Here is a 71,089-nt window from a genome sequence, read left to right as displayed (position 1 = left end):
TTCACTCTTGTTGCCCAGGCTGGAGTGCAATGGCGTGATCTCGGCTCACTGCAACCTCCACCTCCTTGGTTCAAACGATTCTCTTACCTCAGCTTCCCAAGTAACTGGGATTACAGGCACGTGCCACCATGCACAGTTAATTTTGTATTTTTTAGTAGAGATGGGTTTTCATCATGTTGGTCAGGCTGGTCTTGAACTCCTGACCTCAGGTGACCCACCTGCCTCAGCCTCCCAAAGTACTGGATTACAGGCATGAGCCACTGTGCCCGGCCAACTTCTCTTCTTGATAAGGCTAGGAATATCTGGCCCAAGGGGCCTAGATGATTTTAGAGCATTTATCTCTCTGCCTACTTATCAGTGACGGCATTGATTATGAAAATTAATGCCTGTGCTGTGATACACTCCCTGGAGGCTGAGCTGCAATTGCTGGTGCTCACATGGGGGTTTCCAAGCAGGGCCAAAAGCAGCAGTGCAGGCCTGTGATCGCTGAGGCTGCCAGAGCACAGGGGAGACATTCAGTCTCAAAGAGATATGCATGTTCTTCTCAATCGCTTTTCTTTTCTTCCTGTTTGTTTTTTCTTTTGGTTGCCGGGGGAGGGGCGCTGCTGTTTTAAAATTGTGTTTACTTTTTCCCCGTGACAAAAGTATGTTCCATACTCCATTCTCTTCCCAAATGAAAAAGCACAAATAAGCAAAAAGAAGGTAATTTCAAAATACCCAACTCCCCACCCATCCCTCTATTCACCTGGCTGTGAACATGTTAGTATTTATCCATCTCAATTCTCCTTCTTTCTAATCCTCCAAGCCTCCACCTCCTGGCAGTGAGGTGCTTTGACTGAAAAACCCTGGCTCAAGGTGGAAGGAATTCTGCTCCTTTTCTGCCAATGGGAGCTAAGATAAGAAAAAAGGAAGCTCACTTCTCAGAATACCTTTTTCATGTCCCCATGAAATCCTACCATTCTTTTGAGCGACCTCTCAAATACCCGCTCCTCCATGGAACGTTCCCTGCTCTCTTAGATAGAAGCCTTCTCAGTCTGAGACAGCACTTTGCACCTGACAAAGACTCTCTCCAAGTCTCACTTTCCCTGCACTATTGTTAGCTCCTTAAGGTCAGACGCTATGTCTAATTGTCCTTGGTACAGCTCTCAGCAACCACACAAGTGCCTTGCCCGTCACAGACACCAAGGGATGAATGAAAGAAAAAGAATTAGACACTTAAATCAAACCGAAGTTCACATGATCTCAAATGGGAGCAAAGAGAAGGATTTGGAGTCTGTCCTGTGAACAGGACAAAGGCAGGCTTGACATCTTTCCCTTCCCTACAAGAGGCTCCTCCCCTCAGCTGTGTCTTCTCTGAAATCTGAAAATGCCGATGTGTATGCTGGCGGTTTCAAGCTCATTAGCTCCATTCTGAGGCTTTATGAGGGCATCTTCTACCACTATTCCACTTCCTAAATGGGAAGTATCGTATGCTTTCTCCCCGCTTCTCTCCCTCCCCTCCCTCCCCTCCCTTCCCTTCCCTCAGTCCTTTCCTTCTGTAGTCTTTTAACTTTTGCAATTGAAAACAGAGCTGTGTAAAAGAAGTCATATTCAGATAGAATCTTATTGGGCTGAACTCGACCACATGTAATTTTGAAGCCAATGTTTTCATTTTATTTTTTATTTTTATTTTTAAAGACAGGGTCCCACTCTGTTACCCAGACTAGAGTGCAGTGGCATCATCATGGCTCACTACAGACTCCACCTCCTGGGCTCAGGCGATCTTCCTGCCTCAGCCTCCTGAGTATCTGGGACTACAGGCGTGCACCACCAGGCCCAGCTAAGTTTTGTGTTTTTTATAGAGACAGGGTCTTGCTTTGTTGCCCAGGCTGGTCTCGAACTCCTGGCTTCAACTGATCCTCCTGCCTCAGCCTCCCAAAATTCTGGGATTACAGGCATGAGCCACTATGCCTAGCCTACTGTTTTTATCTTTTTTTTTTTTTTTTTTTTTGAGACGGAGTCTCGCTCTGTCACCCAGGCTGGAGTGCAGTGGCCGGATCTCAGCTCACTGCAAGCTCCACCTCCTGGGTTTACGCCATTCTCCTGCCTCAGCCTCCCGAGTAGCTGGGACTACAGGCGCCCGCCACCTCACCCGGCTAAGTTTTTGTATTTTTTAGTAGAGACGGGGTTTCACCGTGTCAGCCAGGATGGTCTCGATCTCCTGACCTCGTGATCCACCCGTCTCGGCCTCCCAAAGTGCTGGGATTACAGGCTTGAGCCACCGCGCCCGGCCTGTTTTTATCTTTAACAGCAACGTGTCTGAGCAGTGGAGGAAGGCAGGATTAGAAAGACCTCCCCTCCTCACTGCAAAAGGAACCAATCACAAAGGCAAGTTTACTTGTTTTAGTTCCGCAGAGGTATAGCATTTACTCCTGTCTAGTGCAGAGCACAGAGCCCTAAGGTCTGTGTCCAAAGAATCAAGTCCTACAGAATGTGTGTGTGTGTTTTAATATATATTTATATATGTAACATATATATTTTTATAAGTTTTTCTTAGATGTAGTGCATATGAGAATATAAGTCCAGAAAAACCCTGTTTATAAAATTTGCTGTGTTTCCCAGAGACTTTCAAGAATCCAGCCCAAATTGGCTTAGGGAAGGAGTCCTCCTGTGAGTTACAGAAGGACTCTAGAATCCCTGTTTTGGTGATGACTGTGATGTGCAATTGTAGACATTATTTTGCAGTGCCTTGGTAACTAGAGATTTCTTCTGCATACTCCCATCTTGGTTTTGTCTGTTTTCGCTACAAAGAATTTCTGAACATACACATGCCAATCAGGGGGAAACCACCCGATTTTTAGCCATTGTATTGTGAGAAACTGATGCAGAAGTAGATTTGCAACTGTGTCAAGTTGTATTTTATTTTCCTTTTTTTGTAGAGACAGCCTCTCGCTGTGTCGCCCAGGCTGGAGTGTAGTGGTGCTCACTGCAGCCTCAAACTCCTCAGCTCAAGTGATCCTCCCACCTTGTCTTCCCAAAGTGCTGGGACTACGGGTGGAGCCACCACACCCAATCTTAATTTCCTACTTCCTGGCAGGGTGAAAACATGCAAATCAGTCTGGAATTAGTTAAAAAGTAAAAGACATATAATTCTCTTAAACCTCGCTATGAGATATTAGCCCAGAAATAAACCCCAGAACCTAGGATGATGTCTTCCAGCTCTAGGACATCCCAAACCATGGATCTCCTTAGCTTTTCTCCAGAACACTGGGTTGGTTCCAAACCAGTCCCTTAGTATAGAACAGGGGCAGGAACATTGAGCCTTTCATGTCTTCAGTAGGTCCACATGACTGTGAATGCAGCCCAGGAATCACATTGGTTCTGAACCACTCTGTTCTTCCTTCTTGACTCTCTTATCCAACAGATAGATGGGATGGGCTTTTGAGCCAGTCCAGGCATCCTGGGAGCCGTTAGGCTACACATGGCTTGGGATTTCCCTGGAGATTGCTTAAAGCTGAATACCCTTGGGGGTCATGATAAACTGAACTGGTGGCAGTCACGGGTGTGTTATTTGGAATGCTTGGAAGGGATGGACTGAGCTCCTATTGCACCATGCTTTTTTGTTTGTTTGTTTGAGATGGATTTCTGCTCTTTTTGCCTAGGCTGGAGTACAATAATGAGACCTCTGCTCACTGCAACCTCCGCCTCCTGGGTTAAAGTGAATTCTCTTGCCTCAGCCCCCTGAGTAGCTGGGATTACAGGCGGACTGCCACCATGTCAGGCTAATTTTGTATCTTTAGTAGACACGGGGTTTCACCATGTTGGCCAGGCTGGTCTCAAACTCCTGACCTCAAGTGATTCACCTGCCTCAGTCTCCCAAAGTGCTGGGATTACAGGCATGAGCCACTGCACACGGTCACATTTTTTTGAGATGGGGCCTCGCTCTGTTGCTCAGGCTGGAGTGCAGTGGTGTGATCTCTGCTCGCTACAACCTTTGCCTCCCAGGTTCAAGCAATTCTCCTGCCTCAGCCTCCCAAGTGGCTGGGATTATAGGTGCGTGCCACCACACCAGGCTAACTTTTGCATTTTTTTTTTTTTTTTTTTTTTTTTAGGTAGAGTCTTGCTCTGTCACCCAGGCTGGAGTGCAATGGTGCAATCTCAGCTCACTGCAACCTCTGCCTGCTAGGTTCAAGCCATTCTCCTGCCTTGGCCTCTCGAGTAGTTGGGATTACAGACACCCACCACCGTGCCTGGCTAATTTTTGTAATTGTAGTAGAGAGGGGGTTTCGCCATGTTGGTCAAGCTGGTCTTGAACTCCTGACCTCAGATGATCTGCCCGCCTTGGCCTCCCAAAGTGCTGGGATTACAGGCATAAGCCACCACACCTGGCCGACCATGCTTTTTTTTTTTTTTTTGAGACAGAGTCTCACACTCGATCACCCAGGCTGGAGTGCAATGGTGCAATCTCCGCTCACTGCAACCTCTGCCTCAAGCGATTCTCCTGCCTCAGCCTCCTGAGTAGCTGGTGTTACAGGTGCGTGCCACTGTACCCGGTTAACTTTTATATTTTTTGGTAGAGACAGAGTTTTACCTTGTTGGTCCTGACCTCAGGTGATCCGCCCACCTCAGCCTCCCAAAGTGCTGGGATTACAGGCCTGAGCCACTGTGCCCAGCCCAGAAAGTATTTTTTAAATTGAAAATAAGACAGGATACCCCACAAATCTTCTACCAGCTCCACTGTGGATTGAATTAGATGATTCTCCCTATTGTTGCTATGTGTCCAGTTATTTCTGGGCACTTGCCACCTCCCCAGGACACTGCCCATCTCCCCAACCCAGGGCCGCTTCTCAACCTAGTGCTCCTTCTCTTACTGGGGGGGGGGACGGGGATTTCCAACATGAGCACCTCCATTTAGCCGTGGATGGGATCCACTTGACAATTTAGAGCTCTCTGGGGATGAGAAAAGAGCGCGCTATGGGAGTGAGAATTAACTTGATTGACTATGGCTGGACCTGGCAAAGAACAACTCAGAAGTATTGGCCTCACAATTACCTTGTTCAGGCTGCTTAATATTAAAAGTTTGCTGCTCCCACACAATTTTGCTTAGGCTCTCCAACCCTGTGAGGATATCAACAGTTGAAAAAGAAGAAATAATGAGCCCAGTCTGTATTTGCAGGGGAGTGTTAAAACTGCCGATGGAGCAGGATAGTTTGCTAAATAGCCAGCTGAGAACTTTCCCAAACTGGTCTGCAGCAACATCGCACGCAGAAGTCCCTTCTTCATTGACATGGGGCTAATTCTAGCCACCAGCACTCCAGTGCTACCAGGCAGTTTTGTGGCCTTTTGCTACTGAATTTGCCAGATGTGTCCAAGACATAGTCTCATGGACAGAATATAAACAACAAACCAATATAAAGAAGTCCATAGTGATTCTCATCCTTCACAGAAGTCTTCTTTGACTTGTTTTCTGGCCCCTTGTAAGCACTCCTTGAACTACACTCCCTAAACCCCACGGCTTCGGTTTTGCTATTTTGTATTTGTTTCCTCCTTCTCTGGTTGTTACATGTAAAAAGGTTGTGTTCACTCAGGGAGCAGAAATTGCAGTGGAAAGAATGCAGCGTGGAAAGCCAGGCTCAGTTACTTACCAGCCTTGCTACCTTAGCCAAAGGGTCATGCTCTCTGAGCCGTAGTTTCCTTCCTCATCTGTGAATAGACTTCTACCAACTCTCCTCACATGACTGTTTTGAGACTGAAATTATATTATAGGTATAGAAATAAATGTAAACATAATAGAAATGTATGAGGCCTGGCCCGGTGGCTCACACCTGTAATCCCAGCACTTTAGGAGGCCAAGGTGGGTGGATCACTTGAGGTCAGGAGTTTGAGACCAGCCTGGTCAACATAGTGAAACCCCCATCTCTACTAAAAATATAAAAATTAGCCAGGCGTGGTGGCACGAGACTATAATCTCAGCTACTCGGGAGGCTGAGGCACGAGAATTGCTTGAACTCAAGAGGCAGAGGTTGCAGTGAGCCAAGATTGTGCCACTGCACTCCAGCCTGGGTGACAGAGTGTGACTCTGTCTCAAAAAAAATAATAAATAAAAAATAAAAATAAATAAGTAAATATATGAGACTATCTTTCATCTGGCATGCAGTAGATTCTTAAGAAACTCAAGACAGTATTGCGTTGTGGAGTTACGGTGGGGGCAACAAGAGCAAAACTCTGTTTAAAAAAAAAAGAATTGTATACTGGGGCAGAGAGCATGGACAGTTGGGTTATGGCAGGGCACAGAGTAGAAATGGGAGCTCTGTAAGCTAGCAGCTTCTGGCAATCAGTCTGGAAGTCTTCATGGAGGGATGCACTTTCTGGAGCTCTTTGGATTATAGTTGGAAGATGAGTTATCTGGAGTTATTAGAACAGGTATCCCAGACACCCTACACGATTTGGAAGCTGGTTGAGTGGGGGTAGGGTGATCAGCTGTTGGGAGGTTGAAAAATTCTGAAATAAAGAAGGTGGAGCTGAAGCTTCGTAGCCAAAATGTAAGCCTAGCAGGCTGGTGTAAAACTCTAAAACAGAGCAGGCCCCAAGGAAGGGTTGAAAGTCTGAAATTTGGCTTGTAGTGTGGATGAAAGCACAACTGGCCATGTGTGGTTGAATGGTGTGTCACAGACTGAGTTAGGGACGAGCACTTTAGCAGCTCTTGGGAGGGGTGAGTAGGGGGGTTTGTTGTTCATGGCAGGAATTGTGGACAGCTCATTGGGTGAATGAATTATTAATCGAAGCTTTGTCTGGTTATGAGGAGGGAGAGAGAAGGAAGAGAAAGGGGTGCCTCTTGGAGTAGAAATTATTAAATACTTGGAGGTGGGGGACTCCACACATAAGAAGAATATTCTTCTCTAAGAGATGAGGGACCCGGAAAGCAGACTGGATTTGCCTCTACCAAAGGTGGGGTTGATACTGTCGCTGAAAGTAGGTGTCAGAGAGTCTATCTACTTTCAACTAAAGTTCTTTAAGATGGTGTATCATGCCCAAAATTGAAGAATATTTGCAGGTATTGCTATCCCTGTGCAAGGGATGACAGGATCCCACACCAAGTGTGTGAAGGCCATCAGACACCAAGGGCAGTCCAGTATCCTCATTGGACCACATGACGAAACTGAGGCTGAGGGCTGGACTTACCTGCTCAAGGTCATACAGATATATTTGGTTCAATTCACTGTATATTTTCTTTGTCTTTCTTTTTTTGAGATGGAGTCTCACTCTGTCATACAGGCTGAAGTGCAATGGTGTGATTTTGGTTCACTGCAACCTCTGCCTCCCGGGGTCAAGCGATTCTCCTGTCTCAGTCTCCTGAGTAGCTGAGATTATAGGCATATGCCACCATACCTGGCTAATTTTTGTATTTTTAGTAGAGACGGGGTTTCACCATGTTGATCGGGCTGGCCTCGAACTCCTGACCTTGTGATCCACCCGCCTCGGCCTCCCAAAGTGCTGGGATTACAGGCGTGAGCCACTGCCTCTGGCCTCTGCTCTATATTTTCTTTTAGCTCCCTCCTCTAAAAATTTGAAATTCCCCCTAATCTCTTTGCTTCCCATCTGGATAGCGTCAGAATGAAAATCCTAGTTTTATTTTGCGGCAGCTAAGAGCAGCAAACAAGTCTCCTTTATTATTATTTTTTTATTTCTTGAGACGGAGTCTGGCTCTGTCGCCCAGGCTGGAGTGCTCACTGTAACCTTTGCTTCCCGGGTTCAAGTGATTCTCCTGACTCAGCCTCCTGAGTAGCTGGGACACAGGCCCAGGCAACCACGCCCGGCTAATTTTGGTATTTTCAGTAAAGACGGGGTTTCGCCATGTTGGCCAGGCTGGTCTTGAACTCTTGACCTCCAGTGATCCGCCCACCTCCGCTCCCCCAAAGTGTTGAGATTACAGGCGTGAACCACCACGCCTGGCCAACGAGTCCCGTTTAAATACATCCTCCCTTCTCTCTGCAGACAGGCTTTGATACGCCCACCGGGTTTTTCCATTGGCCGCTTCGTGTGGCTTCTCGCAGGTTGGGCTTTGGGGAATGTACCATATGGATCCTGCCGGGAGACGGAGAGGACGAAGGGGGTGGCGACAGCTTATTTCTTTGCCTTTTGCACATATCCCATGAGATTCTGGCAAGGCTGAGCGTGCAGGTAGCCATGGGGTCCCTGAGGACGGGAGCGGCCTGCCAGTTTCCGAGGTGCACTGAGATCTCTCGCCCCGGAGGCTGGGGCCCTGTGGTGCCGCCCGAGAGCCGCAACGCCCGCCCTTCAGTGTGCCCGCCCCTCCCGTGGCTGTGCCGCTGCTCCAGCTGCTGCTTACCTCCACTGACGCCGGGCCTGTGGGACAGGGCAGCACGGACCGGCCACTGGGACGCCAGCGCTGAGGGACACTGCAGCATGAAGCAGAGGTAAGGTCGGGGCTTCGGGACTCCTACCCACGCCAACCGCCCCCGGGGAGCCGCATCCTGCTCGCGCCCGAGCTCCGGGTCTCGAGCCCCGGGTTGGCCCCGGCGAGTGGCTCTGGAACGGGTGGCCCCAAGAGCGGACGCGCGCAGAGCCTCCCGCCCTGGGAGCGCCAAGGCCAGGAACCGCCGCGGCGCGTGCGCCTCCCGAGTTCTGGGGCGGCGGGTGCGGGGAAGCGCAGGGAAGCGCGGGGAGGCTGCCGGCTTCAGGCGGGAGGCGGAGGGAGGGGGCTTAGCCCGGCGCCGGGCGGGGGGGTTTTGGGGCGGGGGAGGTGTTTGTCTTTACCCGGGTCCGCGGGCTCCGGGCCAAGGCTCCGCCGGGTCCTGTCTTCGCGGCTCGGCTCCCGGGGCCACCCTGTCCGGCTGCCCCGGCCTGGCGCGCGCCGAGGGTGGGCTTCTGCGACCCTGGCAGGTAGGTGGCCTAGAGGACCCTGGCGCGCCTTTCCATTCGCTAGCTGCCTTCTGAGGGGACCGCGCTCTTGGAGGTCTCCCGGGCACATTGGAAATTCCCAGCTTAGAAACCACCTTGAGGAGCCCTACACGGAGCCAGGCTTGCCTGGCCTGGCAGAAAGCCAGAGGCAGCGACAGCCTCCGCCTGGCATGGGGCACAGGTTAACCGCCACTCCACGTGCTCAGTGATTTGCGGGGAAGAAGGGGTCTGGCAGGCCCCTCAGGCAAAGCCTCTGTGCCGCATCCTGTTAAGGGGCGGGGACCAGCCCCGTAGCTTGGCTTACTTTCCTGACTCTGAATGCAGAGAAAGTATGTCCAAGAGTTGAAGCCACATTTGTGTTATTTTAATGGTGTTTAGTGCAGAGGTTAATTGTGATTTATGTGAAATGGGTTGATGCAGAGGAATAAAGGTCAGCTGTGGACAGGCGGACAGCTTCCCCCCCTTCCCCAAGCTTCTTTTTAGTGGGATGTGCATGGAGAGGATGACTTTTGAATATCAGGCCCCCAATATGTATTTGGTCCCATCTGACACTTTGCTCCATAGACAGTCGTTGTACCGCAGGGATGAGGATGAACTAGGTTCTAAGTTGAGAAAGACATCTTCCTACAGTCGCTGCAGCTTGCAGGAAAGCTCCGCCTTGTGGTTCCCTGGCTGCACACAGGCCAGTTCACTGTGGTTGCCTTCTCCCGTGAGCACATCGCTAGGGCCTCTCAGGGGATGACGTTCATTCCATTTTTGATTGCTAGATGTACTTCTCAGGTCAGAAATCCGACCCCAGATTGTTCGAGGCCCGTAGTGAGTTTTTCTTGCGCTCCAGGTTTTAAAAGTTTTAAATCTTTTTTATAGTGTATTCAGTAGCGTGAGTTAATTTCTTAATTATAGGAAAGACATGGTTTGTGTGTTCCTCCTGTAAAGGATGTTTCAGAACTTAGACCTGGTTCCTCAGTCACGGTTGTTTATTCGTGTTCATAATGCTAACGTTTGAAACATCTTAAACTTGACTACGTATTGTGATTCTTTCCCCCACCCCACCACATGGGATGATCCTGTTCCGTAGTGGTTATTCCATGGTGTTACTAGGCGTGGAAGAGAAAATGGGCTTTGGAAATAATGTGTGTGAAGAACTTAGCACAGTACTTGGCACACAGCAGATGTTCAATAAACATAAAAGTACATTTTCCCGCTCTTCGTTGGGTTTGAGAGACCTGGGGATGATGAAATTGGTTGCAGTTTTAGTTGCATGCTCCGTTTTTAAATTAGGGAGATGAGATCACCCCATTCCTCCTCCAACTCAAACTTCCAGCTCTCCAGACATTTCCGTGGCAGATTGAAAATGAAACTCACGTCTTGGACCTAGAAGTAAAAATAGGGAAAAATTGAGCTCTTCCTCCTGGATCATGCATTGCACTTTAAAGGAAGGATGGCAAGGACGGCACATGCCCTGGAAGAGTGGTGCACCATTCAGTACAGAAGAGCAGAGGGGCAAAGTGGACCCTTTCCTGCGTCTGTTGAGTAGTCCTGCAGGTGAGGATTTTGGTTGTCGTTGGTTTCACATGTCCAGCTGGAACCAGATGAATTACCTAATTTCTCCTGGCACTGGCATCTGAGAAGTGGCCCAGGATGGTTGAAGCCTGACCATTGGCAGAGTGCTAGCTTTGCTGGGCCGTGCCTCTGAACTGGGATCTGCTAGAAGCAGCCATTTGCCTCCTCCGGCTTGTAGCAGGTTCCATGTGAACAGACGAAAAGGCCATCAAACCTAATGTTCTAGAAAAAGTAAGAGTCATCATTGGCTTATTTATGTTCCATAATATTATGGGGCCCGGCATTTTAATAATAATTATGCTTTGGATTTACTACTTGTTGCTTTTTATTTGAGGAAATGAAAGCTTTTTCATGACCTGTTATCTCATTGATTCTTTCTCGTCTCTGAGGTCGTCAAAGTTTAATAGGGTGTCTTATTCCCGTTTTATAGGCAAAGAAATGGAGGTGACATGATTTGCTTTAAGTTGCAAGTAAGTTGGTCCCTGAATTGGGATTTGAATTGGATTTTTATTTTTCTTTTTTTTTGAGATGGAGTCTTGCTCTGTTGCACCCAAGCTAGAGTGCAGTGGCGCAATCTTGGCTCACTGCAACCTCTGCCTCCTGGGTTCGAGTGATTCTCCTGCCTCAGCCTCCCAAGTAGCTGGGACTACAGGCACCCATCACAACACCCGGTTGGTTAATTTTTTGTATTTTTAGTAGAGACAGGGTTTCACCATGTTGGTCAGGCTGGTCTTGAACTCCTGACCTTAGGTGATCCGCCCACCTTGACCTTCCAAAGTGCTGAAATTACAGGTGTGAACCCCCGCGCCCGGCCCTGGTTTTCCTTAAGTTTCACTTCACTGATACCTTTAGGGGAAAAAAATCCACACATCTTTTTCTTTTTACTTTCTTTTTTTTAAGCAGCGGAAAGACTTAAAGGTACCAGATCATTGTGGTTTTCTGATGACTAGATAGTGGATGATAGTTAACATTTATTGTTTATCTGTAGGAATCTGTGCTAGGTGCTGCATAGACATTACCTCATTTATTCCTCACAGCAGCATTCAAGGTAGAACTTTTTATCCCCAGTTTTACAGATGACAAGGTTTTGTGAGGTCCTAGGTCAATGGAGTGATAGTGAGTGACAAAGCCTTGACTGAAAGCAGGGCTGGGCTCAATCCCAGGCTTTCTGATTCCAGAGTGTGTGCTCCTCCTAACCTGTGTGCTAACGGGCCTTAGGGATGACTAATGGGCAAGCCTGAGAGCCCCGACGCCTGCTGCTGCCACCACCCCAGGTCTGATGGGTGGTGGGGATTGGACCGGGCTTTATTTTCTATTGCAGTACAGTTTTCACACCCTGGTCTTTTCCTTTGCTAGAAGCATTCGTCTAGCCAGGTGGAGGGTCATTACTTTAGAAAAAATAATCAGAACTGAGAAAACATCTGCATTTGCAGAGAATGAAGTATTTAATAAGACCAGATGGGCCGGCGCAGTGGCTCATGCCTGTAATCCCAACACTTTGGGAGGTTGAGGTGGGCAGTTTGCTTGAGCCCAGTAGTTTGAGAGCAGCCTGGGCAACATAGCTAAACCCCATCTCTACAAAAAGTATGAAAATTAGCTGGGCATGGTGGTGTGCACCTGTGGTCCCAGCTACTCTGGAGGCTGAGGTGGGAGGATTGCCTGAGCTCAGGAGGCCGAGGTTGCAGTGAGCTGAGATCACACCACTATATTCCAGCCTGGGTGACACAGCAAGACTCTGTCTAAAAAAAAAAAAAAAAAAAAAAAAAAAAAAAGACGCTAGATAGGGAGATTAGGGACAGAGAGAATCAAAGAGAATCAAAGTGGTTTGTGGACAGAGGAAATTAGCGATACTGTGACCCAGAGGTCATCTTTAGTTTCCAGGCCATTTTGCTTAAGCTGCTGGTGGAATTGTGAAACTGGAGGCATGGCATTTGTGCTAAAATCTGTGCAGTAAATAAGGCTCTCAGTTTCTACTTCAGGTGGCAGAGTTGAAAATCTGATTCCTTTTTGGCCTTTAGCTTCCAGTGTACTTTAATGCTGTAGCTTGTGGGCATGGTGGGCATGTGGTTCAGAAATTTACCTAAACTCTGGAGTTCCCCTTCTCTCCAGCCACGCACTGTGTCATCTTTGGTCCTACTCTTCAGAATTCAGCTCTAATCCCATGGAGTTGGGGGGTGATGGGTGGTGTCAGACACTCAAGTGCTTGGGTTGCTCTGATGGAGAGAGCAGCATTCTGCCTCCATGGGCCTCAGTTGTACGTGACTTGTTTTCTTGAGGGTGGCCTTTAGCCATCTCTAGCTCTAAAGACACCACGAAACTGGAAGGAATGACCAGGAAACTGTCACCCCAAACCCTGCAGTTGATTACTTTTTTTTTTTTTTTTAATTGAGACAGCATCTCACTCTGCCGCCTAGGCTGGAGTGCAGTGGCGAGATCATGGTTCACTGCAACCTTGACCGCCTGAGTAACTGAGACTACAGGCGTGCACCACCAAGCCTGGCTAATTTTTTTACATTTTTTTGTAGAGATGGAGTTTTGCCATGCTGCCCAGGCTGGTCTCGAGCTCCTGGGCTCAAACAGTTTGCCCACCTCAGCCTCTCAGAGTACTGGGATTACAGGTGTGAGCCACCATGCCTGGCCCCATTGACTTTGTCTCATTGGCAAGTTCAACAGAGGAGAGATGATTGCCACAGTTTTAAAAAGGAGGCCAGATGTGGTGGCTCATACCTGTAATCCCAGTACTTTGAGAGGCCGAGGTGGGCAGATCACCTGAGGTCAGGAGTTCAGACCAGCCTGGCCAATATGGTGAAACCCTGTCTCTATGAAAAACTACAAAAATGAGCCGGGTGTGGGTGTTGCACACCTGTAGTCCCAGCTACTCAGGAGGATGAGGTAGGTGGATCATTTGAGCCTGGGAGGCCAAGGCTGCAGTGAGCAGAGATCACACCACTGCATTCCAGCCTTGGTAACAGAGCAAGACCTTACTGTCTCAAAAAAAAAAAAGAAAAAATTAAAAGAAAGAAAAGGCGGCTGGGCGCGGTGGCTCACGCCTGTAATCCCAGCACTTTGGGAGGCCGAGACAGGTGGATCACGAAGTCAGGAGATCGAGACCATCCTGGCTAACACGGTAATACAAAAAAAAATTAGCTGGGCGTGGTGGCAGGCGCCTGTAGTCACAGCTACTTGGGAGGCTGAGGCAGGAGAATGGTGTGAACCTGGGAGGCGGAGCTTTCAGTGAGCTGAGATGGCAACACTGCACACCAACCTAGATGACAGAGCAGGACTCCGTCTCAAAAAAAAAAAAGGCTGGGTGCAATGGCTCACATCTGTAATCCCAGCACTTTAAGAGGCTAAGGTAGGAGTATTGCTTGAGACCAGGAGTTTGAGACCAGCCTGGGCAACATAGTAAGACCCTGTCTCTACAAAAATTTTAAAAATTAGCCAGGCATGGTGGTGTACACCTATAGTCCCAGCTGCTCAGACAGCTGAGGTGGGAGGATCACTTGAGGCCAGGAGTTCGAGGCTGCTGTGAGCTATAATCATGCCACTGCATTCCAGCCTGGGTGAGAGTGAGACCCTGTCTCTTAAAAGAAAGAAGAAAGGGAAGACAGAAATCAGATTAAAGAAGAGAGAAGAAGTGAGTCTGTTGGTTTATACCTTGATGAAAGGTAAAGTGGAAGGGCAAGAGCTTCTGCTAAGTAGTGAGTACCTTGGCAAGGACAACAATATCTTTTTCGTGTTCTGTTAGGCCAGGTCTCTTTAGCGCCCGGCTCAGAGTGCATGTGTTATGTATGAGGGAATCTAACAGAGGAGTCTTCCTGCATTAGGCACATCTGCAGGTGTCTGTTGAATTGTGTATCTGCCAGAGTTAACCAGAATGAATTCTTCAGCAGATAGTGTTGTATCTGTACAGTGACTTTTCCTGTGTAAAGGCAAAATGAAACCTTAGTCGCAGCCTTCTCCTCTCTCCTGTCCATGTTTCTTTCTTTTTCTTTTTCTTTTTGGAGACAGTGTCTTGCTGTGTGGCCCCAGCTGGAGTGGTGTGATCTCGGCTCACTGCAGCCTTGACCTCCCGGTCCCAGGCCATCTCCCCAACCTCAGCCACCTGAGTAGCTGGGACTACAGGCCCACACCACCACACCCGACTTAATTTTTAAATTTTGCGTAGAGACAAACTCTCTCTGTGTTGCCCAGTTTGGTTTTGAGCTCCTGGGCTCAAGCAATCCTCCTGCCTTAGCCTCTCAAAGGGCTGGGATTATGGGCACCCCACTGCACCGAGCCCCCTGTCTCTTTTCGGTTGCCAGTTGAAGTCTGGAGGTGGCATGGGTCCCGGGAGGCCAGTGCCAGTGCTGGAAGCTTGGGAAGAGAGGAGGAGCAGCTTGGTCAGGGGAAAGATGGAGAGTGCTCACTCCTGGCACCTGCAGCCCCCAGGGGTATGGCAGCTACCCTTTAGCATGGACTGTCCGCAGCCCATAGAAAGTCAGTTTACAAAGGTTCTAGCATATTCCTCCCTCCTCCACCACCAAAGCTCCTTGCTGTGGCTGAGAATTGTCGGGCTGGGAGGGGACAGGGACGGGTGGGAGAGCAGCACCTGGGCATTCTGCGCGTGATGAGACAGGAGTAGAGGGATGCGTTTTTCTCTGTGTGAAGTGGGTGACTCACTGCGTTTAGCTAAATTCTCTGTGACTTAACTAAATGCTCAGTCTTTGCCTTAAGCCTACTTAGATGGGATCGGGACCCTGTACTGTTCGGTCATTACTTACCTTTTTTTTTTTTTTTTTTTTTTTTGAGACAGAGTCTCACTCTGTTACCCAGGCTGGCGTGCAGTGGCACCATCTCGGCTCACTGCAACCTCCGCCTCCCGGGTTCAAGCGATTCTCTTGCCTTAGCCTCCCCAGTAGCTGGGACTACAGGCGTGTGCCACTACGCCTGGCTAATTTTTGTGTTTTTAGTAGAGACGGGGTTTCACTGTCCTGGCCAGGCTGGTCTTGAACTCCTGACCTCAGGTGATCCACCTACCTTGGCCTCTCAAAGTGCTAGAATTACAGACATGAGCCACCGCACCAGGCCAGGTCATTACTCACCTCTTAAGAGTCATTCTTGAGGCCAGGCATGGTGGCTCATGCCTGTAATCCCAACACTTTGGGAGGCTGAGGGGGGTGGGTCATGAGATCAGGAGTTCAAAACCAGCCTGGCCAAGATGGTGAAACCCCGTCTGTACTAAAAATACAAAAATTAGCCAGGTGCAGTGGCAGGTGCCTGTAACCCCAGCTACTCGGGAAGCTGAGGCAGAGAATTGTTTGAACCTGGGAGGTAGAGGTTGCAGTGAGCCGAGATCGCGCCACTGCACTCCAGCCTGGACGACAGAGCGAGACTCTGTCCAAAAAAAAAAAAGTGATTCTTGCGTCCCAGCATGTCTGAAATTCAAGAGTCTTGAGTCCTCAGTGACTTCATTCCCCAGGGCCTGGGGCTGGGCCTGAGAGAAGGCGGGTGGGTCATAAAGGAGGGTGAAGATGCGAGTGGCTTCTGCAGGCCCTGATCTCCCAGCCTAGATGAGAAAGCCTAGATTCTGCTGCTGCGCAGTGAGCTCAGGTGACTTACCTGATGGTTTTGCCATTTGTCAAGTAGGGTGGAATTGGCTGCCTACCAGTTTAAAGGGGCCTACTGGGAATAAAATTTGAATATAGAGTTGGGCAGGCATGCTTTGAAAATACAGAATACAAGTGCCGTTTACTTACTGCTGCTTCCCTGCCCCAGGCAGAGGCTACTGCTCACCACTAATGTAGGAAGACCAGTGACAGAGGTGTCAGAAGCTTCCCTGGGAGGACCTGCTCATCCTCCTGGATCTTATAGTTTTGTGGAATCCACAAGGCAAGGCAGACAGATCCAGCAAACATCAGCTTGAAAGTACCAGGCACAAGCAGAGGGAGTAGAGGTCACGGGCTCTGTTCTCAGAGTTCACGGTTCACTTTGGAAGTCATGGTGAATACTAAAAGAGCAACATGGGCACCAGGGAGGCAGGGAATCAGGCACGCAGCACGCACGGGCATTCTGCTGCGCAAAAGGCAGGGGCTGTTCCCTCCCTCACTGGACCTTCCTCCCATGCTCCAGGCATGCCCTGCCTCAGGGCTGTGGGACAGGCTCCCCCTCCCTGAAACACTCTTTCCTGCAATATTGCATGCCAACTCCCTCAACCCTTCATGCCTTTGCTCAGATGTTACCTCTTCTGGGAATCCTCATGCCTCCCAGTGTAAAATGTCAGTGTGTCTCCTTCCCTCAGTGCTCCGGATTCCCTGTACTCTGCTTTACTCTCCATTTTTCCGGAGCACTGACCCTATAGCATGCTGTGTTGCTCGCTCATGCTTACTGAGAGGTGGCAGGGCCCGGGCTCTGGAGACAGGCTGCTTGGGGTTGAGTTGTGGCTTCACCACTTGCTACTCATGTGGCTTTGGGTGGATTATTTAACCCCTTTGGCCTTGGTTTCCTCATTTGTATGAACAATACCTAACTCAGAAGTTTTGTGAGGATCAAGTGAATTTATATTTATAAAATTCATAGCATAACACCTGCCATGGAGTCAGTGCTGTATTATGTGTTTAATAAATACAGCTTTTATTGTCTATCTCCTTCCACAAAAATGGAAGCTTCATGAAGTCAGAAACCCTATTTGTTTTGTTCTCTGATGGATCCCTAAGCATTTTGAGCAGGACCTGGGGCAAAGCTGGCCATCTGTGCTCACAGAGTGAGTGACTGGGTCGGGGGAAGGTGTGGTCTGGGATGGTGTCAGGGAGCAGTGAGGTGTGGGTCAGTGCTGTGCACGGGTCTGCCCTGGGTCAGCTGGCTGAAGAGGCTGACGCTGCTGTGTGCCAGTGTGTTTGTACACAGTCCGGGGGAGTGGGAGGGACAGTGCTGGGCTGGGGCGGAGGGCCTGGCTGCATTTGGAGAGCGCTGGGCCGGGTCCTACTGCAAGAGGAGAGAGAGGGTCTGGCTATCAAGGGCAGGAAGAAGCCTACAGGGCCCAGTGTTTCCAAGTGCTCTTCCATCCACCTCCTATCCTGGCCTGACCCCGCTTTGCTTGGGAGAGCAGAGGAGACCTTGTGCATTCAGCGGGGAGGGCACGTCCAGAGGCCTTGGCGAGGCTGCCTACACTGGGGAGGAACCTGGGCCCAGGTGCTCCACGCTGCAGCTGGAGCCGGTGGAGCGCAACCAGCCAGGCTACACAGACCAGTCCCTGCCCACCGGCCCTCCCCTTCCTGCCTACGGCCACCCCTCTGCCACCTTGCATCTTTCACCCTCCTGCCATGGACAGCAGCCAGCCCAGCAGTGCCCTGCTGGGCTAACCGGGACCAGGAGGCCCGGGCCATCCTCCCTGACCACCTCACAGGGTCAGAGGACTGCATAAGAAATGGGTGCAGAAGCTGGCGCAGTGGCTATGCCTGTGGTCCCAGCTATGAGAAAGATCCACCTCCGGTGGCGTTCTCGGCCTGGGGCGACGGAAGGTGTCCAGCACCCATAGGGGGCATCAGCCTTGGAGTTCCCGGTGGCCATCGCCAGGCACAGTGCGACCCAGCAGGAGAAGGGGGACTTGGGACATTCTTACATGCAGTCCCTGTGACCTCCGTTCGCCGCCAGGGATGGCTGCCAGGAAGGGGACTAACTCCCTGCACGACTCCCAGTCCACACCGACTCCCGGTCCACACCGGCACGGCCCAAGCTCCAGAGGGGTGGGGACCTTTCCCAGAGGTGCGGAGTCCGGGGCGCCCTGCCAGGACCTCCTTGGCGGCACCAGTGGCTCCAGGGCTCGAGCAGTGGTAGATCCGGAAAACAGACCATGAAAAGAGTCGCAGAAACATGAATATGACACTTTTAATTCCATTTAATTCCACCACTCTGAAGAATGCAGGTCTTTCTAAATCCTAAAACAAAGCCCAGAAGCCATCAAGTAAATAACCTGACCACATAAAGTTCAAACAGAATTTATCTTTGCGTACTGCATGACTGAGTCGAATGACAACAAATGGGTATGGGGGCGCATTTGTGCAAATATATTTGTGATGAGAACATCGTTCTCAGACCAGAGTGGTGGCTCCCGCCTGTAACCCTAGTGCTTTAGGAGGAGGCAGAAGGATTGCTTGAGGCCAGGAGTTTTAGATCAGCCTGGGCAACATACTGAGACCCCATCTCCATAAAAACACACACAATAAACAACAAAATCAATTTTGCATTACTTACTATAATCACAAAAAAATGAAGAAGAAACCAGAGGCATTGAGAGGGGCCTAGTTAAATAAGTCCCAGTACATCCAAACAATGAAATACCATGAATTTGTGGGTTTTAAAAAATAAGGTAAATGTTGAGGATGAACTCTTCCTTGAAATACAGTTCACCTCGCTCATACAAGCAGTAACTGAAAATGGGTCACTCACATGTTAAACATAAAACTATAAAACTTTAGGGGAGAAATTCTAAGAGAAAAAATGGAAAATGGAGCCCTAGAACTGGTAGAGATTTGAGACTTGACACCAAAAGCGTGACCCATCTAAGTATGGATACATCAGAATTCACCAACATTTAAAACCCAGGCTCCGGGAAACACTGGCTTAAGAGGATGAAATGAAAAAGTACAGACCAGGAGAGAAGACAGGCATTCCTGGGAGACATTGCGGGTTCAGTTCCAGGCTCCCACAATCAAAGCAAATAGGGAAATAAACTCCGTTACCCAATGTTTTCGTTTCCCAGTGCATATACACGTTATGTTTACACTATGGTGTAATCTATTAAGTATGCAATAGCATTATGTCTAAAAACCATGCACATTCCTTAATTTAAAAATACTGTCTTGGGCAGGGTGTGGTGGCTCACGCCTATAATCCCAGCACTTAGGGAGGCCAGGGCAGGTGGATCTCTTGAGCTCAGGAGTTCGAGACCCGCCTTGGCAGTGTGGCAAAACCCTGTCTCCACAAAAAAAATAAAATTAGCCGGGTGTGGTGGTACATGTCTGTAGTCCCAGCTACTGGGGAATATAAGATGGGAGGATTGCTTGAGCCTGAGACGTCGATGCTGCAGTGAACCATGTTTGTGCCACTGCTCTCCGGCTTGAGTGACAGCACAAGACCCTGTCTCAAAAAAAGAAAAAAGAATATTGGTTTGCTTAATGAATTGTGATACAAAAAAAAAAAAAAAAAAAAAAAAACTTTGCTAAAAAATGCTAAGGATTATCTGAGCCTTTAGAGACCCCTACATAATCTTTTTGATCTTTTTGCTGGTGGAATCACGCCATGAAGCTGATTGGCCGCTGACTGATGAGGATGGCAGTTGCTGAAGGATTGTGGGGGGAGGGGGTGCTGTGGCAATTTCTTAAAATAAGACAACAATGAAGTTTGCCACATTGCTTGACTCTCTTTCACAAAAGATTGATCTGTAGCTTTGTAATGCTGTAGAACTCCTTTCAAAATTGAAGTCAGTACTCTCAGATCCTGGCGCGGCTTTATTAACTAAGTTTATGCACTGTTCTAAATCCTTTGTTGTCATTTCAACAATGTTCACAGCATCTTCCCCAGGAGTAGATTCTATCTCAGGAAACCACTTTCTTTGCTCATCCTTAAGAAATAACTCCTCATCTGTTCAAGTTTGATCATGAAATCACAGCAATTCAATCCCATCTCCAGGCTCCACTTCTAATTCTCGTTCTCTTGTTATCTCCCCCACATCTGCGGTGACTTTCTCCACTAAGTCCCAAACCCCTCAAAGTCATCCATGAGGGTTGGAATCCACTTCTTCCAATTCCTGTTAATGTGGCTAGTTTGACCTCATCCTATTTGATTACAGGTGTTCTTAATGGCATCTAGAATGGTGAATCCTTTTGAGAAGGTTTTCATTTTACTTTGACCAGATCCATCAGAGGAATCACCATGTGTTGTAGCTACAGCATTATGAAGTATATTTTTTAAATAACAAGGTTTGAAAGTCTTTGATCCATGGGCTGCCGAATGGATGTTGTCTTAGCAGGCATGGAAAAACGCTCATCTCCTTGTACATCTCCAGGAGAGCTCTTGGGTGACCAGGTGCATTGTCAGTGATCAGTAATCTTTTGAAAGGTATCCTTTTTTCTGAGCAGTGGGTCTCAGAGTGGGCTTACAGTAAACCATGCTGTAAACAGATGTGTTGTCATCCAGGCTTTGTTGATTATTTATAGAGCATGGGCAGAGTGGATCTGGCACAATTCTTAAGGGCCCTAGAATTTTGGGGATGGTGGATAAGAATTGGCTTCCATTTAAAGTCAGCAGCTGCATTGACCCCTAACAAGAGAATCAGCCTGTCCTTTGAAGCTTTGAAGCCAGGCATTGACTTTCCTTCTCTAGCTAGGAAAGTCCTAGATTGCATCTTCTTCCAATAGAAGGCTGTTTTGTCTGCATTGAAAATCTGTTGTTCAGTGTCACCACTTCATCAGTGAACTCAGCTAGATCTTTTGGGTAATTTACTGCAGCTTCTACATTAGCACTTGCTGCTTCATCTTGTATTTTTATGTTACGGAGATAACTTCCTTCCTTCATCTCATAAGCCAACCTCCTCTGGCAGCTTCAAACAGTTCTGCAGCTTCCTCGCCTCTCTCAGCCTTCATAGAATTGAAGACAGTTAATGCTTTGTTCTGGATTAGGCTTTGTCTTAAGGGAATGTTGTGGCTGGTTTTATCTTCTAACCAGACCACTAAAACAAAACCTTTTCCCATATCAGAAATAAGCTGTTTCACTTTGTTACCATTTGTGTGTTCACTGGAGTAGGACTTAATTTCCTTCGAGAACTTTTCCTTTACATTCACGACTTGGCTAGCTATTTAGTGCAAAGGCCTAGATTTTGGCCTCTCTCAGCTTTCAACATGCCTTCCTGGCTAAGCTTAATTATTTCTAGTTTTGGATTTGAAGTGAGGGATGCACATCTCTTCCTTTCACTTGAACACTCAAGAGGCCACTGTAGGGTTATTGATTGGCCTGGTTTCAATATTGTGTGTCAGAGAATAGGGAGGCCCAAGGAGAGACAGAGACCTGAGGGAACAGCTGGTTGGTGGAGCATTCAGAGCACACACAATATTAGTTCACGGTCTTATAGGAGTGCAGTTCATGGTGCCCCAGAACAATGACAATAGTGATGTTAAAGATCACTGATCACAGATGATCATAATACATATCATAATAATTAAGAAGTTTGAAATGTTGTGAGAATTACCAAAATGTGACAGAGACCCAGAGTGATCACATGCTGGCGGGACGATGGCGCCAGAAGGTTTCCTTGATACAGGATTGCCACGGCCTTCAATTTGTGAAAAACAGATTGTACAATACAGCAAAGTACAATAAAGCAAAGCATAATAAGATGAGGGCTGCTTGGATTTGCAAATTTCAGGTCCAACCAAGTGCTAATATCTAGAATGTACCAAGAACTCTCAAAATGCAACAGCATTTTTTGAAAATCCAAATACAAAATAGACAAAGGACACTAATAGGCATTTCACCAAGAGTATATACAGATGTCAAGTAAGCACATGAAAAGATGGTCGCCATCTTTGTTATGAACTGAATGTATATATCCCCCAGGTTCATCTGTCGAAGTCCTAACCCCCTGTATGGCTGAATTTGGAGTAAGAAATAATAAGGCTGAATGAGGTCATATGTTGGGGTCCTGATAAGACAGGATTTGTGTCCTTATTAGAAGAGACCCCAGGGAGTTGGCTCCCATTCTCTCCACCTGCACACACCAAGGAAAGCCCACATGAGGACATAGTGACAGGGGCCATCTATAAGCCAGGAAGGGCTCTTGCCAGGAACTGATGCTGCCACACCTTGGTCTGGGACTTGCAACCTGTAGAATGGTGAGAAAACAGTTTAAGGTGTTGAAGTCGCCCAGCCTGTGGTATTTTGTTACGGCAGCCCAAGCAGACTAATACACATTAAGATCATGGTGAGACAGCATGACACACCCATCAGCATGCCTTAAACACAATGTAGAAACAGCACCAAAAGCTGGTGAGGATGGGGAGAAAGTGGGTGACTCACACGTCACTGGGTAAATGTAACATGGTACAGCCACCCTGGAAAAGAGTGTGGCAATTCCCCCTCCCAATAAAGCAAACCCCACCACCAACAACAAAACATGCAACTACGGAACAACCTGGCAACTCAATCCCTGGGTATTTGCCCCAGAGAAATGAACATGTACAGTGTGGCAGAGAATTAATGCAGTTGGTCTGGGATGCTTAGAACCTGCTGATTCCCAAGAGAATACTGGCCTTGCCTGGCTCCGGGGAGGAAGCCCAGAAACCATTGAAATATTCGCCCGATAAGAGTGTCTTTTCGTAGCTGGGGCTGTGGGCAGTTTATGCTGATGACCTGATCTATGGTGGGGCCCTGGACCAGGTGGTGTCCTTCAGGGAGATGGGCTTCATGAAGTTCTTTGAGTCTTTCTAGGGAGTTGTCCAGCTCAAGGATGCCGGGAGGACCTCACATGACAATGCTTATGTTCACACAAAATCCTGGACGTGAATGACCTCAGCAGGCTCGTTCCTCAAAGCCAAAACCTAAAAACAACTCCTCAGAGGCCTTTCAAGGGCCAAGAGGTTAAGGGCTGGGGGTGGGTGTGGAAATAAAGAGGAACATTTGGAGATCCATATTAGAGGAGGAATGAACAGGACTGGGTCACAGGTTGTTTAGGACATAGGGACATACAGGATGAGGAAACTCTCCCAGAGTCCTAGACTAATACACAAATTAACATACATGGGTACAGGCCAGGGCAATGGCTCATGCCTGTAATCCCAGCACTTGGGGAGGCCAAGGTGGGAGGATTGCTTGAGCCCAGGAGGTTGAAGCTGCAGTGAGCTATGATTGTGCCACTGTACTCCAGCCTGGGTGATAGCAGGACACCCTGTCTCTAAAGGAATTTAAAAAAAAAACACTGGTGTGATTTATTGACAGCGAGTCTGGGTCACAGTCAAATAGAGGAAGAAGAAGACTAAGATTTGGGGGTTGGATTGTTTTTAATATGTAATGTCTCTCAAACAACCAAGCCAGAAAATCAACAAAGCAATTCTACATCTATGTAATTCTGAATGAAGATAAAACCTTGGGCTTATAAGCATGGAGATAAGAATTAATGCCTTGGAAAAGAATTACATCACCCAGAGGTTATGTTTTTAAGTGCAGAGGTAGAATAATAAGGCCATACCTGAACTGTGATGCACTGCAGATTGTAAACCCAGGCAGAGGAGTCTCTGCTGGCAAACGCTGCTGGGGAGGAGCATCCAGAGAGGGAGGAGCAGGTTCTGATGTCAGGATCCGGAGAGGAGAGGATCTTCGGAATCGCAGGTGAGCCCCTCCCCCGGACTGCTGCCAGGATGTCCAGGAAGATGGGCAGTACAAAGTGGCCATTAGGTTTTTCCCACAGCAGTTCATCAGTGGCAAGAGAGAGGAGTTCTGGGGTGATCTGGTGGGAGAGCGAAGAGTGTAGGAGAAATGAAGAGGGAACGTCCAGTGACCATGGTGAAAGGCGCTGTGTGTTGACTTCACCGAAATTTAACCCTGAAGGGGCCCAGACACACTGGGCTCTTGAATAAGGTTGCCCATGTGATGTTAAGGAATTTTTTTTTTTTTTTTTGGCAGAATCTTGCTCTGCCACCCAGGCCATACATAGTGCTGTAGCTTGATCATAGCTCACTGCAGCCTCAACCTCCCAGACTCAAGCGATCCTTCTACCTCAGCCTCCTGAGTAGCTGGGACCACAAGTCACCCAGGCTGGAGAATACAGTGACACAATCTTGGCTCACTGCAACCTCTGCCTACTAGGATTTTGTGTCTCACCCTCCCAGCACTTTGGGAGGCCCAGGTGGGCAGATCGCCTGAGGTCAGGAGTTCAAGACCAGCTTGGCCAACATGGTGAAACCCCATCTCTACTAAAAATACAAAATTAGCCGGGCGTGGTGGCGTGCACCTGTAATTCCAGCTACTCGGGAGGCTGAGGCAGGAGATTCACTTGAACCTGGGAGGCAGAGGTTGCCATGAGCTGAGATTACGCCATTACACTACAGCCTGGGCAAAAAGAGTGAAACTCCATCTCAAACAAAGCAAAACAAAACAGCACAGCTACATACTTCCCTCACAATTTGCCTACAAGGAAGTTCCTTGCAGGCCTCAAGATTTTTACCCTAAAACAGCTATGTTGAATTTCACCCTGGCAATATAAACTGATAGCTGATCTTCAAATATGTAAGACAGAAACTCATCCCTCTGCTCACCTGTGACAGATGCATATTGGATTGCTTCCTCTCTCTGCCTATTGTTTATGTAAAAATGCAAATTTACAGACCAAATTGTGTATTCAGTAAAAGGTTGATAAAAGACTCAGAAGAATACAACCATTTGTCTCTTATCTACCTATGACCTGGAAGACCCTGCCTCTTTGAGTTGTCCCACCTTTCCAGACTGAACCAATGTACATCTTACACATATTGATTGATGTCTCATGTCCCTAAAATGTATAAAAGCAAGCTGTGCCCCAACCACCTTGGGCACATGTCATCAGGACCACCTGAAGCTATGTCACAGGTGTGTCCTTAAACTTGGCAAAATTAACTTTCTGTTAATAAACCGAGACCTGTTTCAGATATTTTGGGTTCACCAGTATATACCCAGAAGTGGAGTTGCTGAAGCATACGGCAATTCAATTTTTAATATTGTGAGGAACCCTCATACTGTTTTCCACAGCTGCTCTACCATCATACAGCCCCACCAACAATGAAGAAGGGTTCTGACTTCTCCACATCCTCACCAGCGCTTGTAATTTCTGTTTTTGTTTTTGTTTTTTTTAAATAGTATTTATCCTGATGGGTGTGGGGTGGTGTCTCATTGCAGTTTTGGTTTGCATTTCCCTAAGGATTCATGATGTTAAGCATCCTTTCAAGTGCTTGCTGGCCATTTGTATACCTTTAGAAAAATGTCTATTTAAGTACTTTGCTTTTTTTTTTTTTTTTTTTGAGACAGAGTCTCACTCTATCACCCAGGCTGGAGGGCAGTGCTGTGATCTCGGCTCACTGCAATATCCACCTCCCAGGTTCAAGTGATTCTCGTGCCTCAGCCTTCAAGTAGCTGGGACTACAGTCATGCACCACCATGCCCTGCTAATTTTTGTGTTTTGTGTAGAGATGGGGTTTTGCCATGTTGACCCGGCTGGTCTTGAACTCCTGACCTCAAGTGATCCACCCTCCTCGGCCTCCCAAAGTGCTGGGATTACAGGTGTGAGCCACAGTGCCTGGCTGCTTTGCTCATTTTTTAAATTGGGTTGGTGGTTTTTTTGTTGTTGAGTTTTAGTAGTTCTCTTTATATTCTGTTTATTAATCCTTTATCAGGCATATGATTTTAAAATATTTTCTTCCATTCTGTGGGTTGCCTTTTTACTCTGTTAATAGTGTATTTTGATGCACATAAAAGTTTAATTTTCTTGAAGTTTAATTTGTCTACTTTTTCTTTTGCTATTAGTGCTTTTGGTGTCATATGCAAGAAATCATTGCTAAATCCAATGCCGTGAAGCTTTTCCTCTAGGAGTTTTATTGTTTCAGTCTTACATTTATGTCTTTGTTCCACTTTGAGTGAATTTTTGTGTATGCTATTAGGTAAAGATCCAGCTTCAGCTTCATTCTTTTGCATGTGGATGTTCAGTTTTGCCAGCACCAGTTGTTGTAAAGATTGTTCTTTCCCCCCTTAAATCGTCTTGGTACCCTCATCAGAAATCATTTGACTATAAATCTGGGCTCTCTATTCTGTCAGTCTCTTATGTCTATCTTTATGCCAGTACCACACTGTTTAGATTACTGTAGCTTTGTAGTAAGTTTTGAAATCAGAAAATGTGAGTTTTCTACCTCTGTTCTTCTTTTTCAAGGTTGCTTTAGCTATTCAGGACCCTTTGATATTTCATGTGAATTTAGGATAGGTTTTTCTATTTCTGAAAAAAAAAAATCATGGTATTTTGGTAGGGATTGCATTACATTTATAGATTGTTTTGGGTATTATTGATATCTTAACAATATAAGGTCTTCCAATCCATGAACATGGAATATGTTTCCATTTATTTATGTCTAATTTCTCTAATGTTTTGTACTTTTCATTGTACAAGTCTTTCTCCTCCTTAGTTAATTCTTACTTTTTTTTTTTTTGAGATGGAGTTTCGCTCTTGTTGCCCAGGCTGGACCCCATCCAGGGTCCCTGGGCTGGAGGGTCCCATCTTTAGAACAGAGTGGGACTAGGGGCCATTCCAGAACAGTGCCCAGGAGAGAATGGGCTCTGAACCTCCGCCCAGCCCCCTCCTGCTGTATGTGGCTCTGTGCGGAGTGCATGGCCTCCCACCTCCCAGCCTGTTTGAGGGCTTCTCCCTTCCCCTCTCTGCTGCCTGGTCCCCTGGAGCTCTCCCTTTGCCGCCATGGGGCTCAGTTAAAGAAAAAAACTGATCCCAGCAGATGAGGGGAGGAACAGCCTGGATGGGGACAGAGGTGGGCATGGAGGGATGTTGTCTCCCCTGATGCACAGGCAGTGGCTGGGGGAGCGTCAGGGGGGCGTGGATGAAAGCTCAGAATCCAGCTTGTGGGTCCCAGCTCTAGACTTCCCGACTCCCAGGTTCCCCAAAAGGTCTGTAGTGTCCCGGGCACCTGGGCCCCAATCTCAGATGGAGGGGGCACAGTGTCTCCAAGTGGCTCGGCCCAGCCTCAGGGCTCCTCACACACACCCAGGGCCTCTGGAGTGGGCAACTCCTGCATCCTCCACTTCCCTCAGCTCAAAACCAGGGCAGGTTCGAAATGCCTGCTCACCCTTCTTGACGCCTGCTCAGCAGAGCCCCAGGTTGGGCTTGGGGGTTGGAAGTGAGGCAGCCTCTGGCCTCACTGGAGGGAGGTGGTGGGCTGAGCAAGCTGGCAAAGGACATGACCTACAGGGTGGGTTTGAGGTGGGGAGCGATTCAGGCAGATGCCTGTGTGGCCCTGCTGACCTAGCCCAGGCAGGGTGTGACAGATCTACCCAGCTCTGAGGGCACAGCTGCCTCCAGTCTCCAGCTCACTCCTGATCCCCAGGGCCACGTGTCCAGAAAGCCTGGGAGCTTGGATCAGCTGGACACAGATGGCCTGTCCTTCCAGCACCCCTGCTAGGGCTTCCTAGGAACTGATTGGTGTAGACTCCGGGCAGCAGACGGCCAGACTCTGCCCACAGGGTCCCTGGCTCCTCCCATGAGGTTACCCCATAGAACTGACTGTGCCCCTGTCAAGCCCTCCCCGCTAGCCCCTCACCAGCCATCAGCTGCTCCCCCTCTCTTGCCCATTGGGTCCTGGGGGTGATGGCTCCGCGGTCGCCTGCCCAGAGAGTGCACCACTCCCCATGCTGCCCCCCACCTGGCTACACCCTGAAAAATGTACCTTACCAAACCGTCCCACATGCACAGCCTGAGAAGTGGACTGTGCCTTGCTGGCAGCAGACCAACCAGCTGCCTAGCCCTGCTCAACTCTGCTTCTGCACCCCTATAACTCCCTGTCAACGCTGGCCCACACCTAACCAGCCAGCCAGCACCCAGAAGGGGGCCCAGCTTCCAGAGAGGAGGGCGCTGGCCAGGATGCTGACTGAGGTGGCAGACACAGCCAACCAGCCCGTCCCTCAGCGCTCCCTCTGCAGGCCCACTGCACAGAACTGTGGGCAGGTGGAGGCCCAGGCCTCAGCCCAGAGCAACAGGGAACAGCTGGGCTTGGTGGCTGGAGAGGGTTCCGGTGCCAGAAGCCTCCAGGACAGCCCTGGCTCCCCATTTTCTCCCATGCCCATCCCATGTCCCAGAATGGCCACTTTGGTTGCTGCAGGAGGGGTGGGAGGGGCTTTAAACCTATGAGAGAGGGGGTGGGGTCACAATCTTCAGCTGTAGTGGGCCGCTCTGGGTCACCGATAATTGAAGTGACGCCTGCGCAGTAAGCACAGAAGTGTCCCTCAAGGCCTCTCTGCAAGCACAGAGCAGCGCAAGACTGGAGCCTGGTCCATCCCAGCGCTGTCCTCAGACTGATGGCCAGTGCCACATGACTCGTCTGAGGATGTGATCCATCCCTGTGGTGAGAGCTCAGTTTCTAGTCCGGGGGCTGCTGTGTGCAGGGACCCTGGAGGAAGAATGCTTGTTTGGGGGTCAGGCCTCAGTCTCCCACTGGCTCTGTGAGCTTTGCCTGAGGTTCCCCATCTGTGCAATGGGTGACGACGTCTTGATATGGCTATGGGAGGACCCGTTGAGCCACAGCAGGGGCTGAGATGTTGGCACTTGGCAGCCAGCACCCACTGGGGAGGTGGCAGTGTGTGCACAGCCCACCCCTTCAGGAGGCTGGGGGCAGAGTGGCTGGGGGTGTCTGGGCCCCACCTCTCCTTCTGTGTGGCTGGGAATGGCATGCACTCCACAATGCCCTGGTAAGCCTAGGCTGGGACAAGGGTGATAGGGATAAAGCAGGCCAAGGTGATGAGGGCCACAGAGCGGCAACCAGAGATGTGTGGGCACACCAGGCAGAGGGCCCGGCCTGCCCAGCATGTCTCCACCCCACGAAGCTGCCTACCACTGGGCTGAGATGGGAGCACCAGGGCTCTGGTAGGTCCTCACTTCCTCTGGACAAGGCAGACAGGCCACCAGTCTTGCACCCTGCTCATCTCCCTCAGGGCCACCTCCACGGCAGGGTCAGGCAGAGAGCACAGGGCTGCCCGGTCACCAGGTCTCTGTTTCATAGGGCTGCCCGGTCACCAGGTCTCTGTTTCATATCAGCGGACCTGGGCTCTAAGAAGGGCCATCAAGGCCTCAGGCTGGCCCACTCCATCCTTGAGTCAGGGTTCTTCAGACTGACACAGGCTGGCCTGCAAGACCCTCATCTGCACGGTCCTCTCATGCAGGGTGGGCCTGGGGAGGACCCAGCCCATCTGAGCTGACTCCCAGCACTCGTCCAGGTATGGGGCAGCCTGGCAGTTGTCTGAAGACCCCGGGATGCACTTAGGAGCTCATCAGTGAGGCCCGGTGGGTGCCCGAAGCAGAAGGCAGAGAAGGGACACCTGCACCCCTGTGGGGTGTGTGCAGGGGCATCACTGGGTTCTCTGGTCCCATGCCCCTCCCCCCCGCCTCGTGGGGGCTGGCTTGATAGAGTGGGGGATACTAAGCTGGTGGCCTCCGAGAGCCTCTTCTGGGTTTGGAGTCGGCATTCCCCAGGATGGAAGAGGTGGGGGACCCCTGAAGGGTTACAGGTAACATCAGGCCTGGATCCCTTCCCTGGGATGGTGCAGAGAGGACCACAAGGCCCAGGAGGGTCCCCAGAACTCTCTTAAGCCTTGAGCCTGTTTCTTAGTGAAAAATGGGGTGATCGTGCTCCAGAAAGAGATTTCTGTGCAGGGGGCCGGGGGAGGGGTTCATGGGTTTAGTGAGACCAGGAAGGGAGTGGGTAGGCAGAGGCCATCCCCAGGCCTGGGGACCAAGCACTTGCCCGCTTGAGGAGCAGGCCAACTTAGGCCGCCACACCTCGGGCCTGCGCCCTGGTCCACTGCAGCCCAGGCCGCCATCCCCGTGGCCTCCTGCAGGGGCCGCCGCCTCTTTAGGAATGCGCCGCCTTTGGGGCCGCGCCGCCAGGGTGCACTGGGCTGGCTGAGCGCCTCCTGCCGCCTGGCCTGCAGCGCGCCCGCTCCTGCCGGCCGATGCCCCCGAGCTCCCAGCCTGCCGCAAGGTCCATCCCCGGCCTGTCGCCGACCCGCCCCAGCTAGCGGGCGGGTCAACTGGGCGGATTCCTTGCACCTCAAACCACCTGATCCCAGACGACTTTCATCCTGCTGGCGGCTCGCGCGGTGAGCGCCCCGCCAGTCCGCGCCGCTGCCGCCTAAGCCCAGCCAAAGCCAGGAGGAGCGGAAGGCGCCTAGCTCCGGCCAGACTGGAGCGGCTGGCGCCTGGATGTGGACCCAGCGGCGGGGAGACCCAAAGCGACTTTCGGTCCCCAAGGCGCCCGCCCGATCCCTACAATGAAGAGGGTGTCTGCTGGAGGTTAGTGTCCCTGGTGGGGGCCTGGGCTGGCAGTCAGGCCCTTGGATGGGGAAACAGGCAGGTTAGTGGGAGCCTAGAAGAGGCAGATGGGGCAGGTGGAGCCATAGAGATTCCTGGTAGGACCCTGCCTGTGTGCACCCAGAACTGGGAGCCACCGAGGGGAGCATGGTGTCCTGGAAGGGGCTGGCATGGGACCTCCAGGCTTGGCATCTGTCCCTTGGCCAGCATTGACCTAGGCCAGGTGGGCATCTGCCCCCAGGAGCACTGTGTACCAGGATGCCTGGAATTCCACCTTACAGAGTGGAATTAGTCACTCTGTAAGGTCTATGGGAAGACTTTGGAAGCTTTGAGACCTGCTTGAGAAAGCACATTTCTCTTCCTTGGGTTGCATGAGTGCTCTGTGGTCACTGGAATGGTGGGCAGCGCAGGGCGGTCTGTGCAGTGATCAGGAACGCTGAACAGCCCCAGGGTGCCATCCCTCCTTCTGGGCCACCCTGAGAGGCAGCCCTGTGGCTGGACCCCATGCACCTAGACCAGCCCCATCCCTAGGGACCTCTCCCCTCAAGACTGATGTTCTTCCTGGAGAGAGTCACATGGTGGAGCAGTAAGTCTGGGCCTCCTTGGCCAAGGGTCTGAGTCTGCAGGCATGCAGGGGCCGCGCCTCGCAGGAGGAGGCAGCTCTGCTTGGAGATGAGGGCTCTGGGTACATCATGTTTCTGGGACTCCTGGGTCCAGGGGGGAACTTGGGTCTGGTTGGCCAAGTCCATTGAGCCCACATTTGCCCTGATCCCTTTCTGGCTTTGTGGTTCCTGAGGCTCTTGTCCCTAGCCCAAGCCCATGCCCATGTGCCCATCACAGAGGCTAGACGAGGCTCATCCTCCCTGTGGCTGCCCTGAGTGGTGGGCCCCTGGGGCTGCGTGGCTCAAAGGGCGGAGCCCTGGGTGTCTGCAGTAGCCAGCTGTGGCCTCCCTCCTGCTGCAGAGCCCCTGCCCCTCAGCCATGGATGCTCAGGGACAGGGCCATGGGTCACTGTGTGACTCTTACGGCTCCTTGAGGCCCAGTTCCTGAGGCCACGGTGCCAGGTGTGGCCCCCGTGGGTGCTGACTGGCGGCTGCAGGCAGGGTGGCAGGTGGGCAGTGGTGAGAATGCCTTCTCCTTACAGGTTCCAGGCCCTGATTTCCTGACCCTGGGGGACGACAACATCCGTAGCCTGAACTTTGTGTCTGAGCCGAGCCTGGACCTCCCTGACTACGGGCCCAGGGACCTGCACACAGCCTACCAGCCATCCCCATCATTCAGTACCTCTGATGCCTTCTCAGCACTTTGTGCTCCCTGAGCCTCAAGGCCTCGAGCTGGCGGGGCGGGGACCACGTCGCTCTGCAGCCCCTGCGCTACGAGGGTGGACCCCCCCATGCCCCACTGTAGCATCTTTGCCCCCATGCACTGCCCAACGGCAACAGCAGCCTGTCCTATGATAGCCTGCTCAACCCTGACCCACCTGGTGGCCATGCCTGCCCCGCCCATCCAGCAGTTGGCGTGGCCAGATACCACTGACCCTACCTGCACCCTAGGGCAACGGGTGACCCACCACGGCCCCTGCCCCGCAGCTTCAGCCCCATGCTGGGCCGCCGGCCCCCGGAGCCCTCACCTGTGCACTACAACAACCTGTCCAGGGCCATCATGGCATCCATCCAGGAGCACAAGGACAGGGAGGAGCATGAGTGCCTGCTGCGCTCCCAGGCCAACTCACTCTTCGGCGACTTGGGCGTCTATGACGCGCCCAGCTTCTACACCCTGCAGCAGGCCAGTGTGCCGTGCCAGGGCCCCCGAGGTTCCGCGCTGCGTTACGGCTCCAGAGAGGACCCTGTGGCTGGGCCTGGCTTCGGCGGTGCCCGCAACCCTGCCCTGCAGACATCACTGTCCTTGCTGTCCAGCTCCGTGAGCCGTGCACCTCGGATGTCGTCCTCCCTGCAGGCTGATAAGGCCAGCAGCCATGCCCTGGGGCCCCGGTTCAGCAGTGACTCACACAGGTCAGTCACACTCCAGGGCCTGCCCTCCCTGACAGGCACTCCTGACTCACCGTCCTACGTGGGCCCCAGAGCTGTCGCTTTCATCCACATGGACCTCCCAGAGCCACCACCCTCGCTGGCTGTGCAGAGGTGGGTGCCGGGAGGTGCGGGTGGGCTTCCTGGCACAGGGCAGCTGTCCAGCCATCTGCAGGGCCCCTCTTGGCTGGGCACTCATAGGTCATCCCAGGGGCCTGAGTTTTTCTCTGGGGATGGGACAGGGAGGATGTGCCTCACCCTGCCTTGAAGGCCCTGGCTTGCCCATGTGGCCCAGCTCTGAGGATGTCCTGGGCACTCTCTGGGGACAGGGTATGAGAATTTGTGTCCTCATCCCAACAACGTGTTCCCCCAGAGCTGGCGTAGACCCAGCATGTGGGAGTCCGTGGGGCTTTCTCCTTGGGGCCGGTGTCATGCGGCAACCTGGGTCTCCTTTAGGCTGTGGCTCTGGCTTCCTGGGTCACAGTGGCCCTGTCCACCCAGGGCTCTCCCTGGGTCTGCTTTGCTGCATCTCTTGGAGGCTGGGGCTGAGGACATTACCTAGCCGCAGAATGTGCCACCCTGGGTGACCGGTCCCTGGCTCTCCATGTGGGACATAGTTCCAGGAAGCAGGGACTTCCCTGCTCGTAGGTGGGGAAACTGAGGACTGGAGAAAGCAGGTGTGCTCCAGGCACCCAGTAGGTTGGTAACTGAGAAAGCAGGGTCAGCTGGCTCGCAGGCCCAGGCCCAGGTAGGAGAACTGCACACCTGCTGGGGCCAGGACCCAGGCCGCGGTGCATGGTGTCCTCATGGCGTCTGTTGCCCCATCTGGGCCTGGAAACCTCAAGCACAGGCTCAGATGTTTCCCGTTGTCAGATGCAGCCCCAGGGGGAGAGCCCAGCCCAGCCTAGGCCAGGCCACTTGGCCACAAAGAGGCTGAGGGCACAGCAGTCCATCCAGCCCTGAGTAGACCTCCCCTACCCCACAGGGTGGGAGTCTGTCCAGCTTTTGTGGAGTTGAGGAGGAGGCTGCCATTGGCAGTGATGAATGGGGAGCCCGAGACCTAGAAGTGGGCAGCATTGCAGCCAGACAGGGATCGCAGCCCTGGGACAAAGGGCTCTCGCCTCAAGAAGGTTTAAGCGGCAAGGGTAGAGCTACTGTTGGTCAGCGCTGGTGGGCAGGAGGGCAGCCCCTCGTTTTCCTGAGAGAGAGCAGGAATGAGGCCAGGCAGAGAGACCAGGCTTCCAGTGCAGGGCAGGACAGGGGCTCCGGTCAGTGCCCACCTGGCTGCCCCATGCTCTCTGGGGCCAGTGCTGCCTAGGAGGGACCCAGGGACCCGGGAGGGTGGTGGCAGTTCTGATGACATCTGTCTGTCCTGTGATGGCACAGCTGCTCCCCAGGCAGGCTCTGCATCTCCCGCCTGCTTTCCAGGTGAACTCTCCGAGCCCAGAGGGCAGGGACTGCCCTGGGCCCCCACGACATGGTTACACCAGTCCACGTCCGTGTCGTCTATGTCCTGCTGCCTCCTCCGTCCTCTGTCCCGATGCATTCCTGTGTTCACCGTGTGCATGCGTGTATGTGCGTGTTTTGATGCAGGAACCACCCTCAGGTAAAGACCCCCCCGGGTAAGCTTAATGGGCAGTCCCCGGGCCTGGCCCGGCTGGGACCTACCACCGGCCCCCAGGGCCCTCTGCCAGCCCTACACAGCACACGCTGATTAAGAAGGTGTCCGGCGTGGGTGGGACCACGTACGAGATCTCGGTGTGAGGACTGACCACCACCCATCTGCTGTGGTGCCACGGGAACCAGGACCCCGCAGCGCATCCCCCTCCCCACCAACTTCTCTGCCCCAGGAACACGAGGCCACCCTAGCCTGGTATGGACCCATCAGCGGGAGAGAGTGCCACGCCTCCACACCTTGCCCCAGGCGCCCTCCCTGCCCATCCACTCATCTGGCCATGGGGAAGTTGGCTCACTGGGACAAGGGCCGCTGGTCTGGTCTGTGTCTGGGCCTGTCCCATGGCTAGGGCAGTGAGGGGGGCCTAGTCAGCCTCTTTGGGGCACCCTCTCTCAGCCAGGCTTGGCCCACTCCCATCACCCATGCACCCCAGATCATCGCCAGGCCAGCCCCCAACGGTCCCTTTACGGATGGGTCCCAGGGATGGACAGAGGCATCCAGGGTCTCCGCCGTCCTTCCGACACAGCCTGTGGGCTCCTGGACCGAGTGTCCCCGCCAGGCTACTCCTAACTAACGCGTTGCCTTTCGTGGACCCCGCTGGGAGCTCGTAGCTTGGCAAGGCTGATGCTTCTGCTCTGGCCTGTTCTGGGTGGTGGTGGATAGGTGGACAGATGGCCAGCCATGTGTCAGTGTTCCAGCTGCCACTGTCCCTTTCATCAAAGCCTCAACCTTTGCTTTATGCTCTTGTGGGAAGTGACGGGGCAGACGGGAGCAGACACAGGGATGATGCTGCCACGGGGCCTGTGACACCCAGAGCCCCCTCCCCAGCCCTCAGGCCCTCCCTGCCAAACTGGAGAACCCTGCCCCAAGGCATGCCACGTCCCCAACCCTGGCCTGGCTGTGGTGCTCACGCCATGGGAAAGCACACTGGGGAGGGGTCCGTGCTTCCCTTGGTGTCAGGGATCTGAGAATAAGCACAACGACAGCATCCACCTGCGTTGTGTCTGTTTTATGTTTTTATATCTACATCTATATATCTATAATTTTATTTAAAAAGAAAAGCTTATTTTGATTCTTTCCTTGGGCAAGACCAGGGCTGTTGCTGCAGGACCCCCAGAGTTAGGGGAGGGCAGAGGCCGGGCCCTGGAAGAGGGGGTGGCTGCTGTCTGGTGTGCAGGGGTAGGTGGGTTCCTCGGGGGCATTTCTGTGGGCTTGGGCTGAGTCAGAGGCTTGGGAAGAGGGTGTGGCCGATGGTCTATGGCTGGGAAGTGTGAGGGTCTCTTGCCTTGTGTCTGCATCAGTTCTGGCAGTGATGGGGTGTTTGGGGGAAAGACTTAGGTCTGCCGCTACCCACAGGGGAATCCCAGGAACCCAAGAGCTTGGCGAAATGAAGTGTGGGTGCATAGGGGCTACCTGCTGGCTCAGGGCCATGTGGGGGCTGCTGAACCTGCTGGAACTCTCCTGCCTGACAAACGCCAGGGGCAGGGCTGAGGGAGTGTGAGGGATGCGCAGCTGTTCAGGGCTGAGACAGCCTGGGCTGGGGCTGTCCTAGTGCGGGAGGGGTGCGGGCTGTAGGGCCCCGAAGCTGGCGCTGTGCTGACCACCTTTCTGCTTCTCTCTCACGGACGCCGCGGCCCACAGGGAGCGGATTGGCACCTGTACCCGTGGATGGGGGCAACGTGACCAGCCTTGGGTGCCTCCTGGGCTGCACCTATGCCACCTTGGCCGCCTGGAGGACCGCCCACCACTGCGGGCCCCCTGGAGCCCGACCACCTGGGGCACCCCCATGTGGGGCCATGTGCCGCCTGCACTTGGCTACCTAGTCTTTTCCCCAGCCTCTCCGGGCCTTAGCAGGATGACAAGTAGGCAGCTCTGGGGCCTGGGACAGCCCAGCTGGGGACCCAGGAGGTGAGACTGCCATGGATCCTAGGGCAGGGCTGGAGGTGAGCTGGGCTTTCTTCTCCACCAGCCACAGCTTGACAGACTCCCAGCCTGCCAGGGCCCGAGACCCTGTGTTTACGTGACCTCAGTGAGTCCCCCACCTGCTGCAGGGGGTCCAGCACCCCACAGGGGGCAGCACCAGAGCTTTGGGGACCAGCACAAACTTTGCTGAGCCTCCCTGTCCAACCAAGCTCTTTAGACCAAGCCACTTCCTCCTCAGGGAGCCCAGGCCTCCGTGGGTTGGGCTGGGTGGGGGGTCTCAGGTTGCCCCCGAAGGTCTCTGCACTCCTGCCCTTCGCCTGACACATGAACAGATGCCTTAATTTCCTGGAGCCGCCAGCGTGGTGAGCCACTGGCCCCTGCCTGCCACCAGGGTCCTGTGGTCATGGCCAGCTCTGTCTGGGCCCCACTAGGGCTGCCTGCACCCAGAGACGATGCTGCTGGGAGCTCAGAGAGCCCGAAGCCCAAGCCCTGTGTCCTCCAGCAGAGGTACGGCCTGTGGCAGCGTGGCACTCTGGCCAGCCCTTCTCCGGCACAGGGTCCCTGTCCCTGGTTTACCCTGGGCTGCTGCTCTATTTCTCCCATTTTGGGATGAGAAAGCCACAAAACTCTCCTGCATTGTTCTTAAGGGCACCCCTGCTAATTAATTCCCCAAATAAAATTTTTGGTGTTGATCTCCACAGCTCTGTCTACCAATGTGGCGCCCTGGGTTGGGGAGGTGACAGGACCTGGGCAGGGAGGGTGGTGGCCAGGAAGGGAGGGGAGTTGCATGAGGGGCATGAGGTCAGTGGATCAGCAGGTTCAGTGCTGAAAACCTGACCTCTGAGGTCCCCGGGAGGGCCTGGCCCAGGGGGCAAGACCTGAGGACCCCCTAGTCCTTACTGCTGTTGCCTTTCAGTGGAAACCCTCCTAAGACCCCTTGGGGGTCAGAGCCCTGTGCAGAGGGGCTGCCTTCTGGAGGGCAGGTGGGATGTAGGGTGGGAAGCCAGCCCTGAGGCTGGGGTCTCCACCCTGAGGGACCCTCGCTGTCAGATGGCCCGGGTGTCTCTTCCCCAGTTTCCACAGAGACGTGCTTACCAGCCATGTATGTCATGACTCTATGTCCAGCCACAGGCCCAGCCCTCAGGACAGACCCCGCCTCCACCCTTCTCTGCATCTCCCGGCAGGGATGGCGCACAGTGGTGCCGACATGGCCACTGGGCGTCTGGGGCAGTGCTGGTCGCCTGGCCTCCTCGCTGGAACCGCTGGGCCTCCGGCCTAGGACAGGAGGCCATCCACCTCAAGGTGCAGGAAGGGGTCCAGCAGGGCCCGGAGCTTCCAGATGGTGGCATGGCTCAGCAGGAGTGGCACCAACCCCTCGAAGGGCCTAGGGTTCACCATGTACACATAGGTGCCCAGCAGGGCACCCAGCAGCAGCCTCAGGGTCAACAGCCTACGGGTGGCGGCAGTCAGGGGCAGGGGTGCGCAGGGGGCCTGGGGGCTGGGCTCTGCCGCGCAGTCACCTACCAGAGCTGGCCTGCCAGGCCCTTGGAGCTTTCCAGCTTTGGTCTTCCTTTCTGTTGGGGAGGGGAGCCCACCCCGATGGTCCAGGCTGAGGGCGGGGATCCCTGACTTTGGGAAACCCTCCTCAGACAGGGCTCCCCCCACCACAGCCCTGGCCCCTTTCTCCTGGACAGGTTCCTGCAGCCACTTTTCAGATGCCCCCTGCCCTGGACCTGCTCTGCTGGAGCCCATTTCTCCCCCTCGCCCAAGCAGGGCCCTGGGTGGGGGGCTGGTCTCCAGACCCAGAGTGGGGCGTGGGGGGCTCACTGCCATGCTTGCCATCTGCGGCTCCTTCCTGGCCTGACTGCGGCACTGGGCCTGCTCCCTGCAGAGGCCTGTCAGGACCCCACGTGCTCCACCCCCAGCCTGGCACCCACCCCCTGGCTCAGTGCTATGGAGGTGGGGGGGTCAAGGGTGGATCTGCCCTGTCCTGACCAGGACCCCTTCCGAGACCCTGCTCAGCCGACCTGGTCCCTGCCCCCATGTTACCTGAGAATCCCCAGCTAGATGTCCTTCTGGTCCAGCACACCCCGGACGTCCTCCTTGAGGTGTTGGGGGCCAGAGGAGGTAAGCACAGCAGGCCCCGGCCCCGCCCTACCCAGCCTCTCGCCTGCCCGGCCCCATCCTTCTGGGTGCTGCTCTGTGGGGACCTACCAGCAGCCTGGTGGCCTGGTGGTTCAGGGCCATGTGCATCTCAGCCATGCTGTCGGGAGGATGGTGGGGTCACGCCTGAGGAGGACCCACTGGGTGGGCCCCCAGTACCCCTCCCCCTCAGCCAGGCGGGCACTTCTGTGATGACCATCTTCTCAAAGCACAGGCGGATCTGCTGCAGCTCGTTCTGAGGGTGGGGCCCAGGGTGGGCTTGGGCAGCATCAGCAGGGTGGCAGGTACCTCCCTGCCGGGCCCACCTGCCTGCTGCACGAAGGTTCCTCCCCCTACAGGCCCTCCCCGAGGCCCACCGGCCTGCTGCACGAAGGTTCCTCCCCCTACAGGCCCTCCCCGAGGCCCACTGGCTTGCTGCACGAAGGTTCTTTCCTCCCCACTGAACCCCCCAGGCCCACCTGGAGTGTTGCATGAAGGTTCCTCCCCCCACAGCCCCTCCCCCAGGCCCACCTGGGACTGCTGCACGAAAGTCTCTTGCCCCTGGCACAGCTCCTGCCACAGCAGCTGCAGAGGTACCCTGTTCCCCAAGGGCTGCATGCTAGCTGGGTCGGGGGGCTGTGGGAGAGCCCCCAGATCAGTCCTAAGGCTGTGGGCTAGTGGGGCATTGGCTGCATGGGGTCCTTGGGCTCTGTACCAGGCCAGGGGAGTGCAGCTTGAGTGTTTGGGACACAGGGGCAGGAACTGCTGCCCCGGCCCCAGGAGGGCCCCTAGCTGCTCCCAAAGGTCCTGGTTCTGCCTCTTCTGGGGGTGGGGGGCAGAGAGAGGGGACTGCCTGTCATGGCCGCTCCTGGGGCTGGAGCTGGGGCTGGGGCTGGGGCAAGGGTGCCAGGGGGTGGGTGGGGTGCTCACCAGACTGTGATTCTCCTGCTCCAGCTGCAGGAAGGACTGTTCTGCAGAGCCCAGCGGCCCGCACTGCAGCTGGGACAGGGCTGCCCTGGGCGAGGCCAGGGCCCTTCCCTCCAGCGACAGGGATGGGCATGCACAGGGTCTGGGCCCTGAGCCAGTGGATCCCTCCTGCCTAGAAGCCCTCTGATTTGACCCTGGGTGCAGGGGCCAGCCCCACCTGAGCCTTGTCTCCAGGTTTCCTTGTCTCAGTCCCTCAGGGTTTCTTGCTGTCTGCTCCTTGCTGGACAGAAAGATCGCGGGAGCCTTGCTCTCTACCCTGGGCCCCCTGCCCCTGTCCCCTGCCCCTGGAACTGGGTAAGGTCTCTGGGACTGAACTGAGTGAGCAGAGGAGATGGGGACCAGGCAGGGCCACCCTACAAATCCCTGGCAGTGCTAGTCCAGGCATTCTCCATGGCTGCTGGAGGCTGCAGCTGGGGGACACGGTGGGGGTGGGGGTGGGGGTGGCCACAGGGGCCCAGGGTTTTCAGCCCTGCCATCCCTCCCTGCAACCCCTTCCTGACCCCAGGTCCAGGCTCTGGCCTGGCCTGACCTACTGCCCTCTTATTGAGGGCTCTGGGTGACTCACTGGCTCCCAGGCTGCCCCAGGCAACAGTCACAAAGGCCTGGGTGCAGCCAGGGAGGTTGCAATGGGCCCCTCCCACCTGGTCCTGAAGCTGCCCCACCTGATGACCTCACTGCCTCTGACCCACCATGTGAGTTTTCTTTCTTTCTTTCTTTTTATGGGAAGGGGCCTTGCTCTGTCACCCAGGCTGGAGCGCAGTGACACAATGATGTCTCATTGCAGCCTCCAACTCCTGGGCTCAGGCAATCCTCCCACCTCAGCCTCCCAAGTAGCTAGGACTACAGGTCTGTGCAACCATGCCCGGCTAATTTTTAAATTTTTTGCAGAGATGGTGGTCTCACTGTGTTGCCCAGGCTGGTCTCAAACTCCTGGCCTCAAGCGATCTCTTGCCTCAGTGTCTGAAAGTGTTGGGATTACAGACTTGAGCCACTGTGCCCAGCCTTGTTATTTTTCTTAAGATGTAAAACAGATAATGCACACACAGTGTGGATTCAAAAAATATCAAACAATAAAAATGGCTTCCAAGCCTTTCCCACCTCTGTCTCCTGTCCCTGCAGCCAGGACCCCTCCTCTTTAAGCTCCTCCTGGAGGTGGGCTGCCATCCCCTGCCCCTCGTTCCCACTGAAGAGGTCATCCTGTAGCCCAGCTTTTCTTTTCACCTGATGTATCTCTGAGGTTTTAAAACATTCTTTTCTAGCTATGTATTGAACATTTACTTTATGCCAGATCCAGTACATGCCATTGTTACCCTCTGTTTACGGGTGGGGAAGCTGAGGCAGGAAGCCTTTTAGTCACTTGCCGAAGGCCACGCTGTTACCAGTGGGACCGGATTTGGGCAGCTGAAGAGCACTCATCCAACAATGGGGTCGGATTCATGCCCCAGGCCCATTCCCTCCTGCTCCCTGGTGCTCCTCACACCATCTGCCCCACTGCCTCTCACTGCCCCTTAGTCCCAGTGCCCATGTCCTCCTCCTTGAACCCCTCAACCCTCAGTTAACCCTCAGAAAGCTGGCTTGGAGAAGTCCTCATGTGGTAGGAACAGAGCCGTTCCCTCCTCTCCCAGTGTCCTGGCCCCACTGCAAGGTAACTTCAACTCCTACATCAAGAGGCGGGTCCCAGTCTCCACCGCTGGGCTCTGGGCCAACCTCGGATGCACTTGGCCAGTGGGCTGCTCCTAAGCTGCTGTGGGCAGAAGTTGGCACAACACTTGTGCGCTGGGCCTGGACCTTTCTTGCTTGGCTCTGGGGACTGTCTTCCATGCAGGAGGCCTGGGCTGGGCTGCAGGATGAGAGGCCATGGGGCAGGAGAGGCTTCTGTTGTCCCAGCCGGTCCCCAGCTGCCTGAAGATGGGTGGACAAGCCAAGACCCCCAGAGAACCAGCCCAGACGGCAGCCAAGTGGCTGGCCATGTACGCTGAGTCCCAGGCTGTCATGGTTGTTTTGCCACTGAGTTTTGGAGTGGGCTGTGACGTGGGAGGAAACACTGAGAGCCTTGCCAGGTGTGGCAGCTCATGCCTGTAATCCCAGCACTTTGGGAGGCCAAGACAGGCGGATCATGAGGTCAGGAGATCGAGACCACCCTGGATAACATGGTGAAACCCCGTCGTTGTGGGAAGTCAGGGACTCAGAACGGAGGAACCGGCTGAAGCCATGGCAGAAGAACATAAATTGTGAAGATTTCATGGACATTTTTTATTCCCAAAATTAATACTTTTATAATTTCTTATGCCTGTATTTACTGCAGTCTCTGAACATAAATTGGGAAGATTTCACGGACATTGATCACTTCCCCAGTCAATACTCATAATTTCCTATGGCTGTCTTTACTGTAATCTCTTAATCCTGTCATCTTCGTAAGCTGAGGATGTATGTCGCCTCAGGACCCTGTGATGATTGTGTTATCCATACAAATTATTTGTAAAACATGTGTTTGAACAATATGAAATCTGGGCACCCTGAAAAGGAACAGGATAACAGCGATTTTCAGGGAACAAGGGAGATAACCATAAGGTCTGACTGCCTGTGGGGCCGGGCAGAACAGAGTCATATTTTTCTTATTGCAGAAAGCAAATAGGAGAAATATCACTGAATTCTTTTCCCAGCCAGGAATAACCCTGGGAAAGGAATGCATTCCCAGGGATAGGTCTATTGACGGCTGCTCTGGGAGTGTCTGTCTTATGTGGTTGAAGATAAGGGATGAAATATGCCCTGGTCTCCTGCAGCGCCCTCAGGCTTGCCAGGATTAGGAAATTCCAGCCGGGCGAATTCTAGTCAGACTGGTTGTCTGCTCTCGAACACTGTTTCCTGTTAAGATGTTTATCAATGATAATGCGTGCCCAGCAGGACATAGACCCACATCAGTAATTCTAATTTCACCCTGGTCTTGTGATCTTACTCTGCCCCTCTGCCCTTGTGATCTTTTATTGCCCTTGGAAGCATGTGATCTTTGTGACCCACTCTCTATTCATACACCCCCCACTTTTGAAATCCCTAATAAAAACTTGATGGTTTTGCAGCTCAGGTCACCATCACGGTCCTACCAATATGTGATGACCACCGGAGGCCCAGCTGTAAAATTTCTCTCTTTGTACTCTTTCTCTTTATTTATCAGAACGGCCAACACTTAGGGAAAATAGAAAAGAACCTATGTTGAAATACTGGGGGCTGATTCCCCCAGTATCCTGTCTCTACTAAAAATACAAAACATTATCTGGGCATGGTGGCGGGCACCTATAGTCCCAGCTACTCAGGAGGCTGAGGCAGGAGAATGGCATGAACCCAGGAGGCAGAGGTTGCCATGAGCTGAGATTGCACCACTGGACTTCAGCCTGGGCAACAAAGTAAGACTCTGTCTCAATTAAAAAAAAAAAAAAAAAAAGAGAGGCCTCACAGGCCTAGAAGCATCTTATCCTGACCTCACGCCTGCTGGACATTGGGCTGGGGAGAGAATCAGGGCTGAGGGCATTTTCCCACAGGACTGGAAGGCCGGTCATGGTCCTCGGTGGTGAGATCTGGCCAGGCTGCCAGCCTTCTCCCCAGAAGCCTGCAGGGTCCCCTCTGATCCCTGCACCTCTGGGAGTCACACCAACTGCAGGTGTTTCCTTCCTCACCGTGCTGGGCGCTTGGTGAGCACATTCTGCCTTGAGACCTGGCATTTATTTGACAACATTTCTTGCTCATTCTGGAACTCCTGTCAGTCAGATGTTGGGCCCTTTGAATTGATCCTGTGAGTCCTTTCTACCTTTGCTTGTAGATAGACTTCCTTGAATACAAACACATACTCTCTGCTTTTTAAAAAGTTGGTTTTGGGGCCAGACATAGTGGCTCACACCTGTAATCCCAGCACTTTGGGAGGCCAAGGCAGGCAGATCACTTGAGGTCGGGAGTTCCAGACCAGCCTGGCCAACATGGTGAAACCCCGTCTCTAGTAAAAATACAAAAATTAGCTGGATGTGGTGGTGTGCACCTGTAATCCCAGCTACTCAGGAGGCTGAGGCAGGAGAATGGCTTGAACCCAGGAGGGGGAGGTTGTAGTGAACCGAGATTATGCCACTGCACTCCAGCCTGGCGACAGAGCCAGACTCTGTTTAAAATAAATAAATAAAAATTACAGACTGGTTTTGGATTTTAGCAGTCCTGTTTTTCATTTCCAAGACATCATTCCCCAAGCTCCCCTCTTCTTGTTCCAGAGAATTCTGTTCTGCTCTTAGGGATAAAGTGGGTTTGGGGGAAGACGAATCTTTTGCTTTCTGCATTTTCTCTCTTGTTTTTTGTTTAGTCTTGGAACTTCCCATGAGACTCAGTGCTCAAATGTCTGGCTTTTCTTTCTTTTCTATCCCTGTTAATAGGGGAGGCAGGCAGAGCTGCCAGGCACTCCTCTCTTTAACTTGAGGAAGCTGGACAGCCAGGTCTTGGAAGGGAGGCCTCCTGACTCCAGGCGGTGTCTCAGGCTGCAGGGCTGCAATCTGGAGTGGGGACAGTACCGGCTCCCACTCATCTCTGGCTGCAGGGCTGCAGTCTAGAGTGGGGACAGTACCAGCTCCCACTGCTGTCCTGCCATGCTTGTTCACAGCACTGGTATGGTCACTTCATACCAGTGACGAGGCCACTGCTTGCCAGCCACTTTCCTTCTTCCTGCCAGGCTGTCCTGCTACATCAGCCTCCGCTCACCACTTCAAGAAGTGTCTCGAAATATTTTGTCTGCAGATGACCTCTCTCCTGTTCTCAGTGCCACGTGGGGCCTCCCCAGCAGAGGTGGCTGGACACCTGGTCCTGGCTGCTGGAGGCTGTCTGTTTAGCTGCCAGAGGGCAGCGGTAGCCTTCAGAACCCTCCCCTGGCCTCTGCCCTGTTTCCTTGCTGGAATGTCATGGGTCTCAGGATGTGCTGAACTCAGAGACCCCATGGGACAACTTGGGATAGGGGCTAAGGAAGGCCTCTTGGAGGAGCCCTGAGGCAAGATGGCCTTGGGGTGGGGTGGAGGAGGCCCTGAGCAGCAGGGAAGGGGACTGCCTCCTCCTCTCTGTGTCCCTGAGTGAGTGGGGTGGGGCTGCACCTCTTCTGTGTGTCCCCAGCCTGCCAGGTGCCCCACAGGGGCCAGGATGATGAAGAGGGAGAGATCTTCACGGAGACGGGTGGCCCCTGTAATAAGGAAAACAACACTGGCTTCCTGGGCGAACAGCAAGGTGGGGTCCTTAGATCCCACCATAGGTGCCCAGGCCTGGATGAGATTCCCCAGTGGCCCCAAGGAGGCACCCAGGACACACTGAATGGCCCAGTGTCCTCCCGTCACCCTTGACCCTGGGCACTACCCTCCTTGGCCTGGAGACCCCAAACTCCCTGACACCCCAGCCCCTCTCCCGACCTGTGCAGGAGATGGATGCTGCTGCTCTGTCAGTCAGCCCTAGAGCCCCTCCTCCTCCAGCCCCCCTCACCCCTCCCTGTAGTCCTTGCCAATCGCCCCGAGCCCGAGAAGGTGGGGGACTCTTGGAGAGACGGGGCCCTGGATTCCCAGCCCTGGGGTCCCCCACTCACGGGATCAGATATGCTAGCTTAACAAAGGCCAAGTGCCCTGCCAAGCAGTGTCTTGGATTGTGGTGGGCATGGGGGTTTGCCTCAGGTCCAGGCTCTGGGATGTCGTGCAGGACAGGGCGTGGCTGCGGCGGGGGCACTGGCTGGAAGCCGGAACTCCTGGTCTCAAGGACAGAACGTGTGGCCAGCGTGGCTTGCTGGGAGAGCCGTGGCCCCGTTGCCAGGCTGGCACCTCCCTGGACGTCAGTTGCCATGGAAGCCACTTCCTGCCCATGTTGCCATGGTGTCCAGATGGCCTTGGGGAGCCTGGTTCAGAGGGGCTGCCCTGTGCCCTTACCCCTCCTCTGCTGCCCAGGAATGGGTTGGGAGGGCAAAGAGGAGGAGAGGCTGAGACGCCCAGCATGGAGACCTGAGTCCTTCCTGCTGGAGCCAGGCTGTAGCCCAGGGCAGGGGCCAGAAGGGGCTGTTCTGCTGTCCACACTGCAGCCTTGATGTTCCATGCCCTAAGCTCATTTTATTTATTTTCTATTTTTATGTTTTAAGACAGGATCTCACTCTGTTGCCCAGGCTGGAGTGCAGTGATGCAGTCACAGCATATTGAACCTCCACCTGGGCTTGAGGAATCCCCCTACCTCAGCCTCCCGTGTATTGGGGACTACAGGTATGCGCCACCATGCTCAGCTAATTCTTTATTATTTTATTTTTGTAGAGACTGGGTCTCGCCATGTTGCCCAGGCTGGTCTTGAACTCCTGGCTCAAGTGATCTGCCTGCCTCAGCCTCTCAAAATGCTAGGATTATAGGTGTAGCCACCTCACCCATGCTTGGTTGCTCCCAAGCATATCTCAAAAGCCAAGAAACAGGCCCTGAGTGGATGGAACTTGGGGTCACTGGGCCGGCCACAACCCTTAGAGGACCCCATCTCTGTGCCCCCTAACCTGGACTCCTGGCCCACACCCACCCAGGCTGACTGGCAGGGTCTGCTCCCTCTTCAGCCCTCAGAGCTGCCCTACGTGGAGGGTTGGGGGTCCCAGAAAACCTGGGAGAAATGGCTGTGGGCCCTGGCGTGGGCACTACCCTTCATGTCCTCCCAGGGCCTGGGCTGTGGCCTGAGGTGTGAGCACGCCTTTGCCTCAGGAGGGGAAGAGGTGCGTGGTGGCCTTCGGTCAGGGCCCGTGGGGTTCCAAGAGTGGTCTTGGGCCTCCCAATTTCCCCTAGACTCACAGCCAAGAGGACGGGTCTACCGGGGGCTATATGAGGGATGCAGTGGCCTGCAGAGCGTCCCGCCCTGTCCAGGGCCAGGGTGGCGAGTGGACACATGCCCTGAGTGCCGGGCAGCTTCCTCTGCCTTCCCACCCTGTGGGGCACCCCTCAGGGGACAAAGGACAGATGGGGGCTGGGTCCTGGGAACAGGGTGTGGGGGAAGGGCAGAGTGCTGGGGATGCTGGGCCCACGACCTCCCTGTCCCTGGGGCTTCCCCATGTCAGAGGCAAGGCTCAGAGAGGTAAGGGCTCACCATTTGTCTGCCCTGTCCCCAGTATGGCTAAGCCGCTCCCAGGGTGCAGGCAATAGCAGGCCATTTGTCTCCTTCCTGGGTGAGTCTCTGGACATGGCTTCTCACATTTTTTATTTAAGAATCAGAGAAATTTAAGAATGTCAAGGAAAAATCCTCTCCTGGACAATGCAACCCCAGTAAATGACTGTCAGCTGGGGTGTCCAGGGCTCCAAGGCCCCAGGAGGTGGCTATGCTGGGGCTGCCAGGCCCCTGACTCCAGGGTCACTGGGGCTGAACTGAACATGCCCACCCCTGCCCAGGCCCAGACACACCCTGCCCCTGAGGAGCCCCCCGGCGTGGCCAGTCCACCTTCTTGGCACTCATTGCCCACCTGCCCCTTCTAGTCGGACAGCCGAGCCTGGGGGGACAGTGTGGCAGAGTGCCTGATGGTCGGTGCCCAGGTCATCTCTCAGGTCCTTGCTGGGGCCAAGAGCCAGGACTCCTTGCCCGTCCCCATCGCTGCCCTGTGCCTGCCCAGCACCTGCTGGGGACTAGGCTGCCCATTGGAGCAGTAAACAGTGCTGGGCTGTGAGCTCCTGGGGCCTGTCTCTGTGTCCCAGTACCAGGCTCCTGGGTTAAGCGAGAGACGGGGGGCGGGGCAGGTGAGGAGCAGAGGGGCAGGGCCCAGAATCCCTCCATGCCCGCCCCTTGGTCTCCCGGACTTGTGTGTAGGTACGGGCTGGAGCTGTGGTGCAGTTCCCAGTCTCACCACCAGATAGCACCACACCCCTGCAGACACAGTGCCCAGCGCAGGCCAAGTGGTTCTCAGGAGCTGCAGCCGGGGCATCCAGCAGGGCAGGAAGCTCTGTCAGGGAAGGGGCAGTACTGGGGGAGCCCCCTCCCCACTTGGATCCGAAGTTCCCATGGGGGCCTAGGACAGGGGCTGGCCGGGAAGTCAGAAGTTCCCTTGCTGAGTCGAGGGTGTCTATCCCACATTTCACATGGTGACGAATCATCCCAGACATGCGGGCACTGTCCTAGGGCTGTTTGCTACCCCTCCCAAGGGGCAGGGCTCCTGTCTTGGGGCCTTCTCAAGCATAGTAGCCTTCGGGCAGCCCCGGCCTGGCCCCAAGTTGTCCCACTTGTCAGTGGGCAGCGGGGTCTGGGGGAGGGGTCCCAGCTCCTGTCCAAGGTCGTGACTGCCCCTGACCAGGGTGTGGCAGCCACTGTGGCCTGGGTCAGTGAGGCCATGGCCGGGGAGTGGCCTGGGTGTAGGCGCTGCTCTCAGCTAAGAGACAGCCCATCTGGAGGAAGAACCAGGAATCAGAGGGATGGCCAGTTTCCCAGCCCACAGGAGGCCAGCTTAGGGTCAACAGGGGTCCCCTGCAGGGACTCCAAGAGGCAAACCACATGGAGAGTCACCTGAGAGGGAATGATGGAGGCTGGGGGAGGTGGAGTCCCCACGAGTTCTACAAATATGGAAGGTTCAGTGACAAGGAAAGCAGGTGTTCAGCAATGGGCCAGGCATGGAAGGTGGGGAACATTGAGCTTATAGGAGATTGGATGAGGAAGGGGTTTCTGGGGGCTGCAATGCCCTGAAAGGACATCGTGGAGGGAAAGACTTGGGCTTTAAAGAATGAGAATGACTGGTATAGAGGCAGGAAAAAAGACAGGTAGGACATTCCAGGCTGTGAGTGGGCCTGGGGCTTGGGCAGGGCTGACCAGCTGAGAATCTGATCTGGAGCCCTGCCTCTACTGACAAGGAAGGAGCTTGCAAAGCTGCTCCTTGCTCTTGGTGTTTCTGTCTTCATTTAGCACCTCAAGGTTGAGCTTCTAGACTCTGGAGGGACCAAGTACCAATGCAGCCAAGCTCACAGGACTGATCTCTTTGTGACCAGGAATCTTGATTCCATTCCATGGCCACAGACTGACAAACACCCATCCCCAGATGTGGTGTTTGCTAAAGATGACAAGGAGAGCCAGGCAAGAGGGTGAGGGTGATGCAGTGGCAACCTGTCTGCCACATGCACCTTCTGTTATAGGGGCATGGGGCTAGGCAGGGGTAGCAGGATGGACTCATATATGGAGGACCAACCTGTGGCTGATTGGAGGGCATTTTCCAGCTTTCATTTTCCTAGATGCTTTCAATATCATGCTCTGACCTGGTCCTTCTCTGAAAATAGCTGCAGGTGGTTGCACATTTCTGTGGGAACAATGCCTCAGACTCTGAGGTGCCTGAGGACAAAATCCTCCAAGGAGCTGCTGACCCTCAGCTAGGTGAGGACAGAGGGGGCAGTTTTGGGGGCAGCGTTGCCCTTTGAATGGAGAGGTGAACAAATCCTACTGCTCTGTTATTTGTTTGGATTTGGAACATGAAAAAGAGGAGGATTGGGGATACTTGGCAACAGCTGTAAAAAAAATAAGTAGAGGTATAGAACCCTTGTAGGTAATTTAAGAAAATTGTTGGGGCAGGGGTGCAACTTAGCCTGGAGAAGATTCAGCAAAGTACAAGGTTTGTCTCCAAGTCCCTGAAGGCATCTCACTGGAGAGAGGAACCACACTTGTTACGCATGCTTCCAGAAGCTGAAGTCGATCAGAAACTGGAAGTTCTATTAGGAAGTCATTTTAGTTTTGTGTAACTAAAAACTTTTCAAGACCTCAGTTGTCTGGAAAAGGACTGGGCTCCTTTAGAAGGTGGTGAGATGCTCACCTTTCCAGGTATTTAAGCAAAATCTAGCTGACCCAGGCTGACAAACTTTCAATTGGTGAAAGTTAATTGGACGGGGTGATCTTTTATGTCCCTTCCAATCTTGAGAGCCTTTGATGACAGTCTTTGAATGAACAAGATCATTATCTTTCAGATTTCAACATTTGCTAGTTATGTGGTGTGTACTCAATGTCCACTCTGAGCCATGCTAGAGACTCAGTGAAATGGATAATAAGTCCTGGACCTGATGTTGTGTGGAACTCTTTCATGTGCTCCTTACTACCCAAATCCCAAAACAGAAACCTAAAGAAACTGTGATTAGAGCTGAGTGTTGCTTTCTGAGACCCAAAAAATATCCAGGCACATCCAAGGCACTGTGTCTCAGCGAGACATCTGAGGAAGGTGTTAATACCAACCTCTACAGTCCTGGCCATTCCATCTACCACCATTTTTCCCTTTGCATTTGGCCAGTGGTTCACAAACTTGAACATGCATCGGAATCACCTGGAGGACTGGCTACAAGAAGGTTCCTGGGCTACACTCCAACCACAGAGTTTCTTATTGAGGACCTGAAGTGGGCCTGAGAATGTGCATTTCTAACAAGTTCCCAGATGATGCTGATGCTGCTGGTCTAGGAACCACACTTTGAGAATCTCTGTGCTAGGCTGTATTAGTCTCTTCTCATGCTGCTAATAAAGACATACCTGAGACTGGGTAATTTATGAAGGAAAGAGGTTTAATAAACTCACAGTTCCACATGGCTAGGGAGGCCTCACATCATGGTGGAGGGTGAAGGAAGAGCAAAGGCACATCTTACATGGCAGTGGGCAAAAAAAAAAAATCTTTTTTTTTTTTTTTTTTTGAGACGGAGTCTCGCTCTGTCGCCCAGGCTGGAGTGCAGTGGCGGGATCTCAGCTCACTGCAAGCTCCGCCTCACGGGTTCACACCATTCTCCTGCCTCAGCCTCCCGAGCAGCTGGGACTACAGGCGTCGCCACCTCGCCCGGCTAGTTTTTTGTATTTTTAGTAGAGACGGGGTTTCACCGTGTTAGCCAGGATGGTCTCAATCTCCTGACCTCGTGATCCGCCCGTCTCGGCCTCCCAAAGTGCTGGGATTACAGGCTTGAGCCACCGCGCCCGGCCAAAAAAAAATCTTGTACAGAGGAGCTCCCCTTTATAAAAACCATCAGATCTCGTGAGATTTATTCACTATCATGCAAATAGCATGAGAAAGACCTGCCCCCATGATTCAATTACCTCCCACCGGGTCCCTCCCACAGAATTATGGGAGCTATAATTTGAGATTTGGGTGGGGACACAGCCAAACCATATCACAGGCCACTGTTTTTCTTAGGTAGATGTTATTATTCCCATTTAGCAGATAAGAAAATAAGGCACAGACAAGTTTAGCCCCCTTGCCCAAGTACATGGCAGAGCTGCCAGGAACTGATATATTGAGCTGGGTCCATAGTGTTTGCTTTTACTTTTTTAGCGCATTTAAGCCAGTGCTAGACCGGGTTGGCTTTGCTTGGCCAGGATTTGGGACAGCAGATTTTGTGAACAGAAACAGCTGCTGATTTCTTTTTCTTCCTTATTACAGGAAAAGGCTTTTCCTCAAGTGGTTGATGGTGCTTTCTTTCCTAATGAGCCTCTAGATCTATTGTCTCAGAAAGCATTTAAAGCAATTCCTTCCATCATAGGAGTCAATAGCCACGAGTGTGGCTTCCTGCTGCCTATGGTAAGAATTCCAGCTGTCCATGCTGCCACTCCCTCAAACTGATGCAGCTCTTGGCTTCAACAGCTGGGCATTTCCACAGATGACATCAGCTGTTGTAAGTGCTGGAGCCCACCAGCCAAGCACACAGTGATCACCTTTCCTCTCTCTGAAAAAGGGTAAGTGAGGACCAGGCCAGTCACAGCAAGTGTCTGCCTTGCTCCTCATGTGATGAGGTTTAGGGTGGAAGAAATAACTACATAAAAAGGAAAAAGGGGATGGGTCCATTCGGTCTTTGTTCATAAAATATTACAAATGATTGTTTCCAAAAAATGCAGTTACTACTTCAGAGTTGACATTCAGATAGATTTGAAAAACTTCAGTCCTTTAAACATGTCATGTCCAGCCTTGGTTCTGGCATCTTGACATCCAAGAATGCTAAGGTTGTATAAGTTGCAAAATTGTTGAACCATTTTATTTATTCAACAAGTATGTACTGAGTATTTATTACAAGCTTATAAAAACTGAGCAGCTGGCAGCGAGCATGGTACCAGCTCTCTGGGAGCATACACTCTAGTGGGGAGAGACAGATGAGACACGAGGTTGAGAAGATGATTTCGGAGAGTGATAGATGCTATGAAGGGCACAAGTGGGGAGAGAAGGTATCTTTAGGGAGACAACAGGTGGTTAGGAAAGGCTCCTCTGGGGAGAGATTGTTGAGTTGAGGCCCAGGTGCCGGGAAAGACCCATTATTTTTTTATTCCATGGTTTAGGAAGACTCTCTTCATTGGAAATAAACTTTTCATCTGTCATCAGAAGAGTGGAGGCTTCGAATTCCTAATACTGTTGAAGCTCGTGTAGACAGACTGACCTCCTCATTTTAAGCTGGAGGAAGTGGGTTTATGAAATAAAGAGGTTTGTCAAATTACAAAGCTAGCTGATGGCTGTGTAGAACCAGAATCCCGAGTTCATTGGGTTGTGAAAGCATGTTCTATCATTATTAATTTGACCTCCAGGGCAATGTTTTGAAGTGAGACTAGGGATTTTTGTCCTTATGTTGCAGATGAGGCCACTGAATCACAGCTCATGGCTTAAGTAAGTACTTTCAGTGATTTCTGGGTGTGTATTAGAAAGAAGAAGGCAGGTGCTAGTGATGACAACCACCACTGTAACTACTATAGCCAGTTCCCCTATGCCTTCCAGTGCCGAGCACAGGCCATCCAAGCAACAACTTGAAAATAGGCATGATTATCCCTATTTTAAAGAAACTGAGGCTCAGAGCAGCTAAAGTGGCTTTCCAACATCTCCCAGCTAATAAGGAGACACTGGTATATAATTTTTATGCATTTAGGCTCTGTCTTTTATTTTATTTTATTTTATTATTTTATTTTATTTTATTTTACTTTTGAGTCAGAGTCTCACTCTGTTGCCCAGGCTGGAGTGCAGTGGCACAATCTTGGCTCACTGAAACCTCCACCTCACGGGTTCAAGCAATTCTCCTGCCTCAGCCTCTAGAGTAGCTGGGATTACAGGTGCCTGCCACCATGCCCAGCTAATTTTTTTGTATTTTTAGCAGAGACAGGGTTTCACCATGTTGGGCAGGCTGGTTTCGAACTCCTGCCCTCAAGTGATCCACCCACCATGGCCTCCCAAAGTGCTGAGATTACAGGCATGAGCCTGTGCCCAGTCTAGCCTCTGCCTTTAAATGCCGAGTTCTCTGCTTACCTGCTGTGTGACATTAGGGAAGCTGACTACCCTCTCTGAGCCTCCATTCCTCCATCTGTGAAACAGGGTTAATTCTAGCATCTGCCTCACAGGTATATATCAAACAGCCTGGCATAAAGTCAGTCCTCAGTTAATGTTAGATATTGGAGTTATTCAAATGACAGAATTTGTAGAGCTCAAAAGCCTGTGTGGGTGCTGAAATTCCATGTGAATTTGCAGTTAAACCCATTGCTAGCTGTTAGAAACCACAGGAAATTCCCCAGAAACAAATCCCAGCTCCTTAATGTACAGAGAAAGTTTTTAGTAGTTAAAATATGCTTGTGGGTAACTTGAATGACTCTGAGGGTCCCCTGAGATTCCAGGAGATAGGTATGGTCCTAGTATTCATTTAAGTATTGGCCATAGTGATTCATTACCCCAAGATTTTCAGCAGAAAACATACCAAGAAAATTCATTTGTCAGGTGGATAGTATTTCTGCTGCCTCACGTTTTAAAGCTGTAATTTTGCCAGAAAATGGTAATTTAACAAATAATCACATGAAGCGCTTACTACATACCAAGTACCATTATAAGAGCTTTACAAATATCAACTCTCTCAGTTCTCATCACCACCCTGGGAGGAGGTACTTGTTGCAAACTGCATCTTACAGATGAGGAGCCTGAGGCAGGAAAAGTTGAGTCCCTTGCCAAGTTCTCAGCTGGAGAAGGCAGCAAAGGGAGCCTGTACTTTCAGCCACCAGCCTCACCGCCACTGCCTGACCTCCCACGGTGGCTTCTCAGAGGCCCCACCCACAAAGGTCTTTAGAAGGAGAACAACAAATGCCAGTTTTGAAATTTTCTGGCTTCTCTTTGAACTTGGTGTCAAAGCTAAGTTGGGGCCCCTTAGGCAGTCAGGGCTGCCATAATTACACACCATAGACTGGGAGGCTTAAAGGACAGATATTCATGTTCTCACAGTTCTGGAGGCTGGAAGTCCAAGATCAAGGTGCTAATATTGGTTTGTTTGTCTAAGCTTTCCTTTCTCATAAGGACATCAGCCATATTGGATTAGGGCCCACTCTAACGCCGCCTTTTAACATAATCACCCCTTTAAAAGTACTATCTCCAAATAGTCACATTCTGAAGTGCAGGGGGTTAAGGTTGAATGTGTGAATTTTAAGGGGACCACAACTTAGCCCATAGCGGGAGCCTTCCCACAAGGTGGCCACTCGGGCCCCACAAGGCTGCAGATGGAATGACAGGGAACAGCTGCCTTTTATCAAAAGTGAGAAGAAGAAATTAACTATCCGACCAGCACACTGAGGCCACTTCCACACGTGGCTGCCTGGGCTCAAGGGCTCCTGCCCTTCCAAGCTTCCCCTGTGAAAGTCGGGTGCCCAGGCCCTCCGGGAGATGGGTTTACCTTCTGATGACCAGATGGCTTATGGAGGGCACTGCTTCTGTCCACAGAAGGAGGCTCCTTAGATCCTCAGTGGCTCCAACAATCCCTTGCCTCCGTCTGATACAAAGCATCCTGGTGAGTAGCTTGGGAGGCTGCAGTACTCTAGAGACACATATACTTAACAGACAGCCCTGGGTAACACTCAGCGGGAGCAGCCAGGGGCACTCAGTCATTCAACAGACCTTTACTAAGCATAGGTGTATTAATCCACTCCTGCACTGCTATTAAGAAACACTGGAGACTGGGTAATTTATAAAGAAAAGAGGCTTAATTGGCTCATAGTGCTGCAGGCTGTACAGGAAGCATGATGCTGGCATCTGCTCAGCTTCTGGGGAGGCCTCAGGGAACTTACAATCATGATGGAAGGCGAAGGGGAAGAAGGCACATCTTACATGGCCAGAGCAGGAGGAAGAGAGAGACGGAGGAGGTGACACACACTTTTAAACAACCAAATCTCGTGAGAACTCTTATGATGAGAACAGTACCAAAGGGATGGTGCTAACCATTCATGAGAAACTGCCCCTATGATCCAATCACCTCCTACCAGGCCCCACCTCCAACATTAAGGATTACAATTCAACATGAGATTTGGTGGAGCACACAGGTCCAACCTATATCAATAGACCCACAATCCCAATACACAATCCCCAAACTGGAAGAGCTCCAAAAACCCAGAGGCTTTTTGTAACCCACCCAGCAGTCAAACGGGGCCTTGACTGATTTGTGGCTATCAGTCATTTTTGTTCCCACACATTTCATTCATTTTATTTATCCCAGTATTCAGATGTTTCTCTGTGGATGCATTAATGTGGGTGTCGGGATGTTGCCCCCACCCCGAGCTTGTGTGATAACATGCAACATAGGTGTGCATTGTCTACCTACAGTCTGAAAAGCTCTGAATGCTGAAACACACATGGGACTGGGGACCTGTATTCACTACACACCAGCCAGGCATTGGGCCAGGTTCTGGCAAGACCAGTCATTCACTCATTTATTGTTCTATCACTAATTCATTCATTCACTGCACAAACTTAGCAGTATCTGGTCTTACTCGAGACACTTGGATATAGAGATGGATTGCTTTCCTTCCTTTCTTTTCTCCTTTTTCCATCTTCCTCTTTTCCATAAACATGTATTCAGTGTGGACTCAGTGCCAATGTTCATTTTGTTCATTTGTCCATGGAACACAGGTTTAGTGAGAGTCCACATTCCCCCACATTTCCCTGAGCACTGAGGTGCAATGTGGCGTGGACAGAGATGACAAGACACTTCAATACAGCACACACGAAGCAGAGGAATGTCTAAGGCCCTGTGGTACCCACAGAAGGGGACAGGTGGCTCCCTTGGAGAGAAGGGTTTGGAAGATTAATGGAGCTTGTCTGGTGATGGAAGGGGTGGGTGGAGAAACTGGGAAAAAACAAGAGTACCAACTGGGAGCAGAGGAGTGTGAAGAGATCAGCTGAGGGTTGGCTGCAGTAGGAGAGAATGCTTTCAGCTGTTGTAAGCTGTGTAATGAGCATGAACTTCATCCTAAAGACTGAGAACAGAAGGAAGAAGGACATTCTTTTATTTCTATTTTTAGAAAAAGCCCTCTGAAACTGGGCACAGTGGCTCACACCTGTAATCCCAACACTTTGGGAGACCAAGGCAGGAGGATTGCTGGAATCCAGAAGTTCAAGACAAGCCTGGGCAACATAGGGAGACCTTGTCTCTACAAAAAATAAATAATTAGCCAGGCGCAGTGGTGTGCGTTTGTGATGCCAGCTACTTGGGAGGCCAAGGCAGAAGGACTGTTGAGCCTGGGAGTTTGAGGCTGCAGGATCTCACCACTGTACTCCAGCCTGGGCAAGAGAGCAAGAGACTATCTCAAAAAAAAAGAAAACAGAAAGAAACACTACAGGCAGAGATCCCTCAGGCCCCCTTGGTGGAGGGATGTTTGATGAGTTGCAGCTGTCTGATGATGAACTGGGGCTAAGGTTTGAGAGAGATTGATGATGTAAGTCATACAGTGGAATTCTCAGGTGGATTGGAGATGGCCTCATGGAGAAGATGCTCATTGATCTGAGCCTTAGGGGAGGGGAACAACTGAGCAGAAGGATATTTCAAGTAGAGTGGAAAGTAGGTTGTACAGGAAAGTGCAAGAGGAACGGAAGGGCATGTGTCTATCCTCGGCGCGGTAGCATGCTAGGGGCTGCATTTCAAACAGTAAGTAGTTCTCTGATACAGAAGGCATAGCCTTGCTCCAGAACCCTAGGACTTTGCACTCTGACTGTCCTATGAGGGCTCCCCTGAGACTCCACACAGCATCTATACCTACCTTGGACACCTCCAGCACCATGGGGTCTGCTGGTTATATGGCCAAAGAGGCCAGGCCCTTACACCATAGACTGGACCTGCTGCAGAGGCCTCCCTTGCTCTGGCCTGATTAAAAACCACCAGTCTCCTGAGGACCCGATAAACGAGTCTGAGCAGCATTCCCCAATGTGATGTACACTGCCTCGCCTCCAAATTCCAAAGAAACCTATCAAGGGCTGTGCTGCTGCCTTAGTGGTAGGGGTTTGAGCTGCAACACTTTTCCAGCATTTCCTAGAGCACCAGATCCCTGAATCTTCATAGAATTTACCATGCTCTCTTTGCCATTTGTGCTTGGGAAAAGTTGAGAGGGAGAAGCCTGGGGGGCAGGCTGGTGCCAGGTCAGAGAAGCATCAAATGTCCTATTAAGGCACTCAGCAATGGGGCCTGGCTGAACCGACAGGACCGAAGAGCTGCTCTGGGCCAAGCTGCATGCTTTTCTCTTCACATCTTGTATAATCCTCCACATCCCTACAGATGAGGAAACTGAGGCTCCAAGAGACTAACTAGTTTAGATAAGATAATAGCTAAGGGCTGGAAGCAGGGCTGGTACCAGAGCAGGAGTGGTTTCATGGATGTTCTGCCTGTGTAGTCACAGAGGATCTTGTTGCTCAGAAGGGTCCTACATTTGGTTTAATGCTCCGCTGTCACCGTCTTGAAATTCTTAATGATTTTTGAACAAGGAGCCTATGTTTTTACTTTGCACTGAGCCCCACAGATGATGCAGCCAGTTCTGCGCATGAGTGACTCATTCTGCGACACGAGAGAGAGGCCTGTGGTCAGGAGCATGAGACTTGCAAAAGAATCATGGTTCTTCCAGTTGGGCCCAATCACTTCACCTCTCTAAGCCTCAGTTTCTTAATCTGTGAAATGGGGCTAGTTTTGATATTTGCATCATAGGGTTGCTGTGTGGGTTAAATGAAGCAATGTGGGTAAAGCATTCAGAATCATACCTGCACAGGTGAGTGTTTATTGTATTGGCCGTTGTGGTTGACCTGCATCGCTTATGACTACGACTTTTTCACAGCACGTCCCGCCCCAGTATTTGCACCTTGTGGCTAGTGAATGCTTCCATGACAAGCACTCCCTGACTGAAATCCGAGACAGTCTTATGGACTTGCTTGGAGATGTGTTCTTTGTGGTCCATGAGCTGATCACAGCTCGATATCATAGAGGTGAGTCTCTGAGCACCCTGCTTCAGGACCACAGCCCAGCGAGTCTGGTGGCCAAGGGGATCTATGTTGTCTACTGACTGGCTGCCTCCTCTGCCTCTGTTTCCTCATGGAGAGGGCGTTCCCAGGTGTGCCTGGATGGAACTGTACCATGAAGACCTGCGCCATTCACCTGCCTTTCAGAGTCTGGGGATGTTGATCAGTTGTTGTTTCCATTCCTGCCCCTTCCTCAGGACCAAATAGAAAATTCCCATCTCTTTATAATTTTCTGGGGGCCATCCCCCAGGAGTTTTTCTTTCTAGAAATGTCTTTCCCAGCATCTTAGCCATACGTAGTAATAGAACAAACATTTTAGCTATAGGGAGTAATGGAACTCCTAAAGTAATAGACTTTAAATCAACTATTTTAAATGCAGCCAAATACTCCACCCTGTATTATTAGATTCCACATTTTTCTCAAGTGCACATGCAACATCCTCCAGAACAAACCATATGTTAGGCCACCAAACAAATCCCAATAAATGTAAAAGGATGGAAATCATGCAGAGTATCTTCTTCAACCACAAGGGAATGAAATTAGAAATCAATAACAAAAGGAAATCTAGAAAATTCACAAATATTTATAAATAAAATGGTATACTCTTTTTTAAATTTTAAAAATTGTGGTTAAATATGCTTCATAAAAAATTTACCATTTTAACCATTGTAAGTGTATAGTTCAATGGCATTAAGTACATTCATGTTGTTGTAAAAACATCACCACTATACATCTTCAGAATGTTTTTATCATCCCAAACGGAAACTTAGTACCTGTTAAAAATAACTCCCACCCCTCCTTCCCCCAGACCCCAATAACCACCATTCTACTTTCTGCCTCTATGACTGAGTTTTTAGTTACTTTAATGACTTTGGTTACTCAATGTAAATGAAATCATACAAATATTTGTCCTTTTGTCTGGCTTATTTCATATAGCATAAGTTCTCAGGGTTCCTATATGCTGTACTATACATTAGAATTTCCTTCTTTTTTAAGGCCGAATAATGTTCTATTGTATGTATATATCACATTTTGTTTATCCATGTATTCATTAATGGACATTTGTGTTGTTTCCACCCTTTGGCTATTGTGCAACAAATAAATGGGCTATTGACTACAATTGACTATTGGCTATAATGCTGCGATGAACACAGTTGTAGAAATATCTGTTCAAGTCCCTGTTTTCAGTTATTTGGGGTATATGCCAGAGGTAGAATTGCTAGATCATATGTAATTCTATGTTTAATTTTTTGAAGCATTGTCATGTTCTCCACTGTGTCTACACCGTTTTACATTCCTACCAGCAATGCACAAGGGTTGCAATTTCTCGACATCTTTATTTTGTTATTTTCTGTTGTTGCTGTTTTTTAAATAATGACTATTCTAATGGATTTGAAGTAGTATCACATTATGGTGTTTTTGTTGTTGTTGTTGTTGTTGTTGTTTTGTTTTGTTTTGTTTTTGAGACAGAGTTTTGCTCTTGTCACCCAAGCTAAAGTGCAATGGCGCAATCTTGGCTCACTGCAACCTCCGCCTTTTTGGATTCAAGCGATTCTTCTGCCTCAGTCTCCTGAGTAGCTGGGACTACAGGCATGCGCCACCATGGCTGGATAATTTTTTTAAATTTTTAGTAGAGATGGGGTTTCATCATGTTGGCCAGGCTGGTCTTGAACTCCTGACCTCGTGATCCACCTGCCTCAGCCTCCGGAACTACTTTTCTAGCCATCCTGTAAAGGGGTCACTTACCCCTGAGTTGCTGGCTAACTCATTGGATAGAGCAGTCAGACCTTGCAATGCCTTTGTTATACTTCCCTTAGGGGCGGTGTGGTTTGGGATGAAGGTGCAACATTGAGTTTTAATCATGATGCAAACTCCTCCTCTTTCTGCTAATATCATGTCTAAGACTATCCTATTTTCCTAAGCCATCTGGCTAGTAGCCCCTAATTGCTCAGCTATTCCTTTAACAGCATCTCTAGTGTAGTTAATAAAGCACTGTTGGTTGTAATAGATGTAGTTTATCCAATCTACATTTTTATTGTCACCCACCAAAATATTGACTCAAATCCTGCAGCTATTTGATTTCGGGCTTTAAACTGATCTGGTACTCCCCGTGGGACTCCAATTGCATCTAATTAGACATGAGAGTCGGAAGACCCATAAGGGGCTTCTCTCACTTTACGATGTCTTATTTTTCCTTCCTCTAGTTGATGAATTGCCAAGGTGACAGGGATAGCCAATTGGACTAAAGCACAAGTGCCACTCCAGTTATCCGGCAGAGTGTCCAGTAGAGGTCCACCACAATACCACCACACATCCACAAGGCTAGTCCCATTTACCCAGCACAACACACACATGCATGCATGCACATGCCTGTTAACCATCCTGCCTGTTTCCCTAGCCAGCTGACCTTTGCAATCCGGGAAACAGCCCTGGCTCTTGGCCTATGAAGATTTTATGGTGCTGTGCTCCCAAAATATAAAAGGTAAGGCTTAGTTCTTCTCCTGATCCACAGATCAAACACATGCCCATGTGTGACACCCACCAATTCTGCAGACAGAGAATTTTTTGGCCACTCCTAGGTTTTGCCAGGGTCTGGCTGCAGCCGCTGAAGCCCATTTCTGGTTCATGACGACTTGCAGATTGTGATGGGTGAGGCTGGAGCATACCACGCCTCACAATAGATCTCATTTTTGTTTAATATGTATAACGCCCCTGCATCACCTCAGCTGTACGTAATATGTCTCTTATTTAAATGGCAGTTATTTGGGATTATTGCTTTTTTCTGGGGAACACCCTCTGGTTTCCCATGTGGAACTACATGACGTGGAGAGTAAAATCCTAGGAACTGGCCTTAACTTCTAAGCAGTTGGGTAGGGCTTGGAAGAGTGGGCATATCTGGGGGCTTCAAATGAACTCCCCCAAACCTCTCCACCTCCATCAATTTACTCAGCAGATATATGGAAAGCACATATTAAAGCAGGCATTGGGTCACAGCAAGCCCATGTCCTACTAGGCCCCTCACTCAGCTTGGTCTGTGAACCATGGGATTGATCAGGTGCAGATTTTGTGGCGGAGAACACTGAACTGGGAGACAGAAGTCTGAGAATCCAGTGGGTGACATTTGGGGATTCCTTGTGGAAAGACAGGGAGTGGCTCTGGGGGAGGGGCTCTCTCACGTACCCTTCACTGTGGCTCCACACTCTGTGAATTCAGGATTCTATAACATTCTCCACTGCAGCCTAGGCAAATGCAGTGTTTCTGGAACCTCAGTTATTCTCATACTAATATCATGGTTTTTTGCCTTATCAGCGTATCATCTGTACTTCTATGAGCAGTTTTCTTTAAATGAAGTCACTCTTTTTACTTCAGCATGCTCACTCAAAAAGGAGACTTCATACCATCTCCTTAAGTGCAAAACCTGTATAACTTGCAATAATTAGAGGTATGCAAGGAAAACATGAGTGCAGTTTTTAAAATTAAAATGAAGGTAAAAATAAAAAGTACATAAAGAAATGACAGTAAAAACACTTCTAGTTTACAAAATTGTATCACCGAAGAAACTCACTTAATGGGAAAAGTGAACCACTGAAGGCAAGTTAGTTACATGAAAGCAGGGACAGCCGTGATCACCATCATGACTACCAGGTAGGTGACAAGCCATTGGCTCTGGCAAGGGTCACTGTCACCAAAGTCATTTCCTTGAGCTTCAGGGACCATCTTCCTGTTAACATTCAGTTCATCGGGCAGGAGTTGTATTATGTTTATACCTTCCCAGGCCCATGATGCTGTGTTATACCTAGGGGGTCAGTCTCCCTGAGGTCAATCAGGTCCTGGGACCGACTGGTCAGAGCATCTGGTGGAAATTTTGGCCTGGCGATGGGTCGTAGAGAAGAGAGTTGTACTCCCGTGGGAACTAGTCAGCCTCATTGGCTCAAACAACTGGAAATTGGGCCATGTATATTCATCAGGCAATCACCTTGAGACTGCTGAGCAAGACTTATTAGTGAGAGTAGGGTAAACTATGGTAGCAAATAGGCCCTAAATTTCAATGGCTTATTTTCTGCTTAGGTAAAGGACTAGAGTGTTGTTCAGGTCAATAAGGTGACTGTCCTCCATATGGTCATTCAGAGATCTAAATTAGGGTGTCGGCAAACTTTCCCTATAAATGGTCAGATAGTACATACTTTGGGCTTTGCAGGCCATGGGCTGTCTGTGGCAACTGCTGTGGTAGTGAAGGTAGCCCTTCAACAATACCTATGCAAATAGGCATGGCTGTGCTTCAATAAAACTTTATTTTTAAAAAGACAATGGGCCAGATCTGGCCCTTAGGCTGTAGTTTACTCACTCCTAATCTAGACTATGGTGGCTTTGCCATCCTTAACTCATGGTTTCTGAAGTTGCCATAGGTGTCAATCCCCCGTCACCTGGAAGAGGCAGGAGCAGAAGTGTGACTATGAAGCATTTGTATGGGCCAGGCCTGGCTGTGGCACTCTCCACTCCCACTCAGAGGACATTGGCGAGAACTTATTCACATGCTCAATATAACTGCAACCAAGGCTGAAAAATGTAATCTGGCTGTGTACAAAGGAAGGTGGGACAGATTTTTTTGTTGTTGTCTTCAAAATTCCTTTTTTTTTTATAATTATACTTCAAGTTCTAGGGTACATGTGCACAATGTGCAGGTTTGTTACGTATGTATCCATGTGCCATGTTGGTGTGCTGCACCCAAAACTTGTCATTTACATTAGGTATATCTCCTAATGCTATCCCTCCCCTTCCCCCCACCCCACAACAGGTCCTGGTGTGTGATGTTCCCCTTCCTGTGTCCAAGTGTTCTCATTGTTCAATTCCCACCTATGAGTGAGAACATGTGGTGTTTGTTTTTGTTGTCCCTGAGATAGTTTGCTGAGAATGATGGTTTCCAGCTTCATCCATGTCCCTACGAAGGACATGAACTCATCCTTTTTTATGGCTGCATAGTATTCCATGGTGTATATGTGCTATATTTTCTTAATCCAGTCTATCATTGATGGACATTTGGGTTGGTTCCAAGTCTTTGCTATTGTGAATAGTGCCGCAATAAACATATATGTCCATGTGTCTTTATAGCAGCATGATTTATAATCCTTTGGGTGTATACCCAGTAATCGGATGGCTTGGTCAAATGGTATTTCTAGTTCTAGATCCTTGAGGAATCGCCACACTGTCTTCCACAATGGTTGAACTAGTTTACAGTCAGGTGGGACAGATTTTAACAGACTGCCAGCAATCCTTGCCACAGCTAATATGCATTAAACCATGGACTCGATAGTAAGCTTTTTTTCCCTAATACACAGCAAAATAAATACACATCCATTATATAAGTGCTTTATAGTTTGTATGCTATCTAAAATTATCTTGCATAACTCCAGGAATAAGTGCTCTACACTCTGATAAACATTAAGTTTTTGTATTTCTTTGATTCAAATCACAAAAGCTTGATTATAAACCCAGATCCTATTCGTTAGCACTACTCTATTAAGCCTTCCTTTAGCCTGTTAAGAGTAAAATGGGAAAAAGGATGATTCAGAAAGCAATGTAAAAATTTAGACTCAGAAAAGCTAAGATTGAATTATAATCTGGAAAGAGCTCTGTAAATTCAAACTATAGATTACATTGTCAACATCCAGGTGAATAGAGTGGCCTCCATAGAGAGGCAAGTTCTGTGTGTTTTCTTGCCCTGAGAACTGTCGGTGTTCATATATGTTAATACCCAAAACTGTGATGTCTCTTGATGGTACTGGGTATTGAGAGATGGGCAAAATTTGGAGAGGCAGAGAAGAAATTAGCATTGGTACAAGGCAGAATCAGGGGCTCCTTGGGGAGGCCAGTTGGACTGGAAGGGTGAATGGAGGACAGAGAGCTTCAATGCCAAGCTAAGGAGAACAGACTTCATCCCTGGACAATGGAGAGATGCTGAAAGGCTTTAATTCTGAGAATGACACGATGAAGGGTGTTCCCAAAAGTAGAGCCTGGCAAAAGCAGCCAAGCCATCTGGAGGAACCAGTGGTTATTCGCAAGGGGAACCTCTTACTCACTCATCGGGAGGGTAGAAGGTAAACTTCTCCTTTTCAAAGGTGCCTAAGTCCTATGCTTGTGAAAGCTTGGCTTTGGGGCTTACACAGAACACAGCAAGCATAAATGACGTAAGCTTCTGCAAGAAGCTGGACTGCACAAAGGTCTGCCCAAATCCCAGGAGCTACTGATGCTGGCCCTGTGTTCTCACTTTAGAAGGTCATGCAAGGGACGAAATCTCTAGAATCCTTCATGGGCTGGGTCGCAGCTGGGGTGGGGAAGTTGTAGCCCTTCTGAAACTTCACACATAGCTGTCCTTCTATGGAGGCCAGGAGCACATCAGGGTGGGTACAGCCCACAGTCCTCTCCATCCCACCAACCAAGCTCCAAGGGGTCTTCACATCCACAAAATACCATTTTGACAGATCAACAGCATGCACACCAAGACATGCAAATTCAAACCAGATACCGAAATGGCACCTATTGAATTTGCAAGGATTTTTACCACTACTCTTTTGGTGGTAGTGCCTAGTGGCAAGAATATAGAAAAACAGGAACTTTCACCATTGATGTGAGAGATCAATTAGTTCAAGCTTTCTTGGGGACAATTTGGCAAAATCTATCCTAACATTTCAAAGGAGCATTCCTTTTGCCCTAGCTATTTTTTATTAACCGTGTTCTTTATGATCTCCATTCTGATACTTTGACATCCAGGGCTTTACTGCTCCTGGAGGGACTGCTCCTCCCAGGTTTAGCCAATTCCTAGAGATATAAGCCACTTATCTCTTAGTGTGCCTTTCATATACAAACTCACCAATCCAGAGCCCACATCCCCAACCACCTCCTTTATGGGGCTCTCCCACTCTGGACTAATAGCCTCACACCCTAATCACCCCAGGGGCTAGGTACCAGATGGAACAGCCCCAATGCCACAGAGCCCACTGAAATTGTTCAAACTAACCAATCCTAAACCTGCTCACCCTGCCTCACCTCTTCCTTCCCATGGAAACCACAGCAACACCTCTTGCAACATCCCCCATCCCCCCCACCTTCTGACAGACTCCAGCGTTCTCTGTGCAGCCTCCTGCTCCCATGGCATGGAGTGCACCCTTGTCTTGGGATATGCGAGTAACAAACTACTCTCTTTCTTTCTTTCTTTCCTTTCTCTCTCTCCCTTTCTTTCTTTCTCTTTCTTTTCTTTTCTTTTTTTTTTTTTAGATGGAGTTTCACTCTTGTCTCCCAGGCTGGAGTGCAATAGCATGATCTTGGCTCACTGCAACCTCCATCTCTCTGGTTCAAGCGATTCTCCTTCCTCAGCCTCCTGAGTAGCTGGGATTACAGGCACCCACCATCATGCCCAGCTAATTTTTTTGTATTTTTAGTAGAGACAGGGTTTCACCATGTTGGTCAGGCAGGTCTCGAACTCCTGACCTCAGGTAATCCATCCACCTCAGCCTCCCAAAGTGCTGAGATTACAGGCATGAGCCACCACACCTGTCCCAAATTGCTTTTTCAATGGCTGACATCTGATCTGTGGGCCCTGCCATACCTAAATAATAATAAAACCTTTATTTTAAAGCACTATTCTCTAGGAATAATTCTGAATGAGCCCAAAGATATATGTATCAGATGGTCACCTCAGTGAAGTTGACAATAGTATAAAATAAGAAATGATTCGAATGGCTAACAATAGTAGATGGTTAAATAATTTAAGAGTATTATACTATGGGATGCAATGTAACTGTCAAAAAGGTAGAAAAATTGTTTTTAAATGTTTGTGTAAATGAAAAATGGTTCGCCACTTCCTGTGAAAGAAGAGGGATCCAAAAATTTTTATTTCCCCCCTCCAATTATCCTTAAAAAAAAAAACAGTGAAATAAAGTTTTTAAAGCTACAAACCCACACAGACAAACTGTGGAAGAAGAGATGACAGCATTTTGGACAGCAGAAGGCCAACTTTTTTGAGACGGAGTTTCGCTCTGTCTCCAGGCTGGAGTACAATGACGCAACCTTGGTTCACTGCAACCTCTGCCTCCTAGGTTCAATCAATTCTCCTGCTTCAGCCTCCCAAGTAGCTGGGACTACAGGCACCCACCACCATGCCCAGTTAATTTTTTGTATTTTTAGTAGAGGCAGAGTTTCCACCATGTTGGCCAGGATGGTCTCGATCTCTTGACCTCGTGATCTGCCCGCCTTGACCTCCCAAAGTACTGGGATTACAGGCATGAGCCACCATGCCCGGTCAAGAACTAGTTTTAGAACAGAGAAAGTAAATGTTAACTCATGGAGAGAAAGACACCATCATTCACCTATGCAATCAGAATAGACAGAAAAGCCTCCCTGGGTTTAGAGGTACTAGAAAGTTTGAGTATAGGTATCCCCCACTTACGCCCATGGGGAGTGCACCTCTCCCCTTGAGCTCCACCCCAAGGCCAAAGTTTCCTGCAGGCTTTCTGTCTCTGCCTGTGCTAGAACTGGGCTGACCTCAGGAACTCATTGATTTTGGATCAGCAATTCCAAATCTGAGAAGCTGTCTGTCACAAGTATGCTTAGTTGCCCATACTGATATATGCTCAGAGGCGTTCATCATAACAGTCTTTATGGTGGGTGAAGATGAGAAAAACCCAGGCTATGTCTTGGTGGTGGTGAATGTTTTAAAATACAAACCAACAGAAAATAACACTTCCCAAGGGAACATTCTTACAGTGACTATGACCTAAAACTTGTAACATTCATCACCTCTCAAATATGGTGAGCATATTTAATATATAGTAGCATTGTGAACTCATTAAGTATTTGCATAATTATAAATAGAAAACACATGAAAATAAAAGGAAAGGTTACAATATAAGCAAACAAGGCTGGGCCCGGTGGCTCAAGCCTGTAACCCCAGCACTTTGGGAGGCCGAGACGGGTGGATCACAAGGTCAGGAGATCGAGACCTTCCTGGCTAACATGGTGAAACCCCGTCTCTACTAAAAAAAATACAAAAAACTAGCCGGGCGAGGTGGCGGGCGCCTGTAGTCCCAGCTACTTGGGAGGCTGAGGCAGGAGGATGGCGTAAACCCAGGAGGCGGAGCTTGCAGTGAGCTGAGATCGGGCCACTGCACTTCAGCCTGGGCGACAGAGCGACACTCCGTCTCAAAAAAAAAAAAAAAAAAAACAATATAAGCAAACAAATGTAACTGACATTTAATTCACTGCTCTGATTAGCAGTGCACTTATTTATATCAGTAATTGAGTTTAAGACTATATGCATGCTTTTTTTCTTTGTCTCACATTTTTATTTTTAAAATAAAATTGAATATATTTAAGTGGACAGCCTGTTTTGATTCATATATATGAAAATATACATGTGTGTTTGTGTATATATACCCTACATGTGTGTTTGTATATATATACACACATAGTTAAAAATTACTACAGTCAAACTAATGAACTCATCTATCTTCTCATATAGTTAGATGACAGCACTTGAAATACACTCTCTTCACAAATTTCCAGTATATAGTATTATTAACTATAATCACATAACTGCAGCTTTGTACTCTTGGACCGACAGATCCCCTTTTCTCCCACCTCCCTGTCTCTGGTAACCACCATTCTACCCTACTTCCATGTATTAAACTTTTTAAGATTCCGGCCAGGTGTGGTTGCTCATGCCTGTAATCCCAGCACTTTGGGAGGTCAAGGCCGGTGGATCACCTGAGGTCGGGAGTTCCAGACCAGCCTGACCAACATGGAGAAACCCAGTCTGTACTAAAAATACAAAAAATTAGCAGGGCATGGTGGAACATGCCTGTAATCCCAGTTACTCGGGAGGCTGAGGCAGGAGAATCGCTTGAACCCGGGAGGTTCAGGTTGCAGTGAGCTGAGATTGTGCCATTGCACTCCAGCCTGGGCAACAAGAGAGAAACTCCATCTCAAATAATAATAATAATAATGATAATAATAATAATAGAGTACCTCAACACTCCACTATAATGAACACACCACTATCGTCAATGGGCAGATCATCCAGACAACAAAAAAAATCATCATTTAAGCTGCACTCTATACCGAATGGACCTAACAGAAATTTACACAGCTTTGTATGACTCCACGACGTCATAACGCACATTCTACTCAGTAGCACGTGGATTATTCTCCAGGATAGGCTATGTGTTAGGCCGAAAAGCAAGTAATGGCACATTTTTAAAAACTGAAATCGTATCAACTATCTTTTCTGATCACAGTGGAATATTACTAGAAATCAGTAACAGCAGGAACTTTAAAAATTGTACAAATACATGAAAATTAAAACATGCTCACAAACCACCAATAAATGAAAAAATTCAAAATTCATTGAAATGAATAAGGGAAAGTAAAAATTAATTGAAACAAGAATAGAAACACAACATAACAAAACCTGTGGAATGTGGCAAAAGCAATTGTTAAGAGGTAAAGTGCATAGCTATAAATGCCTAATCAGTAAAGTAGAAAGATTTCAAATAGCCAACCTGACAGTATACTTCAAGTAATGAGAAAAGCAAAAAAATTAAATGCTAAAATTCATAAAAAGAAACACATCATGAAGATTAGAGATTTTAAAAATACAAACTAAAAAAAAAATTACAAAAAGACAAAAGAACAAAGGAGTGGGGGATTTGTTTTTGAAAAAAAAATTGAAAAGCTGTAACAAGACTAGGAAAGAGAGAAAGAAAACTGCAGTAAAATCACAGATGAAAAAGGAGACATTACAATTGATAACACAGAAACACAAAGGATCATAAGAGATTCCTAAAAAACCTATATATAAACAAATTGAAAAAATCTAGGAGAAATGGATAAATTTCTGGAAACATAGCAATTTCACAAGCTAGAATAATAAAAAACCCAAACAGACTAATAATAAGTAATGAAATTAAAGCAGTAATAAAAATCTGCCATCAAAGAAAAACAGAAAAATTATGGTTTTACTGCTGAATTCTACCAAACATTTTTAAAAGAGGTAATACCAATTTTATTCAAAATATTCCCCGAAAAATGAAGAGGAAGGAGTACTTCCAAACTTGTTCTATGAGGTCAGCATTACCCTGCTACAAAACAAACAAACAAACAAACAAAAACAGACCAGGACATAACACAGAAAGAAAACCACAGGCAAATATCCCTGATGAACGCAGATGTAAAAATCCTCAAGAAAATACTTGGGGATTCATTGGAGGAATATGAGAATGATACAATAAACACAAATAAATAAATGTCATACATCACATTCAGCGAATCATGAACAAAAACCATATAATCATTTCAGTAGATGCTGAAAAAATAAAATTAAACATTCCTTCATGATCAAAACTCAAAATGAGTACAGAAGGAACAAAACACAATAAAGGCCGTATATGACAAACCCACAGCTAACATCGTAATCAGTGGGGAAAAGTTAAAAGCTCTTCCTCTAAGATCTTGTTCAAGTGTGGCTACTTTTACCACTTTCATTCATCATGGTCCTGGGAGCCCTAGCTGGAGCAATTAGACAGGAGAATGCAATAAAATCCATCCAAATTGGGGGGAAAAAAGTCAAATTGTTCCTGTTTGCAGATGACATGATCATATATACATAGAGAACCCTAAAGATTCCACCAAAAAACCTACTAGAAATAATGAATTTAGTAAAGTTGCAAAATACAATATCAATATATAAAAATGAGTAGCACACACATGCACCAATAGTGAAACACATAAAAAAGAAATCAAGAAAGTTGTTTCATTACAGTAGCTAACCCCCCCAAATAATGATACCTAGGGATAAACATAACCAAGAAAGATCCTACAATGAAAACTATAAAACATAGATCAAAGATATTAAAGCAGACACAAGTAAATGGAAAGATATCTCCTGTCCATGCACTAGAAGAATATTGTTAAAATATCTCTATCACTCATTGTGATCTACAGAATCAATGCAATCCATGTTAAACTACAGACATTCTTCATAGAAACAGACAAAAAAAGATTCTAAAATTCACATGGAAATGCAAAACACCTCAAAGAGACAAAAGAATCTTGAAAAAAAGAAAGACTGGAGGCATCACACTTATTTCAAAATATACTACAAAATATACTATAAATCCATAGTAACTGCAAATCTATAGTATCATATCAGAACAGCATGGCACTGTCAAAAAAAAGGGGCAGGGAGAGAGAGAGGGAAAGACAAATGACAGACAGACATAAATAAATGAAACAAAATAGAGAACTCAGAAATAAATTCACGCATTTACAGTCAACTCATTTTTAACCTAGGCACAGAGAACACACCCTCTGGAATAACAATCTTTGCAATAAACTGTGCTAGGAAAACCCAACACTCATATGTAGAAGAATAAATCTACATCGTTATCTTATCATATACAAAATTCAACTCAACATAAAGATTTAAATGTAGGACCTGAAACTATGAAAGTACTAGAGAAGAAAACATAGGATAAATGCTTAATGAAATTGGTTAGGAGAAAGAATTTTCAAACAGACATCAAAAGTACAAGCAACAAAAGCAAAAAATAGACAAATGGAATTACATTAAACTTAAAAGCTTCTGCAAAGCAGAGGAAGCAATCAGTGGAATGAAGAAACAATCCAGAAAATGGAAGAAAGTATTAGCAAACTATGCATCAGGCAAGCGGTTAATACACAAAAAGCAAGACTACTGAAAAGCAAAAATACAAGTAATCTAATTTAAAAATCAGAAAAAGATCTACCCAAAACCTTTGGTCCCCCACCATTATTTCCCCACCTTCTTTTCCCTACTGCTTTCGGCCCCCTCCCTCTCGCCACCCCTTTTTCTTTTGCCATCTACCCCAAAACTTTTTCCCCACCATTTTCCCCCACCAACTTTTCGCAAAGCCCTCTCCACTTTACCGCTCAGCACCATCTTTTCCCCTCTCCCTGGCCACCCTCTTCCCCCGTCGCGCTCTCATCACCCTCTTTTGCTCCTGCATCCACCCAAAAACATTTTCCCCCATCTTTTCCCAAAGCTTTCTCCCCACCCCTGCTGCTCACCACCCTCTTTTCCCCCTCCATCTACCCAAAAACTTATTTTTCCACCATCTTCTTCTTCACCCTCGGTCTGCAACGCCTTCTCCTGCTCGCCGTCCTTTTTTTCCCTTTGACACTCACCACCCTCTTTACCCCTCCATCTACCCCAAAACTATTTTCTCCTCTCCTACCTCCTCAGCTGAGCTGCCATCTCCGTGGCCGCCACCAACTGCAGCGAGGGGAGGTGCGCTGTCACAGGCCCCAGCCTCCAACGTGGGGCACGTTGCTCTCCCATCTCCTCATCCTCTAGCCGGATAGGAGCAGCTCTCCCTGCCGGCGGCCCTCCTATCGCTCCTGGGACGCTGCAGTCTCGGTAGCCGCCACCTACCACAGCGAGGCGAGGCGTGAGGAGAGCCACAGTGCCCGTGGGCTCCAGCCTCCGGCCTCCGGCCTCCAGCCTCCAGCCTCCGGCGTGTAGTACGTAGTAG

The 71,089-nt window shown here is 50.1% G+C and overlaps 2 protein-coding genes and 1 pseudogene across 2 annotated transcripts in view; 2 read left to right on the top strand and 1 right to left on the bottom strand.

Moving 5' to 3' along the window:
• The first annotated feature begins 27,829 nt into the window (after nt 1–27,829).
• On the top strand, nt 27,830–35,154 carry LOC112632392 (probable palmitoyltransferase ZDHHC8). The gene is given in 7 exon segments (XM_025398102.1): nt 27,830–28,253; nt 30,042–30,215; nt 30,304–30,558; nt 31,582–31,842; nt 31,845–32,685; nt 34,165–34,241; nt 34,244–35,154. Coding segments are annotated over 7 exon segments (2,124 nt in total). The 3' UTR covers nt 34,336–35,154.
• A 2,290-nt stretch (nt 35,155–37,444) lies between these two features.
• Nucleotides 37,445–38,531, bottom strand: LOC112632391 (annotated as a pseudogene).
• An 18,794-nt stretch (nt 38,532–57,325) lies between these two features.
• Nucleotides 57,326–71,089, top strand: part of LOC112632390 (putative POM121-like protein 1) — a 19,419-nt gene continuing 5,655 nt past the window's right edge. The window contains 1 exon segment of the mRNA XM_025398101.1: nt 57,326–57,494. Coding sequence (XP_025253886.1) covers nt 57,326–57,494 — 169 coding nt within the window.

This window comes from Theropithecus gelada, chromosome 10 (genome assembly GCF_003255815.1).
Source record: "Theropithecus gelada isolate Dixy chromosome 10, Tgel_1.0, whole genome shotgun sequence".
Lineage (NCBI taxonomy): Eukaryota > Metazoa > Chordata > Mammalia > Primates > Cercopithecidae > Theropithecus > Theropithecus gelada.
The sequence above is the reverse complement of the archived record's forward strand: the minus strand, read 5'-3'. Positions and strand labels throughout refer to the sequence as shown.